General features: G+C 34.8%; 1 long non-coding RNA gene across 1 annotated transcript; it reads left to right on the plus strand.

Moving 5' to 3' along the window:
* The first annotated feature begins 15,000 nt into the window (after window positions 1-15,000).
* On the plus strand, window positions 15,001-32,413 carry LOC140327768 (uncharacterized). Its single transcript, XR_011920112.1, has 3 exons — window positions 15,001-15,125; window positions 30,642-30,724; window positions 31,408-32,413. It is a non-coding gene; the product is annotated as an uncharacterized lncRNA (long non-coding RNA).
* Window positions 32,414-72,089: the final 39,676 nt, after the last annotated feature.

Here is a 72,089-nt window from a genome sequence, read left to right on the forward strand (position 1 = left end):
ATTTTTGCACTTATTTTGTATATATATATATATATATATATATATATATATGCATATTATAGGAAATTGGATGATAGCTTATTTTAGAAATTAGAAAAGGTTATATTTTGGCCAGCAAGCATATACAGTATATTGTAGATTTTCTATGTTATGTCCAAGCTACTTTATAATTAAACTAAAGGGATCATTTTGTTTCAGCTTTGTTCATTGCATATTTTACATATTAGTGGTTGAAGGTACAGTAACAGGTTCGTTGTATGACGCAGAGGAAATAATTCCTTATATTATTTAGGGTCATAATGGAGGAATTGTTCCCTGGGGACTAGTTTACATAATATTAAGGTTGTGTGCAGCACAGCTTTACATTTATTGAAATTGTCATTTCCCTTCTGAGTTCAGTGGAAATGTGCCCAAAGCTATTATTCCATCTATCGACTCATTGGGATTTAAATGGACATGGCTGCTGCTCCCATGTGGTTAGAAAAGACCAATCTGTGAATCAAAGTTCAAGCACAGAGAAAGCTTCAAGGCAGAGATTGGATGTCTGTCCACTATTCCAGTTGCCAACTGGGATAAAAAGAAAGAAAAATTATAAATGCTACTTGAGTAAATCAATTCACACCAGCTAGAAACTAATTGTACATTGCTAATACTTATGCAAATTCCTTCTACAGGAAATTCATTATAAAAAAATGAGGGAAAGCAGGAACTTATGTGTTATCTTATATGTAACATTAGAAGGTAAAAATAATTCTGTAAAGGATATGATGTATTGGAAACAGTATTAGGATTTATTTACTAAATAGGTTTATGCCATTAACATTAGCAAAGTAAATTACCATTCTGCAATGGCGAATTATCCCTTGGAAAGTAACAATTTTGCAGCATGATCAGCCTAAACTTCTTTAAATGAACCCTGTTGTACCTGTTACCACCAGCTTTACCATTACATTATGATTACTGGCTACAAGCATACACAAATATTTCAACAATCAGTTACTTATCAGCAGACCTATCAACAGAATTTTTACTTTATATAAAATGGGAGACAATCCTTTTATGTAAGGTAAAAATGTTAATATTTTGTTGACCCAAGCTAGGGCATGCGCAGAAGGGGCTTTATTCTTGTAATAGAAAAAAAATGATGATCCAATGCATTTAAATTAGCCTGTCACCCAATCTCAAGCCTGCGCAGTGTCAGATGGGGAGACGTAGCCAGAAGAAGAGAGAAGATGGGGTATGATGGTGGCGCTCAGTGTTTCCTCCGCATCGGGACAAAGGCAGATTACAGGATGGCGTAGGACGCAAGCACAGACAGTGCTGGAGATATCAGGGCCTCTGCAGAAGGAAAGGTGTGTGAATTTTTTTTATTTTGGTTTAGTTCTACTTTAAGGCATAAAGATCATTGTCTTTTACTATCCTGTCCTAGTATATGGCTAATCATATATCCTGATCTTATGTTCTTACAATGTAGAGTCTTAGCCTAAATTAAAAGCCTGTACATGTGAATGTAAATTATAATACATGTATGTATGCTGATAAAAAAATGCAGACCAAATATTTGGAAACCAGGTTGTTCCCAAATCAAGGAAATCCGACATAGATATGAACAGGGCTTTCCTGCTCGCTTGTGTGCAGGACGGAGGCTTGGTGGAGGGATGGGGGGCAGACGAAATCTTTTCCTAAACACAGCTGAGGTTGTGGGACATTTTAAGAACTAAGCTGATCTGTAACATCTTATAACTCTTAAGTGACCAAGACAAACTCTGCAGCTGTTTCTTTTTGCTCTTTTTAGCTCACAGTGAGGATTTATTACAGTAACTGACACCACACTGCCTAATAATATGTTGAGACAAACATCTGTCCTAATTGCATTTATTAAAAAAATGTACCTGTTCCGACTTACATACAAATTCAATTTAGGAACAATCCTACAGTCCCTATCTCGTATGTAACCTGGGGACTACCTGTAGTAATAAAACCAGATTACCATTTTCCATCAGCTTCAGGATTCAATTCTGTTCTGATTTGTCTCCATAGCTATAATGACCCAAATAATGGTATTCCAATGTGGGCTTTTTCATAATGTAAAATATAATATTTAATGTAGACTTCATCAGTTATATTGTTGCTCACAGATAATGAGATCAGCAGAAAGGTGTTGATGGGAAAACACTTTCTTGGAATATTCCATATTTTCCTATATATATAAAGGGAAACATCAATAGATTTTGGTCAACGTTATTTTTTGTTAACTGATGCTCTGCAATTTTTGTTAAAACATAAGCAAATTATCATGTACTGTGAATGGGAGAGCATAGAGTTTACATAGTGCTTGCCGCCTGCTGTTTGCAAGTGGCAAATAGGAAAAGACCATTAACAGTATTTTATAATTAAGCTTATGAATAATAGGATAACAAATACAGATGATGTTTGTCTAAAATTATTAAAAACAAATATAGAACATATGCTTAGTTTTCCTTTACTGCTAGGGTGTCATTACAGGGTCTTGTAGATTGTAAGCCATTGAAAAAAATAAATGTCAACATTGTGCTACATCCTGATTCTCAGTTAAGCAATCATATCGAAATTTACAGCATGAATCTCTAATCATTGCGTATCTAATTATTACATTTTATACATGTCAGTGATATCTGTTTTTAAGTTGAAAGTTTGGATATACAGCATTTAGAAGCTTGGTTAAACATGGATTTAGTGGATTCACTAAGAATTATTTGTGTTTTTACTAAATCTATCAGCTTCTCCACACTCTTTGTTGAGCCCCCTACAAAAACTATGCTACATGTGTAAATTCCTTCAAATCTGCTGTCTTGTTCCCTGCTTTGGGTTTTGTGGTTAATGTATTTGTTATGCTAGCTAAAGTTGAATTGTCAGGTATAAAAGTTAAGATAAATGTTAACTTTCTAGAATTATAAATTTAAGAAAAGTATTTTTGGACAAAGGAGACTCCGCTATATAAGGGATGCAAAAAAAGGAACTTTGTGATTTTCCTTTCACTGATGCTAAAGGAATCCAGACCATCAATGCATCAGTGAGAGCCATATTTCACTTGGTGACAATGACATACAACCAAAGACAGACAGGGAGGAAAAGTCACTGTACTTTATTAGCCCATGCATTGTAAAGCATCTTAGCAAGTGCTTAAGCCAGATAAAGCTGCCAACTTGCAGCTACTAGGGCTCAGGCTATAACTCTTATTGTTATCCTTTGGGCCACTGTGGCATGAAATCTACCATATTGCTGTCACCGTCACTTTACACAGCAAGTCTCTAAAGCTCTGTTTGTTGTTTCAATATCTTCTATGTCTCCCTTAGGAAATTCTTCATTTTAATATAAATTGAGAGCTTCATCTTTCAAGGGAAAAAAAATCATGGATGATACTGTCTCCTTATATTACCAGATAATGCATATCAATATTTTTCATTAAAAGAAAAAAATCAGAACTAGTTAGTAAGAATAGAAAGAACATTTTTAAAATAAAAACATTTTAAAGATGTAAATTAATGTCTAACTTGTTTGCTTTGACAGCTGCACTAATATCCAGTTAACTGTCTGCATTCAGTCATCATTTAAACACGACCCTCGGTTATTCTGTGGCTTGCAAAGGCATTCTCTTTTCGATGGCCACCGGCATAGCACAAATCAAAAGGATTTAAAAATATAAAACCATCTTACTTTATTTTTATTATTTTCATTGAATATATTCAACTTATTGTTTTTACCAAACACAATTAAAAAAAAATGATTGATGTTTTGGGTCTTAAATATACCAAAGAAGATACTTGAAACAGTCTCCGATGTGACAATAGCACCAACACCATTTGCTGAATTATGTTTATTTTGAGCATTTTCAATTGGTTAGATCAGTGTCCTTCTCACTTTTTTGGGAGTGAAGCTGGAAGCCTAAAACAATGTTATCTTTTTTCTTTACACTACTACGGTATTTTCCTCATCTATCAAGATTATAAAAATCGGATGTTCGTGAAGTCCAGTGTGTGAGGAAGTCATACCACCATCCATGGGTACATTGGGGTATTTAAGTATAGCTACTCTGGGACAGGAAGTGTGCAGAATTTGCAGAAATCCCAGGCAAATATAAAGGTATGAAAACTAAAAAATTTCAAACTATTGTAGTAAGTACACTCAAGGATTGGTAAACTATATATATTGTTTTTTCTTGTTTTGGGGTTAGATAGCTTTAGTTTTACAGTTGTTAAGGCATTGGAGTTGAATTCACTTTGCATATTTACAAACGTTTTCACCTAAATCAGTCTTTTCATCTTTTTTGAGCAAATTAGCTTACTAACATTTACTCAAAAAGATTCTGCTGAAATATGTTTAAGGTATTCTGCCAGCACTCATGAAATCTTTAGCTTTGCACAGTTTGATCCTGTGCTAAAGTTTTGATCCATAGCATAGATCCAAAATTTTCATTTTTAATAGGGTGACAGGTTTTCTTTAAATGGTGTCTATTTCATGAATAAATGTAGAAGGGGCAATGTACAGATTTTTGTTTAAAATGCAGGGACCAGAGAAGTTAGTTCAAAATACTTTTTATTATACTTAAAATTGACAGCTATTTACAGTATAAGGATAAAAAGATGAATAAAAAATAAACAAATTACTTGAAATCTACTGTTTGTCTAATGGCTTACTCTTTCATTTTGACTTTCTTGAAAGTGGCTATATATGTATATAGATATATACATATATCCCTATTTAATGTACAGCACTGCGTATTATGTTGGCGCTATATAAATCCTGTTTATTAATAATAATAATAATAATAATAACAATTAAAACAAATATATATATATATATATATATATATATATTTATATTTATTATTATTTTTTTACTTGTTCTATTTTCTTGAACATTTCTTTGCTATCATTTATGTAGCCACATGCTCCATGATAATAAACAATCCTCTTGCTGCTTTATGTTATAATGATGTGCTGGGAGCCTTGGGTGAAACCAGTTAACCAATAAATATAATTGACCAGTTGACATCTGACAGCTTTTTGTGTTCAGATAACAATTCTGCCTGTATGGCTCTAAAAACTTCAGTGGGAGAAAAATTACTGCCTGACAGGTAGCATAAAGGCATAGCCTAGGGCACTATCTGCCAATAACTAATTCCTACGGAAAACTGATTTGTGGTTTCTGATCACATGCATCAAGTGCGTCCATTATTGACTAAAAGTGGTTCATCTGGATGTAGATCTATCTTGGCTAACAAGAAAACACTAGAGATCTTCATTTAGTCATTGAGACTGGTCCCAAGACATCTGCGCAGCTGTCTCCCCTCTTACCAATCAACACATCAAAAGCTTTGTAATATATTTCTGCTTCTACAAATACTAACGGCTGCTAAAGAAAACTTTCTGGAACAGAAAGAGTATGTTCAACATCAAACCTAGATCATAATCATAGAATATTTTTTTCAATGTTCAAGTTTATTTAAAAAATTAGGAAATATATTACAATAATGAAAAATATTAATAAAGTTTGCAGGGTTATTTTAGGAAAAGATGTAGCTATGTAATTTATAATTTCAATGTTATTACATAGAAAATTACATTTTATTTGAAATAAAAAATACATTTTTGTAATCTACTAGTTTGATTTTACATTGAAAATAAGTTTAGAAGTACCTCGAGCTTGTATAGGAAAAATTTCACAGACTTTCAGGTTATTAGTTCTGATAGCCCTAAGGAGGTTTTTACGTTGAGGTGTACTTGAGTGCTACCATGAATTGCGTATGTTATAACATTGGTGGTTTACACGTTACTACTACATTACTACACAATACTTTGTGATGTATTGATGAGAAAATAAATGCTTTATGACTGAATATTGCTTATTCTTTTGAATAAGCAGCTCATCCATATTTAATGGACCATCTTAATGCAATGCACTTTAACATGTAGCTTGCACATTATGGCAGCGTATAAGAATGTCAAGTACAAATAGGTCCCTAAAGGGGAACTAAATGTAAAAATTGTAAAAATTACAACCAGGCAGGTCCTTTAATAAAGAAAAGAAAGGGGATGTCCCTTTGGCAATAAAATAAACATACCTACCTCATCACAATTTTTTAAATACACTTACCTGCCCTCCTCCATCATGGGCATCATTATGCTCCTCACTTCTGGGATACCTGACCTGTCATCTTGATTGGCAAGGCTGGGATGACAGAACTCCCACACGTGTGCCTGGGGGTTCATTTAGTCCTGGGGTCTGTTTTTTTAAAAAAAGAAGGATAAGAGAAAGGTAAGTGTTTTTTGTTGCAAAAAAGACATCACCTATCCCCTTCTGCAAAAAAAGACCTGCCTGCTCGTATATTTGGAAAGTGGAATATCAGCATGAAAGCAAGGTAACAAGCACTCTAAGTTGAAAGTAAGTAATAGTAGCCCCCTCATTATTTTGAGAACTGGTACCTTTTATTTTTTAAGCACACAAAATATATTTTGGTCACTTCTGGTGATTAGCAAATTGGATCCCAGTTATATAAGCATATCAGATATCCAATGTTTACGCAACCCTACCAACGTTGCCAGACCAGCATTAATGACAGCTATTATCTTATGTGAAGCTATAACAATATATATATATTGTACTGCACAGACTCCTCAGAACCACAGTTTTAAAATAGAGACTATGCTGCGGTCTGATTGCGCTGCACACATCCATTAAACCATCAATGATATTTGTATAAAAATCATATATTCATCATATATTCTGAAAGCATAAAATAAATATAACACTGATGTCCCACAAAATACAATCCTATTAGTTCTATATATTATACATGTTGTAAAAATCTATTCATGAACAGTCATGTTATTAAATTTGCCATATATCTATTTCATACTAACAAAGTTGTTAGCTGTCAGCCTGATAGATAAATCCTAGATCATGACATAGACTGTAAAAATGTCCTCACAGAAAATATCTAACTGCAATTATATCTATTTCTACATGATTGTGACTGTCACTCTATAGTTATATATTCTTCAATGACTACTCTCTTATATTCAACAACAGAGATAAACAATGTCATTTTGCTGTGACCTTTTGTGTATATTTGTTATTGTTTATTAGTGCTTTACTATTTTCTTCAGTTTCTACTGCATCTAAAAAAAATCTACAACCATGGGACTATAAAGACTCTAATAAGGGACTATGTTTGGCACAGGAACATGTTCAGTATGATTGTAAGAAGCTTCACTATCTCTCGGGAGCTTTTTATAACTGATAATTTAGCTTTCACTATTGAATCTAGTATATTTAGCCAGAATGCTGAAATGTGACAAAATGTTCAATCAGTTTTACTAATACCTTAGTGAGGGACATTAACCACCTCAAATCACATACCTATATGCCCCAATGGACCGGGGTCATTTTTATTAGGCTTGTTTATTCTGGCAATAGATTTGTCATTATTTAAAATATTGAAGTAATCTGATACTTTCTCTGTTCAGGAGCAGCTCAGTACAGGAAGCCTGGATCCCCGACACACCCTGACTACTACAGTGGCTGCCAGCTATGAATGAGCCTGCATGGTAGTTATGGCATCTCAGCCCAGCCAATCAAAATTACCGAAGATCAAAACCAGGAACAGAAGAAAAAAGAGGAGAGCAGTTTAGTGCATGAAACATCACCTGTCCTTTCTGCGGTTTATTTTTTTAGTTTCCTATTTATTTGCAACCAAGAAAAGAAATTTAAATATAGCTACACAGATATTATCATTGCATTTTTTTTTAAGAAAGGGTTTAATTCTACTTTATGTAAGTGATATTAGGAAAATGATATTAGGGCAGTAGTAGTGTGGTACTTTAGTTTGAAGTGAGAAAACATGCATCTATGACTAGCCTCATATTTTAAATTCCCATGGACATTTTATATATATATTGCTCAATTATTTTTGTTCTCTACACCTTTGTAGAGAACATTTTTGTGTATTTCAGTTTTTCTGTTTGAAGGAAGTCTATTAGATGAGTTGAAACTTTCCATAGGCATCTCACTGACACAATGGTTACCTGCTGAACATTTGCACATGATGGTTTATAATTAATATTATTCATACATATACATGATTATTTGTTCGGAGATTGGATGTTTTGATGCGAGCATAAATGTAATGTAGTGCATGTCAATGAATAACTGGGCAGAAATTTACTTTACTTTGTGGCTAAATTATAATATATATACTTGTATAGTACCAACAAATGGAGGTACCGTTAAAATGCAGACATAAATTAGCCTTGGGTGCTGGTGACTGGCCAATCAAGCTTCATTACTAGACCATGGGATCAGCCATACTAGAACCTCAAAAATGCAGATGCAACCAGTGCAGCCCTTCTATGACTGTGGCTTGCATCACAGCCATACAAAATCAAAATAAAATGTGTTGGCCTGGTATGTCAAATTACAGCTCAGATTACAGATATGTGACCACATTTTTTTAATTTAGATGCTCCTTAGTTTAAACTCTTATTCAGAAAAAATGTTTTCTTTATTAACAATTCATTTTCAAGTAAGTGTCTTAAAGGAACACAGTGTGTATAGTGACTACATTGCAGGCAAGTTTCAGGAAGAGTCAGTCACTTGGTTATAAAGATGTTACTTTCAATAAATCTAGGTCAGAACTTTTAACAAACTCTGAAGTTAAAAGCAGTTACTCATGAATGACACGTGTGACATGACCTGGGTAAACAATTTGCTTTAGCACATGATCGAACACTGCTAAGGCTGAATGAACTCAATTTCTTAGCAGATCTACACACTATTCTGAAATATGTAGCTCTATAATTTATCACAACAATACTTTGAGCATACAGATCAGTAGAGAAAATGAAAGCAATTTACAGTATCAAGATGAAAGAAGCTGAACTGCTCTAGAAGACCGTCTATGTAAATCATTTCCACAACTTCAAGGAATGTCGGCGATATTCTGGAATTAATTTTTCCAGCATTCCAGTTTGGGTCAAGCAGAGGTAAATCCACACTGCCTCCCCCTACCATATCTGGAGTTGTTTATCAATATGTTAAAAAGGAAATTGATTTTACCTCTCCCTTTTTACCCGGACAATAGGAACCTTATGGAAAAGTCAGAGTGATAACAATAATAGCAATCAGTTCAAACATTAGTTGATATTTATAGTTTCTTTAAACATGTTTCAAGCATTTGTAGATGTCATTTGTATGAATAATTATAGGACATATGTAAAACATTTCCATATCAAATAAAATAGCTAACGAGGCACATACATGGCAAGTGAATGTTGTTTCTTCTCAAACTAATTCTGTCATCTAGGTAATATAACACACATCAAAAAAATCATAATTCCATTGCTGAAGTTACAGCTACATATCCTATTTATTTGCAACCATCAGCAGTAACAGCGGTCATAACAGTAGTAGTATGTAGAAGTGGTTGTAGTAAAAACATTATTAGTGAAACAGTAGGCTGCCTACTAGTTGTACATGTCTGGATGAAATCCATGCTGGGTCTTTATAGAGGCATCTCTATGAGTTAAAACCACAAAGCCTAACATTGCTGTTAAACCATATGTCCAAACCACTTGTGCAAAGATAAAAACTAGATAAAACCACAGGGTTTATCTTTTATAGTGATAAGGAAGTCCTGATGTCCAAGGAGCTACCACACCAACTGGTTCTAGTCTGGACCCCTTCTGTTAGTTCATGTGCTTTAGATGCCTAAAATATAACAAATATCACTACCGAATTCCGTTTTTGGAAGCAGAAAATGATCAATATTACATTACATATCGTTTTCAAAAATCTTACATCCTGTCTTTTCTATTGGGTTGACTTCTTTAGAAACTGATGTGTAAAGGAAGCAGAGTGGAAGGTTGGAGAAAGGCACCTACACCCACAGCATATACAAGCATATTTAATTATTTTGAGCTTAGATAAATTAATGCTATCCTTTTTATGAAGAAAGAAGTAACATCACGGTGCTGTCATATGCTTACAGGACACACATTCAGAAATTATGTCACAATCGAAATTGGTGTTTTCTGGTCCCTGAAATGTGGAGGGAGTTGTATTATGTTGGTACTTCAACAATTTAGGTTGACTTGTACTTACATTGGTTGGCAACCTTTATCCAGATTTTCTTTCTTTGGAATGTTACAATGTTGCTTTTTTCTTCTTCACTAGGTAATAGCACATCCTGGGAGTAATAGACAATTTTACCAACAACAAATGTTAACACAGCATATTATTATCAATCTTTTTTTACACTGATGTTTTGCATTTTATATATTAAACGTAGCATTATTTTCATGAAACTTAAATTTGCCTTCTTTTTTAAAGTTTTTTTGAAGTTTGGTGTACCTATGGTATGACGAAAGCCCGAAAATCATCATTATGACGACCTGTACCACATAGTGCTGATGTTCCCATACCAGTGTTCAGTACACTCCCTGATATTCCTGAATCCGACATGGAGAATATGTAGGGTTTGGAGTGTAATCTAGCAGTTAGCAGTGTAAGTGAATATGAAGGAACTGTTTCATAAAACCATCTCCCAAGAAGAGCTCAATGATTTAGTGCGTGAACTAAGTCTGTAATTTTGATTAATTTTCATGTCTCATTAGTTTTTTTATGAAGGTATTATTGAGGTCATTATTTCAAAAACTAGAGCCAATCTAGCAAAATGAATATAATATTTGGAACCTGTAAATCAAACATAACCTAAAATTACTGTAATCTGTTTCGCAAGAAAATGTTTGTTGACCAGTGTATTTTTTCTATACAGGTAACTGATTTTAGAAGCATGCAACCCACTGTGTGAACATTTATAGGCATTAATTATTCCAAGTTCCTACATTGGCTTTAATTTATTACAGCTCTACAAGACTAGAGAAGATAGAACATCAAGGGAGAACCTAGATGATCCAGCAAACATGCAATGCATCTGGTCCAGGATTGAAAACATTTGCCAAATAATAATGATAAAGAAGTCAATTCCAGGTTCTCGGGTGATAGCCTATCTTCTCCAGTCTTGGAGAGCTTTAAAAAACCAGGCCATTGTTTTTAACAGGACATCACAAACACATTTATTTTATAATTCAGGTTACTAAAACTAAATTGAAGATACATATTATGCTAGCCACAGAATATTGCTAAGATATCTATTAATAGTAATTTACTATTATTTACATATTAGTTCGGCTTTGCAAAGTTGCAAACATTTCTGTAATTGGCACTCCAATCATTGACACCCTATTATTACTGAATTGGCTTATTTACAACACTTTATTATAGTAAGTTTATGTTTTTATTTTATCAATGAATTCCCTAGTTGTCCTTAATACCGCAACAGTTGTTGTACCTTTTATTACATCATTATGTGTATAAAAACGATATTGGTACTGATATATTTATCTTAAATATGACTCTAATGAGTTATTATTGTAGTTTTAGGGTCTCTATGTCCCCTGAGATAGCCCATCTGGGTGAAGACCCCGTCCCTAGATCCATGACCTATATGCAAGTTTGTGATTTTCTTTATCAACGAATATAGTGTGGATAAAGCACTCTACTTTACATTACGTAACATTGTTTTAATATTATCTTAAAGTTTTTGTATTCAAATGAAAATTATTTTGATTTCAAATATAACTATCACCTTTGTGCCCTCAAAAATTGGTCCTTTAAGCAATGTGTTGTAAAGTAGAAGATGTCGCTCCAATAAAAACTCACAGATATAAGCCAGCTGTTTATAATGATAACTGTGTTGATGTGAGCATTGTGGGTGGCTGGGTCAAAAGATGCAAACATGGCAAGTGGGGGATATCTGAATCAAATTACATAAAAATGTGTTGCCAACCAGTGGTATTTGAAGGTTTATTATGAACAGATTAGGAACAATTGGTAGATCATTCGGAGATAACTTTGTGACAGAAAATACTTTTTTTTAAAAGCATGTGGGTCACATTATTTTAATTTCTAGACAGCAGAAACAGATATCATGATTGAGATAAAAGTGAAGAGACTTCATACTTGTCAATACAAAAGCAATTAGGCAGTAAATCACCACCCTACCATATCCAACATATGGTCCAAACGTGTTACCTTTGTGGGCATTGGTGTGGTTATTGAGAGGCTTAAACCTTTAAAAACCCTACAAAAGTATATGAGGAATTGTTATAGTAAATTCTGGCCAGTTTTAGGACATGTAGGCAAGCTATGGTGAGAAACAGAATAGAGAAGCATGTCTTTCCCTGAATAAAGCCATCCTTGAAAAAAAAAGTATTTTCTCCTCTAAAGCTGAAGACCAAAACCCAGATTATTGCTGTCTAATTCTATGTCAAGTCCAGGGCTGATGTGGACACTTTGAGAAGTGAGGACTGAAGGGAGTATTGGCCACTGTTTGGAGCCTGTACAGTGCTGAAGCTTCTGTTTTGCTCTGTAGCTAGTAAAATGTTTGACACAGTTGGAGCTTTAAAAAATCTTTACACTAAAAGTACTCATACATCTGAACCTCATGTTGTCATAGTTAATTGTGATCAACCCCATTTATAATCTAGTGAAATGGTCTGGGTAGTCCCAGAAGACTGGGACATCTTTTCCTTGTAGGAAATCTATCTATCTGTCTCTACCGTTCAAAAAAGGTATGGTATCCAGTAAAGCAAGTCTTAGAAAGGGTACGAAATGGTTTTTCATAGTGCATGTCAATAGGGGAAGAGAAGGATTATGTTGAACTCATCCTTTGACTCCTGTGGACCATCATTTTGTACATGCCCTTTGTACTGCCCCCTTCTTCAAGTTTATGTTCCACAATAACAAATTCCTATCTACCTTCACTGTTTGCTTTTATTCATTTTTTTCCTTGTAGGGTAACAAATTGTATTCTAGCACAGTTATTTTAAGAATATGAAAACCCAACATTGAAATAAAGGCTTCAAATCCCAGCCAGGATACTATCCACATAGAGTTTGCATGTTTTCCCTGTGTTTGTGTGGGTTTCATGCAGGTACTCCGGTTTCCTCCCACATTCTCAAAAAAACATCCAGTTAGATTAATTTGCTACCTCCAAAAATTGACCTTGAACTATATTACCTCCTGGGCAGTTCATTTCTGTCTGGATTTATATGTCTAAAAGCAGTACATTGTTTTTCAGGAACATTTTTTTACAGAATAATATAATAGTATGAGTATGAAAAAGTTTGAAACACAAAATCATGTAAAAATAATAAATTAAATTAAAAAAAAAAAATACAATTTAAAAAAATAAATAAATATTATACTCATACTATTATATTATACTGTAAAATAAATGTTCATGAAAGACAATGTGCTGCTTTTACAGATCTAAATAAACTGTAATGCATTCAATACAGGTATTTTGTATTGAATGCAATACAAATGGATTTGAATTTGCCATTTCACCCCGGTGGCAACGTTCTCACGTTCTGACATCACTGGTTACTTCCCCGGTGACCCATCAAATGCAGAGAAAGCCGGCCGGAGGAAGAAAGAAGACAGACATCGCTGAGAAGGACGACACGGGACGCCGGCGGATCAGGTAAGTAGCGATTTACTATTACTTTCCATAGGTTTATCTACCCTGAGTGTGACTCAGAGTTACCGCTTTTAGCATCTTTTTTCTACCCTGAGTCACACTCGGGGTTACCACCCAGAAGGTTAAAGACATATGACTATAGTAGGGACATTAGATTGTGAGCCCTTTTGAGGGACAGCTAGTGACATGACTATGGACTTTGTAAAAATGCTGCGTAATATGTCAGTGTTATATAAATACTGTGTGGTAATAATAATGGACTGACAACATTTCCCTGTCTCCCACAATCTTCCGTCTGTAAATTACCCTGTCACATGCAATGAAAAATAAATCCAATGAAAGAAAAAGTCTTTAGGGAAATATTAGGTAATGGGGAAGTAGCTGATTAGAGTTAAGAGAGTTACTGAGAGATAATAGTAAGTTTCAAAGAAAAAAAAATTAAGGGAAAGAAACCCTATCTACGTAATTGCTTGGTTACTAACTGACATCATGTGCAAATTTCTAGCTCATCTCTTTGATCTGCATGTGAATGTACAGGTATATTACTTTTACTTTGTATTTCTCTACTTTGTAGTGTTTGCCAGCAGTCTGGGGGTTTATGACCGTAGCAGCTAAAAAAGCTTCTGTACTTACTCTCCACCCCCATTTCAAAAAGAAGGCATTGTCAGAAAGTGCAAAAATACTCAATACCCACTCAATACTCACATGGAATTTAGTAAGGGGTTGGATCTAATTTAACAGACCTGCAATACACTAATCTCTCTCTATTTACTTGATCAAAGCAGCACTACCTGTACTTTCCCTACTGCACCTAGAAACATCAGTTATATGGCTGTTGGGAGCCCAGCCTTTTATAGTGAGTGATGGCTCATACCAAAGTCCTATAATTGCACATTCTAAGATTCTTGACCTAAGTAAAAAGGCCAGTACATTATTACGGGCTCTATTTATAAAACAAAGAATCCCTCGTAGGAATCTTCCAGGTCCATGGGTTTCAATGCCAATAAATGTGTTCTACAGGTACTCCAAAAGAACTAACTGATTTGCATTGAAAGAGGAACAACAGAAATTTACAATCATTCTCAGGCTAAAATCAAGCAAACAACACGTAAAGTAAATGTAAAAATAAAATATGGCTGCCCCTTGTGCATAGTATACACATAAAAAGCTTTCATTAAATTCAAATATATATAAAAAATATATATATAACTATGTAAGTTAAAACTTTTAAGGAGCTCAACTTGCTTTAACTATTGACCTTTTTAACTTTTTATGACCACTTCTTTACTCATAGTAGACATGACTCACAGGTGACTATAGACTGTTTTTATTAATGGATAACTCATTGGTGTTCCAGGAATTATCATGGAATGTTTGGGAGTTTTCTTTGTGACTTGAGTTTGATTGTTGTTGGTTGTATAACCTGTTAGCAGACTGACTTCTGATTTCCTATTGCTTTTTTAGCTGAATTGTGACCATCTGGACACTTTGATGCTTATATAATGAAGATATATCTTTAAAGCTCCCATGCTTTAATGCAAAGGTAAAAGAAACATGGACACATTATGATGTGTGTGTGTGTGTGTATATATATATATATATATATATATATATATATATATATATATATATATATATATGTGTGTGTTAATTTATATTATTTAGATTAATTGTAGATGTTACTTTGAAAATGTCAAAGAAAGAAGAGAGAAAGACAGGAAGGAAGAAAAGGCTGACTTTTAGTTTGCTGTTTTCATTTACAAAGAATAGATGTTTATTTGCTGCCATGGAATTATATATTTCTTAATCTTTTTTTCCTTGACAACGACTTCTTAATGCATTTTCTTGTCTACTGGTGTAATATTAAAAAAGATTTGCAATTAAAGAGATTTATAATTTTTAATAGATTTTCTGCATTTTATCAAACATGACTCACAGGGAACATTTTAATTTATTATTAAAAAAATAATTATATTGCTAATAAATGTAAGGTCCTAGATCTCTTCCACTGTGGATATGTTCTGATTAGGCAAATATAATTAACTTACCTGCACCAAATTCATATGGGTCATCATCTAAGCAGCTGCAATATTTTTGTAGTCATTTAATTGATTTAATAAATTTGATTTGCTTCTGAGAAGAGAATAGAAAATTAATGGAAAATAGGTTTATCAATGTATGCATCCTGTACTTGAGGCCTGAGTTTATTAAGGGAAAGTATTAATTAAGTTTGCAGAATTTCCCATAGGTTCAGTGAAATGTTTGCATATCTTTCAATGTTTTGTAATGAACCGCTAGGTAAATGTTTATATATATATATATATATATATATATATATAGTCACACCTACAGTATATGTTTTATGGTCTTGCACCAAACCTCTTTTTAGCTTAGCTTTGCAACAATACTCCACAGTTGGATTATTACTACACTCATCTTATACAGAATTTCATACTTTTCTAAAGCATTAAATTCCATTTTATGATCCATTTAGGGAGCAAAGCTTACATTCAGCATATTTCAGACCTAAATACAAGCATACTTGCACTGAACTAAAGCAATGTTATCAGCCCTGCCCTGCCCTGTTCTTTCAGTAGACTGCAGAACAACCCACCATACTAAAAAGCTAAATTCAGGAGTGACCATCCTGGAGTCACATTGCTTCTCAAATGTTAATACAATGGACTAGGCATTGTTACCCTTGGACAGAAAATGTGCCACTGACAGAATTATCAGCCTTAAAAAAAAAAAAACTAATGCAGGCACATCATCTAAGGACTGCTAACCTGCAAAATTTTGCATTTTTTATAGATATACTTTAAAAAGCCTTGTCAACCAATCATATTCTATATTGTACTGGTTTACCTTTTATAGAATGATTCCTGATTGATTACTAAGTGAGGCCCGCAGCAAGGAACTAAGTGCAGGGGTTACATGACAGGGTGCTTGGGCTGCCCAAGATAGGGGGGAAAGTGTTAAGGATTGAGTTACAAAGGAAAGGAGGGGTTAGCTGTAGGGTTGGGTCAGAAGTTAAAGGGGGAGGAGATCAGAAGAGATATAAGGAGTAAGGAACTGAAGTTAGGGACAGTTTTTTGAGGGAAGAAATTTCCCACCCACCAGCTTGTTAAATGGAGTTGGGGTATTAAGTTGGAGCGGTTGAGCTCTGGTGGAAGGCAAGAGTCCTGTGTTAAGGTATGGAGGGGGCATCCAAGTTGGTGGGGTGCCCCTTTAAGTGGTGGATGGTGTAGGCCCCCGAGGCTGTGCTGGGTGGCCAGGGGCCAGTGTGACATTGATGGTATTGGATGAGATTGGTATAATTAATGGTGATGCAGACTTTACCTTCCAAGACCCGCAGCCTAATTGTTTGGGTTAAACTGTTGGTTATGTTTTTATAGGGGAACATGGTTGTATGGTTGTTGGGGGGTTAATCTTTGTGGATGTTATTATTATGTTAAAAGGAGTGTTAATGTGTTTGTTATTTGGATGTTATTTATATGGTAACTTGTTTTAAGTTGTATATTTATATTTATACAGAGTTTAGTATTTATGGAAATTGTTTAAATTAGTTATTTTTTGTTAAATAAACGGTTGCTTGCCAGTCATTTTAGGTGCATCAAGTTGTCAGTGTGTCATTGAGAAGGTATTAAGGGAGTGGGTGGGGGTTGGGAGTCATATGTGTATGTGTGCGGGGGGGGGGGGGGGGTCGGGTAAAAGGTACAAGCTACCCTAGTCATAATTACTTTCTCGTGCAATTGAATGCAGTGCTTTTCTTTAGAAATAGTACTTCAGGGCTGCTGGCAAAGCAAAACTTGAAGCCCACCAACAGAAGAAAGTAATTTTTAAGGTCAGCAGGAGGGACCAGTTATAGCATTCGTGGATATAGGACATCAACTCATTTAGAGGTGTCAGTTTCCCAGTAGTTAAAGCTTAACTCAAGGTATATATAAAATACACAGATTACATTCTGTATTTATTATTACATTGTTAAATGTATTTTTGTATGCAGACATAGTAAGTACTCCATTTTGGCTTGGTTTCAGGCACTTTCCATTTTGGCTTGGTTTCAGGCACTTGTGACTCTCTGTGCTGCAATGCTAAAATTGGTAAAGGAAATAGCAGCACATAGAGACACTGAGCCTGATTTAATAAAGCTTTCCAAGAATGGAGAGGATATACTTTCATCATTGAACCTGGGTGATCCTGGAATGGATCTGGTCCAGGAAACAATAAATAGCAAATGACTTTTAAGAAATTCTTTCCAAGTTTGCTGAATCACCCAGGTTCACTGATGAAAGTGTATCCTCTCCAGCCTTGGAGAGGTTTATCAAATCAGTCACTCATTGGATTAAAAAGTGAACAAGAGCACCAAGACACCAAGAGATGAGCAAATCATTGTGTTTCTACTTTACCGTCCAATCAGGCTAGGGGTGGCAAAAGGCCTATATGAATAAAATTGGGTCTTTTATTCTTGCCAAACAAAGCTATGCAAGATATCTGGGCTGTAAAATATAAATGCTTTGGCAGGTAAAACAACTCTCATATTAATTCAATATGTGTTGTGTTTAGCTGTTTGCCTGGTGTTTATATGATATAAGTCAATACGAATCTGTAACAGCCAATCAAAGGTTAGCTTCTACTGCTTTGACTACACTACACTTGTATTTGGTTTTTCAGGTCACCAAAGTAGTACATCATCTTTGCTTTTTGTCTTGCTTTATGTAATCAGCCTGCAAAGGGACAATATTTTTGCTACCTATGGAGGATTTTACTTTTGTTTCTTAAAAAAGCTAGCCTTGGGTCACCTGTGTATGAGCTTATCCATCATAAATGTAAATTACTTTCTGTAAGTATATTATATTAATTGTCGCTGTTTTATGTTTTTGTTCTATGTATGTAATGCTGTACAGTACAGATTTTCCACCTTCCTTTGTTTATATTTTTGCAACCTGGACCTACTATTTTGCCCTATTTGGCCTTAGTATCTTTATTTTAGTGTTCTGTGGCCTCCATCATCTGTTTCCATTGTTAGCAATAAATCACTAGAATTGCAAACATCTCATATCAGTGTGTAAGTTTGGCCGCTATGATAAATCATCAAACAAATTTGTAAAACTGCAAAGACAGTAACAACTATTATTGCTAAGTGCAGGCCTTTTTTGCTTATTTATTTTAAAAAGAGTATATTAGTAATCTCATAGAAAAAGATGAATAAATATATACTTAACACAGCACTGGGAGGCTATAGCATAATATACATTGCTAAAAATGTTCTGTCTATGAAATGTGCACTTTCCTGAAAATAAATCTCATGTCTGACCTATTGTACAGATTAAGCTATGACGAATTTCCAACATTTTCATGGTTGTCTAAGGATATATGCCTCTTTTTTAGTTGTCCAAGGGTATTAAAGTATTATTGCAGCTGCCGATGCATGAGACCTCTGTGATATAGCCAATAAAGATGCATCCAATTCACTAATATATCAGACAAAAAACTGGTCAATTCAGAAATGAGTTCAAAAGGTGACTTTTCATTTTTAAAGTGGTTGAAGTTCAACCACTTGTCTTTATATGTAACCATATATACAGAATTACAGGGTTTAAAATAATTGTATTATAATGAAGGGGTTGTTAACTACTACTGCTTAGGAAGGCATATTACCATGTACAGAGCCCAACTGCAAGGTTTATCTGTGATTTCTCCATTCACTATTATGCCTCATCTTCTGCATAAACTCAGCTTTTGTTCACTCCACCCACCAACCTGCTGACAGAATAAAAGAGGAAAAAATGAAACTTCGAAACTGAATATAGTTGAGGATTCACTTGCTTCTAGAACAATAGTTTGAAGTTGGCCACCTTTCGTCATGGGGTTGGCAAAATTCCTCATTCCTGTGTAAGCTCTAACTGGAGGTGTCTTCAACACTGAAGACTTGAGAGACTCGATGAACAGTAATTGATTAACTCCAAAAATGTACACACAAATAACACGTGAAGATGGTATCAGTGACCACATCACTCACCCTATGTAATGCTGGAGCTCAGATATATTCCTGATTGAATTAGAACAATACATTATAAAGGTTACTTCTGGTGGACACCAAGGAAATGGCAATAGAAACACAACAGTTTCAAGTTATTGCTGGGAGATTAGTCATTCTAGTATTCAGTGAATAAGAAGAACATTAACATCCATTTTAAAAGAACTTTAATATGTAATAAAACCCAGTTTTGTTACTTAAATAAAACACAACAACTTTTTAAGGTACCTTTTTGCAAAGAAACAGTTGACCTTATTCCTGGCCATGCATTTGACATATGACCATGTCCATTCCTCCCCACTAAAATTTCTCTGTCCTTTAATAAATGAAAGTGAATAAATTAAGTGATGTCAGACCGAGGATAAGTAGCTTAGAGTTTGCAAAGAAAAGTTGGTTTTGTGAGAATGGATGAGGGAATTAAAAGGAAGACTAATTAGTATAAACGAGATGTATATAAGGAATGTTCCATAGTAGTCAGTGAAGGCCTGACCCTAAGCCAAAATCATACCATTTTTACAGAGATGACTCTAAAATAGTTTTCTTATAATACTCTAAAGATGACTGAAAATATTTGTGAATTTTTATTGAATGATGAGTATAAAAAACATATTTTGCATTAGAAAAAAAACGTAATATTTAAAAAAACTCCTATGGAGAAGTTATACAATTCACTTAACTTACATTCATATTCCACCTCTATAATCCTATAACTACCTCTCCTGCTCTAACCACGGCAAAAACCCTTTACTTCACCTTCTTGTGCCAAATATGCATAGAATCTACATAGCCAGACTGGCATGGGACCATTATGGGAATGCAGCTCCTGCAAAGAGGGCTCTAACCTATATGTGGTCTATTAAGGCTTTAGGAGACTGTGCAAAACAAAATGTGCATGCAGCTGTGGCAGATGTTCAGAGCACAACTGCCCTGGTCAAACGCAACATTAAATGCTTGAGAACCACAGAAATGTGTGGAAAAATGTTCCTAACCACTGCCATTCACTTGAATAGGAGAGGTTGGGTCCACAGTTAAACCTGCTCCTGTGGCTCACCGCAGGTCTGCAAATAGCCCTACTAAGCTAATTAGGTAAGGATAACAATCATTAGGTAAAGATGGGGAACATTCAGACAGAGGAGTATTTCAAAACACATGCTTCAGGTTTTTCTTTTTCCTGATATCCTTTACACAGCAACTCTGAGAGTGGAACTGGAGGGGGGTCGTAGTGTAAGTCAGATAAATTACTTGCCAGTATATACAGGTGTACAAATATTACACTGATACTGCTGCCACATTCATTGCCCAATCACCAGGCTAGGCTTAGTTTGTAAGCATGCAACAATTCCTAAAGAGACATTTCCCATGCAGGAATAGGTGACAATGTCTTGGACATTCACATTTCTCCTCACCCCACTTATACTCACCTTAAAAGCATTCCCTTGCATAGAATGAGAAGATGTTGGCTGGTTTTGGACATTAAAGCCATGTAACAGGGCTCATTCTTAGTGATTGGCTGCTAGACCACAATATTGAGTGGGTTGCATACTTCCCTATACCTGGAAGCACAGGGTATGCCGAATGGGATAGAGGAACAGCAATGGATTGCTCTGAAGATAAGTTTAACTGTGGGATTGGTGGGGAAACATTACAAAGACATTGTCAGTTTGCCCTAAATGGGCAGGATGACAGCAATACAGCATGCAAGTGAAATTCCAAGCCTTTACAAACACCTTTTTTTTTAGAGAATTACCATATACCATATACCTGACACGAGAGTTTGTCTTTATACTTCATTTCTTTAATCTCCTCCACTGCAGCTGAGAGAGGTAGGGACAGCACTGTGATCCAATCAGAGTAATTTCTTACTGCTCTTAGTCTTACAATGCAAAGAAGGCAGAAAAGTGTCCCCATCAGTATTCTGCTACTTCATCGCTCAGCAAGCTGGTGCAGGTCCTCAATATCCAATCTTCAGAGAGGGTGAAGACCAAACTGGCTAACCGTAATTATTTGGCAAGTCAAATAATTCAAATATTTACCTGTACCGTTCAAAGCAACAGGTGCACTTTACTGCTTAGCCCCCAACACACTTCTCCTTTTCTTAGTGTATCCACTTTCCTCAGGTTGGAAAAAAAACAGTACTTCTGGATACAGATAGCATATAACTCATTCACTTTGCTCCCATGTGAAAGCACTGATGCTTCGTAATAAAAGCTCAGCACCCAGTACTATCACATTGATTTAGGTGGAGTCCTTAAAGTATCCCCCATCCTCATAGCCAAACTCACCTTCTAAAAAGTAGAAACAAGGCAAGGTTATGCTGCTGAAAGTGTGACAGTTAAATTAAATGACATTGAGAACACAAAGTATAGGTAATAACAAATACATTTCCTAAAATACATCTAATAATAAATGAACTGAAACATATTGTCTGAAAAATATTGAATTACAGTACAGATAAAATGATAACACAAGGCTTTAAATGATAGGAACCTTTAAACACAATGGCTTTGATTTATTGAACATCTAATCAGTTGAAAATAAAGCCAGTTGTCATGTTTATAGTATTATACTGGATAGGAGAGTCCTGTGAACTGTGTGAGAATATTATGACACTGTGCAGCCATGCAGAAGTGCTTACACATACAGTGACATGGTACTAAGCATTGTTTAAGGCTAGTCCCAGCTGAGCAGCATCTTATCCAACCAGAAACATTCCTACGATCCAGCTCTTTTTAAGTGATCATCCTTGTATCATAACAGATTAAGGCTGCAGCTACTTTGGATTATATTTAATCTAACCTTTATCCATTCACATCTTCACCTGAAACTTACAAGGACCAAGAGTCAATTGCAAGGGAATAATTCACAATGACACTGATCTTCCCTTCCTCGCTCTAATTATCTGGATTAAGAATAACACTTTGAGTAATTATTTTCACATTGGATAAACATTAAGCTTTCCTGGATTTATCTGAGCTCTTTCTCTAACATGAAATAGATCCAACTAGGCTTATAAGAACATAACTGACAGCATTGACTGCTTAATCATGGAGACTAAAACAATAGGAAAATATTTGTTTCACGGCTCTGTGAATTATTCACAATGATAAAGTTTTTAACCTGTAAAACAAATCAATGGTAATTGCTTAATGATATATCTATTTTTTTCTATCAGTGACATCCTTACATGTTACTGATGTAAACTTTTACATCTTTCCATGATAAAATGTTAGGAACAGTGCAAACATTTAAGCATTAGAGTTTAGAGACCAAAAAGTAATATTACATTTAAAAAAGGCTTTGTATTACTGGCTCACACATATGGATATAAAGAAAGGACATGGAAATACTGCGATTTGAAGTTGTATTTCAGTATTTTGTTAACTTTCATAGCTGCTTCATACTAAAGGAAATCTGCAGTGCTGTACATCAAATAGGAGTTGCAAATGACAGACAGATACAGACAGTGACAAAGGAGGAGAACAGGACACTGCCCAGAAAACCTTACAATCTAAGAGGTGGAGAAGCAGTACATAATAGAAGGGGGGATTTGGAATGGTGGGTAAGTAGTGAGGGTATACAAGTTTGAAAAGTTGGGTTTTGGATGCTTTTTAAAATGAACAAGAAGTATAGGACGAGGAAGACCATTTCAGGAAGTTGGGGCAGCTCTAGAAAAGTCTTGGAGCCGTGCATGTGATGAGTTTGTAAGTGAGGAAGTTATTAGTAGGTCATTGGAGGAGTGAAGAGAGCAGCTAGGGGTGTATTTTTCTACCAGGTCAGAAAGGTAAGTGGGACAGGAATTGTGGGGGGATTTGATTTTAGCTTGAATTTGATTCTAAGGTGAAATAGAAGCCAATGCAGAGAACTACAAAGAGAGGCAGCAGATGATAAAAGTTTGTACAAGAAGTTTGGTGGTCTCTGGGGACAGGTAGGATCGGATCTTGAAAATGTTGCATGGGTGAAAGTGACAGGACCTGGAAATGTCCTGAATGTGTGGGGGGAAGGAGAGGGCAGAATCCAAGGGGACGCCAAGACCACATGCCTGAGGGGAGGGCCGAAAACACAGTGTTATTTACAGTTAAGTAAATGTCAGGGGGAGATTTGGAGTGTGAGGGTACACATGTTCCAGCGTACCCTAGCAATAATAAAAAATATTCTTATCTTATTGCTTGCTAGGAATGTACAAAAAGTTTTTATATAGCAGACTCATGATGGTCTAACGTAACACTTGGGGGGAACATGAGCTTAGTGATGTATGGTGACAGCCATTGCAACCTTTTTCTTCTGAAAGTGCTGATCTAATAACTGACCTGGCACAAATAAGCTGATTAGGTATACTTGTTCTGGGCTGGAAACTGAATCAGATAATTCATGACCCCCGTCAAAGATATTGATATGATGATCAGCAAAAGCAGCTCTCAACAACCCTGGGTACCGCTAATAAAATCATTTCAGTGTACATTCTTTATGTATTCACATATTTCAATACAGTTGTCATCTTCTGTAACGTTTCACAGAGTCCAAATTCATGTCATTTACTGTCTCTTCAGAGGAGCTCACAATCTAATCCCCTGCCAAATGCATGTTCTATTACCACAGTCTAACCTACCAGTTTTTAGACTCAAAAATAGAATATTACTCCCACTCATTGATGCGTGGATGTGTTACAAAGAAACAAGTCCTAATATTGTTAGAACCAGTAAATTTGTGATGGCCCAACTGTTGTGTGTAGCTTCAACATAATGTTCAATGATGTATCTACTAGGGGGAAAATTCTGAAAGTGTTAGAATAATTGCTAGCTTCTGATGAGCACTTTTTGTTATGCCCAAAGTGGATTAAAATAGCAATAAGGATCTAAGGGTTAATTACACTTTTATGCATTTTCAAATATCTATTGTGGGGTTGCCAACTTTCTTTATGTGATGATTTGTGTATGATATAAAAATATGTTTTGAAAAAATTAAAACTGTTTTTCCAGAAAGTGAGAGCTGAAAAGTCCAATCTATACAATACCATGCAACCTCAGCAATTCTAAGTTCAATTGTATGATATTTTTTTCATAAAGTAACACATTTTGTTTTGCTTGACTAGAGATACTACCAGCATGAGAAATCAATTCTTTGTATTTGTTTTATTTTTTAATGTTACTTTTGTATGTTGTTATTTTTCTATCCAAACAAATTATCAGTCAAGTAGATATCATTTCAGGTGAAATTTATATTGACAATGATAACAAGTTAGAAAAATCTTCCAAGCTTGAATGTGAAACTGTCAAAGATCATACACAATTACAGACCAAAATCATACTGCAGAACCCAATTACACTTTGGCTTTGCAGATCTACAGATAACCTATTAAAGAGCAAAACCTCTCACGGTGTCGACCTTTGACCCTGAGCTCTCTTTCCAATCTGCACTGATACCATATGTTTTTTTTTTCCTCCCTTTTTTGTAATACATTATTGGCAAGGCCTGCTATGTTGTCTAAATTGTTGGGATTATGAATTACGGAGTTTAAATGATGTCATTCCAGCTCTTTTTGCTTGTTATATTTCACACGGGTATAAGTCAAAGTCACCCATGCATAACTGTGTATTTCTGCATCAAGACTGTTAATGTAAAATATGTCTATATACTGAACTTCTGGGGATAATATTTAATAGCTTCAAATAACCGGGGATTATATGAGTTACCTAAGTACAATTGCATTATACACCATAAGGCCACCTACAGGGAAAGTTATACTAAATTAATAGGAATAAACCCTATAATAAAGAACAGGGCAATTCATGTAGCCAAATAAATAAAAGGGCATAACATTTTTAGGCAATACATATCAAGCTGTAAGAAGTCAGCACTGGTAATTTAGCAAGCAACAAGTAAGCCTGCAATTTATCTGTACAATTCTTTATCTGTACTATCACCTGTTTCATCAACTTCTCTCATTTTAACAGTGTCTTGACTGTGGCAAAACATAGCTACACAGACTTGCATCCCCCCAGACTACAAATCCCTTAACCCACTTTATTACCCCACTAACTTGAATACTTACCCCCCCCCCACCACCAAATAAAGACCACTATACCTTGGGTAAATGGCCCGTAGGCCTTTTATTAACAAAATTCTAACTAAATAACTTTATTATCATAAATAACAATATAGATAACAATATAACAATATACTGTAAATAACACATAGAAATAACCAATATACACATAACATAAATACAATCAAATATCAACAAATAGTATACACATATTAACTATAAAATTGAATACCAATTAAACAATAACAATACCATAACAATACTGATTCCAAATTTTATCTTACTGGTTGCTGGTCTTTGAAGGCCACCACACTATATATTTTTTGGGGTCTGCCCCTAAATATATACGAATATATACTTTTCTTTCCTGTGCAAACCCCCAGAACAATTTACACCAAACCATTAACCAAAACCAGGGACTACATACATAGATAGGTCCCTAGAACCATAATTATTAAACAACCAGCACACTCCCGTCGAGGACCTCAACCGTCCACACTATAACCAGCAAAACCCCCATGCTGCCACCTAATAACTCTACTACCAACAAACAACAGGGAGGGAGGGTGAGAAAAACTTTCCCTGTACGCTGTCTCTCTCAGAAAAGACCCCTACTTCCTCTTCCTGACCTTTTACCTCCGTCTGCCCCTCCTTTATCTCCTCCTCCTTAACTTCCCACCTCCCCCCTGTTCTCTTACTTCTGACCAAAAACTTAACCCTATGCTGTCTGCTTCCTGTCTGCCCAGTCATGTCGGCCTTCCCCTATGCTCCTTTCCTTGCATGCTACAGGCCTAACTTTCTCCACGCTGGAGTTCTAACCTAAATTAGGATACAATGGCGAAGTCAAATACATGTTTAAATTATGTAAGTTTTGAAAGCTTTTGATTTACTTTAATGCCTTTAATACCAGAACAAGAAATGGAGAAAATGGTGGTTGGTAAAGGAAGTTCTGTGAGGTTGTTTAAAAGACAATACACTTTTTCTTGAACTGAAGCGCAGGGAGGTCTATTTATACATTTGTCATACATTAATCTAATACCTTTTTTTAATTGGTTTGTTTATTTTCTTTTTCAGATTCACTTTTTCATTTTTTTTTCATCTTTTTTGTCTGTAGGATGGCAAAAATGTGTAATGTATGGTCAACTGTATGGTATTTTATTTAGCTGCGGGCTGTAGCCGAAAAGTTAGCTTATAGAGATCGGCTGAAAATTATACATAATAATAATAATAATAGAGGCAAGTGAAACCAATGAAATTATGTTTTTACAAAAAATCAGTCCAAAAAATGATGTTCTAAAACCTATTTTTGTGAAAACATTGTGTAGTTCCTGGTAAAGGGCAATATTCCTTTGAGTGCCTCACTGCTGCCTTGGTTGGTGGCCTTTCAAGCTACATGAATCTAATAACCACAGAAACTATGAACAAACAGTTGTTTGCAGGAACAGGGATATAATTGGCTGCAGCTTGGGGGAAAAAGATCTGCCCCCAAAGACTAAGAGGAAGACATGCTGTTAGCATTAGGACTGGACTAGGGAAAAAAAGAGTTGTACGGTTGTTTTCCCTGTGTCAAAAATTCTGTTGTTTAGGACTCTTCATCTCTACAAGTGAGGACAGTAAGTGTCCACAGTAACCCTGTGGAGCTTGCTTCAGAACAATGCCAAGGGGGAGGGAGTATGTTGTTTTTACACCTACTTTTATTCAGCTAAAAGGGGCAGAGACTGAAACTAGAAGAATCCCTATCTGCCTATGGGGAGGTGATCGGCCCATAGCCAGATTCAGATTCAGATTGAGTTACTGGAGTTTAGAACTGTCCTCTCCATTAATATTTTTGAATTTTCTGTTGAACAAGAAGGTGGTTTGTGAACAATAAGAGGTTTTGTGAAAATTAGCAGGATGGCTTTAAAATGATGCACCATCAACATATGCTGTTGTTTGAAATGTTTTTTTGTGGGGGGCTTTCGTCTAGATCTAATTTAGTGTACAGACAAGAACTTTTTAGTTCTTTCATTTTCTTGTTACCTGGCTGCAAAGAGGTTCCCCACATGGATGTACAAAGGCTACATGTTTACCGTATAATGGTATTAAGTATTAGATAATGGTATTAAAATGTAGGAGGGGGTTCAATGTATACTGTTCCAGGTATATCTTGTATAAAACTAGTATAAAGACAAAAAACTTCACTTTTACAGCATGACCTTATCACTTGTTCATTTTTTTCAGGAAGCTGTAAAAATGACCTTGTTCTATTTATTAGGAATTCCAAATTGAAAATTAATCTTCTTTTCATACTCTTATGAAACTCCTGTTCTTTACTTTGGAAATAACTTTTCAATCAGACTTTTTCATGTTCACCTATCATCTTTATAAATGTCAAAACCATATGTGCTTTTCCCTTTGATGTCCGGTTTAGCAGTGGAATGATGGCTGGACATGCCACAATATTGTTCTGTTAACTTCAGATTCACCTCTATTACCTTACATCAAATCACGGGAAGAATGATAAATGTTTTTGCATAAATAAAGGACTAATTTATTATATAACAGAATGGTATGAAATTACAATTGCAGAACATGTCAACAGCTATAAAACTTGATGTAATATAAAGCATAAATATCTATCTTACATTTACTTTATTCTGGTTCATATGAATTCAATATATATGTTTATAAGTATATGTATATATATATATATATATATATATATATATATGTATATAAAAAATATACGATGTATTTGGTTGTTGGGGCATGGTTTAGCCCAATGTCTTGAAATGAGGAATAATCCTTTTATTTTTGAGATTTATGATGAAATGAGACATGTAAATATCTTCAGTTTCTTGAAGGCTTTAAAATGTTAATCAGACTAGTATTGGTAATTCAGTATATTAGACAAGATCAGACTAAATTTTAATATTTAAATCAGATGTTGAATTTGTCCTTAAACTTGTAATTTCCGAGTCAACTTTCGTTATGGTAGATGGGGCAGTAGATGTAATATGGGATGGTAGTGAATGAGTACTTGGACACGTACTACCCTCAAACATCTAAAATTCAAATTCAATCCCCAAGCAGATATATATTAGCTAATAAAAACCATGTAATACACAAGCTATGCATTGGCTGGTTTGCTGTATACACATAATATTGGATGAGCATCTTGCTGGTGCCAAATTTATCCAATTCTTAGCAAAGGTATACAGATCTGAAGCCAGTATTTGTGATTTTGAATCATGAAGATTGTGGGTACAAATGACTTGCTGAACACATAGAATTCGAATGCATCAGCCTGTGTCATTTTCAGGCGATTGACAGTTTGGAAATTCCCAGGTGACTAATTCCATCCCAGTACCTAACTAGTCCTGTAATCCTTTTCTAATAAGCAAAAATTCTCAAGCCGCCTTACATATTAATGTCATGGCTGCCATATGTATTTAACAATATTTTTGGCATCTAAAATATTTTAAAATTGTAGTAGCTTTTTAAGTCTTCCCAATTATGAGCACATTTCCTCAACTTGTTTAAGTTGTGATTAAGGATTAATAATACTCATATTAAATTTTGCTTTATCCTGCATTTTTATACAATTTATACAACCATATGTAATAAATTAGATTGAATGTATCCATACAAACAATGTTTTCACACTGTGGTTAAAATATGGGTAATTATAAATCAATCAAGTTTGAAGAATTAATCAATACAAGTAGCACCATCACAATAGGGCAAACTCAATGTTCTTTAATTGCATTTATATTTTGGGTTTGGGTTGATGCCAATGAGATTTTTTTTATTAATGATTTTTTTATCGAGACATATCATATATAAATACAGTACAGAAAAAAGAATGTTAACAGCAGGCAAACAAAATTCTCAACAATGAAACATGTAAGAGTGAGCAGAGTAAGCAGAGAGATACCCTCATCAATCTGCTGATGTTCTGTCACTGCCCAGTCAAGAGGCTGAGGGTAAATGGAGCATACCAATCTATGCCTTAACTGGAAGTGGTGTCACCCTCGTGGTTGTGCAGTATGACAAAGATGTATAAATGTCGGAACTCTGACAGTAATACCAATCATTTGGCTGGTTTCCTTGTATGAGTGTCATCCATGTACTTAAAGCGTAACTAACCTCAGACATTTCACTTTACATAAAAGGGTAGACAACTTTTTTATTTCAAGTAAAAATTTTGTTTGTGTTTTTCTAAGTGCAACGCACTTTTTCTTTTAAAAAAAGGGTGCCGCACCGCCCCTAATTGTAAGAGAATACAAACAAGACAAATACAAAAATTATAATACAAGAGAAAAATGTAAAAGTGAACTTGTGGTCAGATTATAGACTTCCAAGTATTTGTATATGCCTAAAGTACAGATAAAAGGCTTTTGCATGACATTTTAAACAACCAAATCCAGTTATTATGCAATGCATAAGCCTCTTGTAATAAACAAAAAACTTCCTTTACCTTTCTTGACTGATCCAAACCCTCTTTTATTTGTTCCTCAAATGGCTTGGCAGCACAGAACTGTTTGGTATTTCCAGCAGAGGTTAGAAATAATAACATAATGCAAGCGCTAAAAAAAATAATGGAGTCCAACTTCAAAACTGTCAATTGTGACATTTTTAAAGCCAGCAGAACAACTTGAATTGGCCTTAACTACCCTTAAAATTGCATGTACTATAAAATGTCATTGACTTATATGTGTGCTTCTCAACCAGCCATATGGTCAGTGCCTAACCACAGCATGTTGGGACTGCAATGTCTTGTACATTGTAATTTATGTACACTTCCCTTTCAGCACCCTTTGGTGCTCCACCTGTGTACTTACAGTGGCATTGCCACTTACAGCCATACATTTTGGACACAAATGAAATTTGTTACTGTACTATACGAATACTTTAAAGTTGGCCATCATATAATATATTAGCTCATGAGTTCATTATTTACTGTGTTTGATGTTGTATTTTCTTTTTTCTTGCAGCTCTTTCTTTTGTTCCCCATTTTTAGAGCTTGTGTCTTCAAGTCTTTGAAAAAAAATGTTGAAGCTTTGGAGGTCAACTGCAGGTAAATGGTCAGATATGTTTGTATGCAAATGTATCATTATCTACCTATATACTTAGGTTGACTCAGTACACAGCTGGGTGTATGAGAATCTGTAACATTTTGTAATGCAGGTTCCCTTTAAAAATGTATATGATATAGTAATAAGATGATATAGTATTAAATATGCTTATTATATAGTATTAAATATGCCTATTATTTCTTCTTACACTGTTTTCCATTTAAAGTGTAAGAATGTAATGTACTAACAATTGTTTTTTTGTCATTTTATTAAAAATATGTATTATCATATAACTGTATCAGACATGGATACGGCCTGATATTCCTACAACTGTTCCTCATAATGTACAAAATTGTGTATAAATGTGTACATCATGTTTGGGATAGTAAAGATCCCTACACCTACAATAGTCAATGCTTATATGTTCCATGCCTATAGACCACATTGCTCTGTCCAGACAGCATTCCACAGCAAATAATATTTAAAAGTTAATGCTGTATATTTTATTGTAAATGAAATATACCTTTGTTATCCCCATGGATTTCATTCTATGCAGTTAATTGTAGATGTGACAAGGGAAGATTTAGTTTTCATGTGAACCATATTTTAATCAAACACTGACATTTAGCAATAAATTATTATTTATGAAATCTTAATGCTTTTATTTTTTTCTTGTTTATGCTAGGAAGCTCCAAAAGGTTGTACTGGCACATTTTTTATGACTGTGTTGTGTATCCATATCATATTACTGGAAACACCACTTTTCATCAATAGGATTAGTCAAGAGACCTTTTATGGGACTCGTGGTAGGGAGATATTTCCAACAGATAAACAGAAGATAATTTGTTTTGTAGTCTATGATAATGTATGCCTTATATATGATTGGTTCTTATACCTGATACATATGGAATGCTGCCTTGGCTTTAGCCTATTTACATCTACTACAACACAATATTTATGAGCATAATAAAAAAATAAATGTAGTTCTTCGAATGCTGTTCCATATATTTTGATTGACAGCTATGTAATCAATGCAATCCACTAACAACAAATGTAGTTACACTTTTTTGTATTTTATTGCATTTAAAGGCATAATATGTGCACCCATCCATGTAAGCATTCTAATTCAGGTTCCACTAAACTGTTTACATACATTTAAAATCAAAGCCTTGTTAGGTGCCTGACAAAACATAATCAATATTATAGATTAATGAAGACTCTAGCCAAGTTAAAAAAAAGTATTCTGTGCATCCTTGTATGTTGTATACTCATTGAGTTACCCTGCGGCACAGCAAGAGGCTATAAAACCATCAGATCTCCCAGATGGCTGGTTTGTTCTCCTGATTAATTGAGAGGAAAATATTCTGTTCCACACCAGTAAATCCATGAAAAAAGAGATAATATTATGGGAATTGGAGGATCTATTAAAAATGTGAGGGCCAGTATGAAAGAATTATCTTTAAAGCACTATTTATGTATTTTATTGTTTAATATTATGTTGATTTAAAATTGTGCCTTTTGTCTCATAGAAAGTTAATGGTTGATTTTGTGGATTTTGTGAACTTGTGGAGCCATACATTGTGACTTTTTTGGTTCTGCAGGGCATTTACATGACAAGAGCATGAGTCTTTTCAGCTTGCTATTCAAAGCTAAACTTCCAGCAACTGGCTAAATACAAATCTGAAATACCATGTCTATAACCATATATATATATATATATATATATATTGGTTTGTGATAAACATTTCAAAGTCTAATTGAAGCAAAACTACCATACCCATGTAAGAGGGAAAATACGCACTATACATAGAAAAGTGTTGAAATTACTATTACCATTATAGTGTTCAGTTAATATGCTATTGTTCATTATTAAAACCGCATACATTAAGCAGATTTTTTTGGCTGTTACAGGAAAAAGTACAAAAAATAAATTAATCATGTGCCTACTCTACAACCTTTTTAGAAAGGTAAATGTGGCAGAATATAAACCAATTTTAGATGCAAGTTCACAAGAGAGTTGTAATGAATTAGACATAAATCTCTAAGCTGATCTAATTTAGTCTACAGGATATGAACATTACACATTTATTATGTCATTATTGGAGTACATAATAATTTCAGATAACTATATTGCTTGTGGGACTAAATAGAATACACAGCAAAAACTTAAAGTGGACCTCAATTTTAAAGGCAGAATGGCAAGCAGAGGCCAAATGACTATTCACTAATATTGCCCGCGGTCTCACTGCAGATGATTCTTCTCCCATAACTGTTTACTTATCTTGTTCTGTGTGACGACGCAGACATTTTGGTAAAAAGGGGGTTTTCATCCATATGTCGTAAGGCTGGTGATCTGATGATTAATTGGGGAATGTTAAAGGAGGTGCAGAAAGCACAGAACCATAAAATGAATGAAATAGAAGGTCGTCTACAGGTCTACAGGTACACATTGTTATCTAGCAAAGAGAACTGTATACAACACAACAGTGACATCACCAAATTTCACCCCAAATATCATGATACTAGCAGTCAGAGTTATAGACCATGAGATGACCTTACACTGCAGATATACAACTATCACATGTTGACACAATAGTGCCTAAATATAGGAAGAAAAAATGCAATGTCTGGAGGCACTCCAAGTGAAAGCTGGATATTTCTGTAGCACTTCAACACAATTTCTGGATTTTCTATAAAATAGGATTCTTTTAGGTAAATCTAAGTTTACATTCACTAAGATTGTCCTAGGGCATGGCATAGTACTTTTATGTTATCAGTACCTTTTTTGGTTTTCTATATCACATTTTATTTTTGTGTAATTCAGGCCAGATATAACAGAATCAAAGTGGCTGGTTGTTAAAATAATATATCATCATATCAACTTGGAAATGTTATCAATTAAAAAAAATCACTGTCTACATTTTTCATCAATGTCTCATTTAAATGAGTTTTCTCAGTTTCTTATTTGGGTAAAAATAATACATTAAACACTGAGATAAACATTTAGATTACTGAAAACAATCCAGAGGGATAAAAGTGTCTAAGCAACAAGATCCTTATCTGCTTACAAGAAATACAGCAAACACACCTCAGCCCTCGATGCAGCGGGTGCAAAGTGTTTATTTTTTCTGTAGCGCTACTAAAGATGTTAAGAAGAGGATAGCACTGAGGTCCAGCTGTTGTTTTTCTTGAAGAAGTCCCAGCTCCCAATGCGGTGAAACTAGGCCTAAAAGATGAGCTGGCTCAGACAAATGTTCAGTCCACACATTAAGTGGCAGCTGGTTATTACATGACTCCCAGTTGGATGAACACTTGCTATTGACAATAAGGTAATATAAGGACCATGCAGAGCAATCAGGATGGGAATGTGAATGAAAAATCTTTAATCTGAAATCACAGCTGTCAGAGTTATATTAGAGAACATGAAAGTTGCATTTGCTGTCAGAATAAATGAGTCCCCAAAGTCAACTTTCTTGTAAAGTCCGTCTTGTGGATATATATATTGTACACGGGCTCTCTAACATCCACAAATCACACAGTGCTGTTCACTTCATTAAAGAGACTGAAAGATGCCTGCCAGCTTGGACATTTATGACAAAATATACATTAATATGCTGCAAAAGCTTCAAAACCATGGAAAAATAAAATATGTGATATAGTTTATTGGTATTTTGTAACAGTGTTTATTTGTATTTATATTAACATAGGGATGAGCTGGTTTTGGTGAAATTGTTTTTGCTGATAAATTACTGGTTTTGCTTGTTGCAAAATTTAGCAAAGCAACTCTTATTTTGCGAATGAAGCCGTTTAAGCAAAATTTGTTTTTTATTTATAGTGTGTATTTAGGGCAGTTTAGGTTATTCAAGTGTTGTTTGCCATTTTTGCATTATTTCATTGCCTTTTATTTTTCTATTAAAAAATAATAAATATAATCTTGAGGAGTCATTGTTAGCATACAAACAGGTCCATGATAGATGAAAGCAGCTTGCGCAACACTTAGGAGCTATGTAAATAGCTAGTAAATAGCACACCAGACCTGAAACAAAGATTGGAGCTGAAAGTTGGACCTAAGCAACTCAGAGTGAAAAAATGTTTGTTTAGCACAAAGCATTTTTATAACCTAGAAATGTTCTAATGTTACAAACTAAAATAGGTTACCTTGTAAAAGTCTCATTTATTTGTAGATACCTATTATCACCTAGGGCACTATTTATCAATGAATTGAACAAAGAATCACACTATTTACACTGAAATATATGTAAATCTTGACTGAAAATTGCCTGAATATTGACAACCTAATGTACTTGATAATTATTATGTGAATGAGAATCTTTAGAGCTTATTGACATCTTTGGTGTTTTAAAGTATGTTAATATGTTTTATTAAGGCAACCTAACAAAAATTAATGGGCTGACCAGATACATTTACTTGCTTAAAAAAGCCATCATTGTGCATTGGGTGCAATAGATAATAAATGACAAAGCAACGAGGCAGAGCAAGTTGTCTAAACAGAAACAAAAAAAATATTTCACACCACCCCTGCAAATTGATCTATAGAGGTAGCTGAACATGGTCCCACCTTGCTATGCTTCTATACCCTAAATCAACACATAAATCAAACTCTTTTTCTTCCAGGGTGCAGTTTTAGTTTTCCAAATTGTTTGCATGGTAAAATTGTCGCCCTTTTTTGCCAAATAATTTGCTCAAGCTACATTTAGTCAACACTGCTAAACTATATAAGACTAGCTAAATATAAATAAATATTATATTTTATCTATCCACATTTAACACTGACTTAGTTAACTATTTCATTTCCAAACTACATATGCTTTTCTTAACATGCCTGTTAGCTTGTATTTTACCATGAGAATTGACAATATAAAAAGCTCAGATAGAGGCAGGGAAACCCTTAGAATACTAATTTATATGTGATTGCTCAAGGTCTCACTTGGGAACTGTGTGCTGATATTTGCACAGATGATGCACAGTGGATATTAGGAAGCTGAGATCCACACAGGATATCATCATTTAAGTAAGAAATACTGTACCAAACACACATCACTTTATAAGCCACTGTTTAAAAGGTTAACAAACAAAAACTTATACATTTATTAAGTCTTCTGATGTTTCTAGCCAACTGGTTGATTCTTTTCTATTCTATATTGCAACATATGCTAATCCTAAAGGTGACTCTTTCATCTGACCCAAACTCCCAACTCCCACTTCCCATATAGGTATCCTATCTGCCATTTCGCCAAAGTAATGTCCTCTGCGTAAAATACACAATTTCTTTCTTTATAGAGGACAGTACTGCTGGTGGCAACTGTTATGCATAGTTAGGTAATATTCTTGTCACAGAGATTTTGTTGCTTACCATCAGTTCTTCTGTCATGCAGTATTTCATAGTCTATTTTGGTAACTTAGCAAAAAAAAGCTTATCTATACCTGCCATTTCTGGTATTTTTCATATTATCCATTCAGGTACAGTGGAAGCCCTATATTTATTTATTGCCATCTTGTGATGGAAGAGCAGGGAGCATAATTTTTCTATAGTAAGTAAGTATTGAAAAACACAATTCAAATCTAAAATACTGGACCAAAATATAGCATCTGACCACTCGAGACTGGGGAAAATAGACTAGGATGAGTGAACCTGAATGATTATTCAAACTTGGAATGGATTTATTAAAACTTTTTGCTAATATTTGGCAAATAAACTAGATCAATTCCATGGTTGTTGAATCACTCAGGTTTTCCAGTCTTGGAGAGCTTTAATAAATACTTTTGAATTTTGAGTTTGAGCAGTATAATGGAAAACAGATGTGTCCTGTGCTTTTTTTATTATTAACTTGTATTTGTATAGCACCCACAAATTATGCAGCATTTCACAAAGTCCATATTCATGTTACTAATTGAGCTCCCTATCATAGGTTCCTTCACAGAGGGCTACTTCATCATCATAAAGTAATGAAATTCTATGGGGATTAAAATGTCAGATACCATTGTAATTTACATGCATGATTTTGGGATGTAGGAGGAAATCAGGGTGCCTGAGGGAAACCCATGTAAACACAGGTAGAACATACCAATTCTTTGCACTTGTGTCCTGGTGCAATTTGAATTTAGGATTCTAATGCTGCAAAGGGGAAAGTGCCATCCACTAAGCCAACCATGCTGCCCATGCAGTACTTATCTTCCCTGATCTAATTCCCACATTCACTTCTACAAAAAAATAATCCCCAGCAATCTTTACAAGTATTACATGTATGCATAAAATATACTTTGTAACTGAATAATCATAAAAATATCCTATCAGGTAAAATACTGGCAAGGCAAAGGAGAGTGCTTTCCACCATTTCACAATGTATCAGACATTCCACAGATATGAGATGCAAATTCTGTTTGAAAATAAATTTAACATCTCCATAAAAGATCAAAGGTAAGAAAAAAAGCAGATGAGAGATTAACGCAATCCTAAATTTGAGACGTTGCTCTAGGTGACTTTAATAAAGTGCTTTTGCATACGATGGCATGTTTTAGATGACATTTCAATTGTACTAGCGATTTGCATTCTAGCTGACATTAAATAACGTTCCTCATTGTTATGAATTATGGAGGCATTTTCATTTTAACAGCAGCAAGACATGAACTACCAAATACTTGTTAATGAAGGCACTAAGTTTTCCTGTCAATCTGAAAACTGATACAAGGATGTTGCTGGACTAAACCTGAAGGAACTTTATTGCCAGCTTCCCACTTCTGACATAGTACAAATCTCCTGCTAAGGCATTCTTCTTATTAAATAAAGATCTGTAACTGAACACATGTATCTGTAATATCACTACAATCCAAAGAAAATTAAAAGACAGATTATGTCCAGGATATTACATACAGCACCATAGAAACCTGGGAAAATCTGGCATGATCCTGTTGCTAGGATACCCGGCTAATGCTACAGCAGTGAACCCCTCTCACTAATCTAGTACAATCCATGCATGCTTCCACATATTTTGGCAGGGGAAAGCAAGAGTCAACCGACAGTGATTTGGAATATTTCTACCCAGTGTTTATGAATTCATACATTTATTTGATCTATTCCTTTAAGCTTCCACAAGCTTACTGAAATAGGAAATGTATCACTCTGTTAACAGTCTCCAGGCTGCTTTATGCCATTCAAAATAAAAAAGATTACTTTTTATCCTACTACATAGTCAATAAAACTGTCCAGAAAAGGTAATTATTTAAGTGATTTTGGTTGCAAAATTATAGGGCTCCAAAAATGATCCCCCTTAATCTTTGTAATTATAAAGTAATATGCACATAAATGAGTGAATACACTACTTTATCTTGTGACCCTAAGCAGAATGGACTGAATACAGAAGAAGGAAACATCCAATATTACATATTAACATCAAGCTCCCAGAGCTATGGTCCACCGCAAGGGGTCTGATCATTCAAATGATCACTTAATCCACTGGTGTCAGAAATATGAGATATAATGTTATATGGGAATCTAGCGGCATAGCTTCTGGAATGCTATATCATAAAGTATTTCAAATACCTATCAAGTTAGGGAGATTAAAACAGTGGTAGCTAAAGTGTTCAAAGAAGACTGTAAACTTGTCCAAGTTGCTGAACTAAAATTGGATAATTGCCTTTTTTATTAATAATCAAACATTAGTAATGTTTGTGCCAACAATATATTTAGCTTCGATCACTGTAGTTTAGGAACTTAAATTACATGTACTTCACAAACATCTGGGCAAAAGTATGAGATTGTGGATATGAATAATAAAGCTATCAGTTATGTAACAGTATGTCATTATTGTTAAAATTATAGTTTTAAAAAATGTATTTATTTGACACCAGCATATTAGACAGCATTGTACAAAAAAATTGGGTTGCAAATGACTGATACAAACAATGACACAGGAGGAGGAAAGGAGCTTACAATCTAAGATGTTGGGGAAGTAGGATTCAATAGGCAGGGGTAAGTAGTATGGAGGTTTTAAGAGGCAGAATAAGACAGGTAGGCAAATTTGAATTAGTTTAGGAATTTTAAGTCTGCAAAAAGTATGAGCAAGGCAAATATTTTTTCATTTACATGCACATGCTGTCTGTTTATATGTTTTAGGCAAGTTGCACATCATTTATGATAATAATGCATTGTTTCTTTTACACCATGCTTCCAGTTTATTGTTGAACATTAAGGCCATCAAGTTCATATCTGGGTGTAGAGACAAGACATGAGCAAATGTGTAGTGTCCAGTTTGTTAAGGACTTATCAAAAAACAGCTTGAAGTCTGTAAAACCAAACTATGCACCTGATTTATTAAAGCTCTCCAAGACTGAAGAGTATACGCTTTTATCAGTTAACCTAGGTGATCTAAAAAACCTGGAATGGATCTGGTCCAGGACTGAAAACATTTGCTAACAAATAGCAAACAATTTTAAGAAATCTTTTTCAGGTTTGCTGGATCACCCAGGTTCACTGATAAAAATGTATCCTCTCCAACCTTGGAGAGCTTTATTAAATCACTAGTTTTAAAAAATTATAACGCAACATGGTTGCTGACATGGAGAATATGTACCAATCTAAAAACAAATAAATCTTAAAATACCATATGACCGTGAAAGGGAACTTCTTATCATGTGGCTTCATAGAGGATATAAAAAAACATACCAGTCCTTTAAATACATGCATGTTGTGCTATGGAACTGTCAGTCATACTCTGGCATAACATATGGATCTACACTTTGTTTTTTAGCTTTTACATTTATCTTAGGTTAAATACAGTAATAGCACTCCAATCATATACATTTTATTAATGCTTTCTTAGGCTGTTTTGGCTGCAACACCTGATTTTGTCATAAAGTGGTAATAGGTTTGGATTGAATGGAACTGAATTGAAATATCTGCCATCCCAGCTGTAAAAGCTATTGTTTCTTTTTTCTTAGCTAAGGACATGTCATTTTATTGGTAGCAGTTGATGTACCTACATTGCAGTTATTATTTGTGTTATGATGGATCACTCATCAACATGATTTGGTTTACATGACATGGATTACTTTGTTTTAAAGAAATTGGTGAGGGTAAAGTTGGATTTTGGAAATAAAATGCAATCAATAGGACAGGTACACAGCACTGTCATTATTTCTAGTAACACCTAATGCGATTGGGTAAGGGTGCTATTCACAAGGGAGCAACTATCAGAGGCCCCTGTATTAAGAGGTGGATTTCAAGATTCCATAAAAGTCTCTATTAAAAAAACAACAAACACTAAGATGACAGAGGCAATTCCACTCTACTATCGGTTTCCCCTGTTCAGGGAAGGCATGGAGTCAGTCTGGTATTGACACGCAGGGGGAACACATGACTGTGGCAAGACAGATCTTAGCAGCCTATCCAAAACACAATACCCCTACCCCCCCTCCCTTTTAACCCATAGATACACCCATCCCCACTTCATTAGCTAATATTCACACTACACACATTTCTTTTGAGTAATGGCCCAAAGGCCTTTTATTACAATTTAAAACTTTTCAACTGTATAACAATAATAAACTTCCATACAAACTGTATTATAACCATAAATTAAATAAATAACCAAACAGAAAACTATAATATAACATTTTACCTTAATAAACATTATACAACAATTACCATTTAAACCCTTACTGGTTGCTGGTTCTCGTAGGCACACTAATTCAAACCGGTGGTCTGCTTTACCAAATGAATATGTGAGTATTGCTCCCAGCTGCCAAACCTCCCAGCTCGCGAACGGCATACCTTACTTAACCACAAACCACCACCACAAATTAAACCACAATTCACCAAAAACATGGAGACTCCACACCAAAGAAGGGTCCCCAATCCACCGTAACATTACACCAAAAAGACCATCACCCCAGGGACCTCAACCAATCACCCTTACTAACAACCAACCCCCTCCAACTGTACATAGTTAAACAATTTTAAAACCAATAAAAGGTGGGTGGGAGGTAAACTTTTGTCTCACCCTCACTAAGGTAATGGCCTCCCACTTCCTGTTCCTGACTTTTTTAACCACTTGACCCCTCCTTCCCCTGCACCCTTTCCCCGCCTCTCGCGTTTCCTAGCCTGCTCCCTGTCTTCCCAGTCATGCCGGCCTTCCTCTACCTCCTTTTCTTGCTTGCTCCAGGCCTGACTTGTTTGTAAATTCCTAATGTCAACTTGTTTGCTCAGCCAGGTACCAAGCCTAGAAGAGTGTCTAGTTAGAATATTAAGGGCAAACACATAATGTTTAATGGTAATAATGAAATGGTGCCTCTCATGTTATCAGAGCTCAATAACAGTGTTAACCCCTTCAGGACAAAACCCTCGGAAAACAGGAAATAATATTAAATTAGGGAACTGCCGCTGCTTGGCCAGATCAATCTACTTACTAAAAGATTCTTCATAAGCTTCGCAAGCTCAGAGGCAATGCCAGTGCCCCACACCTGTGCCCCACACCTAACCTATTTAATGTACAGCGCTGCGTAATATGTTGGCGCTATATAAATCCTGTTTAATAATAATAATAATAATAACCAAAACTGGGTCTGGGACAAAGAACCCCCACAAGGAACACAGGGCTCATGAGTCACTTCAAAACACATCCTACAATGCCTAGTCCTGTGGGGTCTGGATCCAGTCTAAAAACCAGGATGACCATCCTCATTGGACATTAGCAAAAAACAGAAGCATGATAGAAGAAGGAGTTACCCTGGGATGCCCAACAGTTTCTTGTTCGCCAGGGTCCGATCCTCAAGTAGGAAAGAAGCTGAAAATTTAAGACTTCCTCTGTTTCCCAGTAGATGAGAAGAAAGCATGCTTTGAGGCCTTTTCAATTTATCTAAACATTTATCACATTTGAATTCAATATTGGGTAATTTAATGTTGATGATTGACCCCCTTTGCAGTCCCATAAAGAACATTATCTAATAAGCTTTATTAAGAAAACAATTCTCATTTAGATAGTATCCCCACCCTGTGTTTTTTGGTTATACCTTTTCAAAAATAATTATAAATATGATGTTTGTCTCAAACAAAATATAGTTCTTAAAAGAAAAAACCATTTTCAATTTTCAATGAAAACTAAAGTGAAAAGCAATAGCTGTCTCTCTATAATAAAGTGGCCGAGTTCTCATTGTGGACCTGACTGTAATGGTAAAAGATGGTGCGGATCAATATCCATCTCCTTCATTCCTGAAGTAATAACTTTCAATAGGAAAATCTATTTATTTTTACTTACCTTTATTTTATTTCATTTTGGTTTAAAGAAGTTCATTCCAGAGGGAGGGTTTAGACTGCAAACAGCCTTCAGCAAAAAAAAAATGACAATTAAACTAAGAACCGAAAAATAGTGAGTATATATAGCTGCATAGTGTTTAGCTTTCAGGTCTTATAATAATTAGGTAATTATTTTGTCATCTGTGTAACAGCATTCACAGGTCATTTATAATATTTGTGCATGTATAAATTTTCTGGGCAGGGCTGTTTCTGGACATTTTTATGCCCCAACCAAAACCTTCTAGTGCCCTTCTTTCCAGTGCCTATCACTTACTATAAATGACCCATGTAAAAAAAATCCAACTTTGTCAACTTATTACAATGAGTTGATGATTTGAATTCACTGTATCAGCATTGTATCAGCTGTACCAAACTGATCAGTATCCACTATAGTAGGTGTCTCCTCTTATTTGCATGCGAATCAAGTTGCTGATTTACATCTCCTTGATCTCCATTTGTAGCCAGCTTAGATTTCTGAAATCCAACAGAAAAAGGTAAATGTTTTGAACAAGCAGCATTCTCTCATGCTGCCTCTGGCTTTGTATGCTCTAACTGTGTGACTGCATATAAATGGAGTCAGAGAAATTAACATTATCCAGCAGCCAAACAGAGATTGCCCCAGCCTGGACAAGCACCAGGTCTATTTTCAGAGCCTCCACAGAAGAGTAGAACAAGAATGCAGCCCTGCAGAAGACAGGCTTGAGGCCTTGACACACGGTGGGACTCTAACGATTTGTACTTTCCCTGTGCATGTTCCTAGTAAAGTACAATTCAAGCTCCTGGAAGCTCATTTTCTTGCCAATGGCCAACCGAATTCCACAGGTAGATAATAACTGTCTAACACAATGTCTTGGTGGGAAAAAAGAGACTAACTAAAGAACTAGGGATGAGCGAAAATGCCTCTGGCATTCTCGCAAAAGTTTCCTTGAAGTTCTGATGGTTCTGTGAAATTTCACGAAACCATCGGCAATCACTATAGGAAGATTATCGTGGCTGCATTCATAAATACAGCTGTGGGAATCTTCCGGTCAGTGAGCGATCCCGACAACTACAGGTCAGAATGAGGGCAAGCCTTCATTCCAACTTGTAGTGCCCGGTGATCTCTCACTAAGAGGAGAATTATCGCGGCTGCATTTATGAATGCAGCCACCATAATCCTCCTCTCAAAGAGAGATCAGCTGCATTCATTGAGAACAATGGTGCGATACCCGTCACTAGAGGTTAATTAACCTCTAGTGCCGCGGATCGCACACTATTCTAAAAAGCAGGGTTTTTTTATTTAAAATTTGATCTTGATATGCGATTTTACATCGGCCGTTTTCGCATAAAATTTGCTAAGCGAGAACGACCGAATTCGCCGCAAGATCGAGTTTTAATTTCTGGCTCGCTCGTCCTATATAGAACTTTAGCTGACAAAGCTTATGTAAATAAACTCCAGACAAACATTTAAAAGCACGGACAGTGGCATGGATACAGACCTTTGGACCCCAATGGACAATGTGGGGTAATATGGCTACATTTGGCTTAGACTGGTGTCCAACACATGCAAAAATGATTTTCAGATTTGAAAGCACAGGTAGTTACAGTATTTATGGTATAACAAAAGCTACAAAGAGTAAGTTAGCACAAAGTACAAATTTATAGGTAGTCCCCGAGTTAAGGACATCCAACATACGAACGACTCCTAGATATGAACGGGGCATCCCTGCTCACTTGTGTGCAGGACAGAGGCTTGATGGGGGAGGGGCAGTTTGCATGACCTGCACAAGAAATCCTTTGCTAAACACAGCTGAGGTTTTTGGGTGATCTTAAGCAATGAGCTTTTCTGCAACTTCTTGTAATTCTTTAATGATGAAGACAAACTCTGCAGTTGTTTCTCTTTGCATATCAAAGCACAGCTTGCTCCATAAGTTAGTGAATGTCTAGGCTCCATAAAGTTTTTTTTTTTTTTTGCCTTAATTTTATTATGCTCATATTCAGTTTTTTCTTAACCTAGTTCCCACAACAATTCTTTGTGAAGTTATTGGGAAGTTGAATTCTTTTTGACATAAGACAGAGTGTAAAGAGTGTATCAGATGTCAATGACAGCAATTTAGCCTGAGAAGAAAAACACCAAGATTGCAAGATTTTGGCTATTCTCAGCAGACAGAGACCATTTTTAACTCTAGACTGGAGGTGGTCTTATGTGTAACAGGTTTCCCTCACTGCAGCCCTTAATATCATCAATGGGCTGCACAAAATGTTTAGTATTTATAATGCTTGAGAGGACTGTCATATCCTGCAGTCATGCTAGACAGAATGATGGTCAAAGACTGGGAATGTTAGACACGTGTTTAGAGACTGAAGACATGTTACCTGAGGCTAGTGGAGGTCACTGCTGATACTAGTTATTCAACATTCCCACTACAGTCCAGGGTCCGGGGATTGTACAGCAGGTACCATGTAGATCCAGGGCTATAGAATATGATAATACCCCTCCCCAAGTCCGTCAGTAAAATGCAACAACAGCAAGAGATCATTTGCGCAAAGTAATGTCTAATGCGTGAGTAATGTCTAATATCTCTGTTTGTAAAATACTAAATATTATGTCACAAAAATGAACAGATATAAAAAGCATAACTTTTAAAAAAGCAAACTGCAATGGTTTTTAGTTCATTTTGTTTTTTATACTAATATCACAAAATCACATTCCATATTTGCTTTATTTCTCTATGAGTTGTGCACTACTTATTACTTCATTTGTTCTTTCTTTCTTAGTTTATGTATGAGTTCTAAAAATATGTTGCCAGCTTAATTATTTTTTTTTCCATGAACCTTTTTGTTTTGTTGTTGCAACATTTAATGTTTGTGTAGAGTCATTTCATCATCAAAAACTCTTTCTAATAAAGATCTAGGATATCTATGACAGCATGTAATCATATTGGAAAGTCTGTGCATGCCGTTTTGTTTGAATCATTTTTACAAGCCGAGACGTGCCTCTGTATAACTAGGTAGGATACAAACATTTTTTATATTGATAATCACAAAAGCCAAACAACTGAACTTGAGAATGATAATATGACACATTATGTTTTTTTTGAAATGCAAAAAAAAAAACAATGCAGTAATCGTTTTAATTTTATTTTAACACTTTCTTAAACTGTTGTTGCACAGAAATAAAAATGAACAAGTGTACTGATGCTTCCATTTGTCTGGCCATGAAATCCCAACTCCTTCTAGGTAGTTTCAGGCCACTCTAGATATATAAACCCATCAACATTTTTAATGTGTGTCTACCCCAATCAGTTGCAACAAGTCAGGTACAGTTCCTAGATGGCCAAACCACCTAACCTGGCACCACTCACACCTACAGAACAGGGGCTTCACAATACCCTCATGCCACTACACTCAGAAGGAAACAAACAATACTAAAGAAAAATCTCATTTCAATTGTTTGCACTCAAAGCTTAGTTATTTAGGCTACTACTTATTCTTTATAGATAGGCCAGACTTTTTTTTCTGTCCTCTTTAAGCAGCGTCACTTATGTACCCTGGTATTGTTACTGGGATACCCTCTAAATTGCCACTTGTCAACAAAAGTCAGTTAAGTTTTATGTTCCAGACTCACCTCAAATGCAGAACCTGAGAATACTTATCTTGTATCCATTGAACAACTGCTGTCCAAGCAAGCTAGCAACCTTGTATAAGGAGAGTAGAGAAGTGGTTTTCTTTTTGATTGTCCAATTTCTTTCTTCAAGCTAAGGGTTTGAATTAATTTGTATTCTGGTAAATATATGTCTTATAACAGAGACATTTTACTTCTATATTTTCTAGTTTTGATATTTTCCTAACTTGTAGTTTCATGTCATCTGCCAATGGCTCCAACTAGTCTCCATTCCACTTTTAAGTTAATGACTCCTATTCCTAACAATGTATTGACAATACATACATATACCAATACCCTGGAATGTGTAACATTGATATGGCTGCATACCTCCTCTGACATCTGTGATGACAGTTCTAAGATATGACATTGGAGAGTAGGGTAGATTGTATTGTGATTGATAGATTAATAATACCCATCACCAAAAAAATGGTATTATGTGAAGTGAAACATCTGCTGGAATGGTTACTGTATCTTATGATGCACAGACAATTTAGAATGAGGTAATTCAATTAAAGCCAACTCTTCTTGAATTCTAGATAATCCACTGTGATAGGTTTTACGGTGACATTCCAAAATATTTCTACATAAGCAATTCTACCTATAGAAAATGTTGGCTCCATGCCTGAAATGTACACAACTACACAATTGTACTTAAGAAACTGTAAAGAATTTTTTGTTTTGTTGTCATTCCTAATACTGTTGTTGGTAGTTTTAGTAGCTAATGGTGACACCACTGTTTTGGTTCTACACGAAAGTACCAATCAAACCAAAGATTGTATTACACTTAAAAATTGCCAGGCATGTGTTAGGTATGTAGTAACTATTATTTAATTCTGCAGATGTGTTGCTTTTAGAAAATTTGGTTTAAAAAATTGTGAATATTCTAAAAATCCTGTACAGTCTGTTTAGTAAACTAGACAACAGTGTCAAAGAAAAACTACAATGTTCTGACCTAAGGTTGCAAACACACATTAGATTTTTGTCATTGGAAAGGATCTTCCCAGTCTTTTCCAATGACAAAAGACTGAAAGATGCATGAACGAGCGCTGTACATACAGTGCCATTCTGCTCTATGGAGAGGGGAAGGGGGAGAACACCCCTGCGCTCCCCTTCACTTGCATTACGGTCATTCATCTTTCACTGTTCGTGGATCTACCTGGACAGAACCATTAAGGGGCCGGGTCCTCTCCTCCTGTATCACTGGCTGTATTTGTCTGTCATTTCCAACCCCCATTTAATGTACAGCACTGCGTAATATGTTGGCGCTATATAAATCCTATTTATTATTATTAATAATAATAATATTAATATTATTAGTAATTATAACAATAATGAACAGTGTCGATGGCTGTTGTACACATGTGAGATTCTCATCCAATACCAGCCCTGAGGTGAGAATCGGACGAGAATCATCTGACGAGTATACAAAGCCTAACCTTTATGTTGCATGGGGATTTTTTATATTTGACTACATTTCTGATTGAAGGAGATTAAAAAATCCTAACTCAGCAGGCATAAAGTGCAGGCACTTCTTGCAGATTCCCATCCCTCCTAATTTCTTTCTTAGCTTAATACTTTTCAGTGGTGTCAGAGTTTGCTGCTAAGGAATGTGTACAAAGCTGGAAAATGTAGACCATCATTGGCACTATGTGTCTCCTTTTTAAGCCCACAGTATGGTATTTGTGTCTTTATTCCTAGTGATACATTTAGGAAAGGTTGGGGGGGCATGTGACAGCTGGCAGAGTGAACAGTACTGGTACAGGTCACTGTTCCCCGTATTCATTCATATATATATAGATATATTTAGTTTCAAAACAATTACACAAGTAAACCATCATTAGGTGCCACGATGAAAGGACTTCTTTTCACATTTTTTATTTTTCATTCATAGTCTGTTTGACAAAAAAAAAAGGATGCATTTGTCCGCAATGTAGATGCATCTCATAAGAATATGCACCGTCTAATGAAATATAGCACAATGTAAAGCGGGTTTATGACCTTTGTCATGCTTTCCAAATGTACATCTTTATTTCTGACTACTACAACTACCATATATTTTAATAGCAGATTCTTCATTCACATTGTATAACTTTGTATTGTTGACATGACCCCTAAAATTTACTCCCCAAGATATTTGTTACCATTGCAATGCAGTAAGGAAAGATAATTGGATTATTAGGTTTGGTAAGTTTATTTGCCATTTAGCATTTTGCAATGTAAGTGAAACCAAACCTTTCCCTTATCCAAATTTCTGGAAATAGACAACTTGCAGAGTAGAGTTTGATTATATGGACAAGCGTTTCTACCATCTTATTTGGACAGTATGAATAGAAGCTTAATATCATGCTTCTGTATTACTATGTACTCCTTTGTTTATCTTCTCTAGCCATCTTTAGCAGTGTATTGATTTCTTTATCATTTTAGATTGCCTTTCAGCAGTAAAAAATACAACAATATTCAGAAATGGACAAACTCTAAGTTCAAGGGTTTTCATTTACAGTGGGTGCTGTTTGAACCCTATGTGCTTATTTAAGGAACCCTAACAATCATATGAAAACACTTTATTATATGTAAGGCTCCACACATGTATTTTTAATCAGGATTACATTTCACACAGATTTATCATCATGCACAAGTGTAACAGACTAGTCCTTCTTGAACACGTATCATTTCTCTGCATTCCCCTTTCAACCTTTTTTAATTTGTATAAATCTACTGCATTCTGACCTGCAAGGCAGTATTTCTTCAGGAAAGCAAAAATGTTTTGTGACATGGAAGAACAATTTGTTTTTTATGCTCAGACAAAGAATTCTTTAATGTGGAACAATATCCAGGTCACCCGCACAGCACAATGTGAAGAATGCAAACAGATGCACTGGCTGTTCCTCAAAGAACTGCTGGACTCAGGCAACTGCTGCTGAAAAACATTATTTTACAGGTCTGCCTTTCGTTTAATTTCTTTTGTGTTTTTGTGTGCATTCTTTTCATATTAGAAGATGTTTTCATAGGAAAATACTCTTACAGATACATTAAGACCTTTTAGTTGCCTTGCAGCTAGTGTACATGGGTAGGTTACAAATGGAAGCAAATTAAATCAAATAGGACTCATCTGAATGTAATTTTCAACATTTACTAGTATCTTATAATAGTCCCATTGCTGCTCTTTGTATCAATTGTAAAGTTAAAAAATCTCAACTATTTTGAGGATTTCCATGAGAAAAAACTGTGTGTATATTATTTTTTAGGGGCCCTCTGTTTGCCCTCCTGTGAAGCAGTCAAAATAAAAATGAATCACCCCTCTCCTTTTTTTATAAAAGTTGGAAAAAGCTAGACTCCCTGTAATTTTTTTTCTGTCCAGTTTGTGGTAAGTATTCCCACAGTTTCTGTTTGATTAAATAATTGTCACTGTGACAGTAATTGAGAGAAAAATCCTTCTTTTTGGCTGTTCCTTATTAGGCTGTTCACTTACCAAGGTGAATCTTCAACTTGCAAAGGGTAATTCACTAGGCCTTAATAAATGTGATGATAGTTTTTCTTTGCAAAGAATATCCAATCATGTGCATGTAATTCTTTAAACAAGATTGTATTTGTACATGATTGGATGGTTGAAGGCAACAGAGCTTCATCTCATTTACTTAAGCTAAGTGAAATATCTCTTGCGATGCGATAAATTACTTTGCTATGTGAACAGTAGATACTCCTCTAGTAAATCAATCCCTTTATTTCTAATGGAGAGAGAAAACACATTTTCTTAAAGCCACCCAATGACTTTCTGAGAGGGAGGGTGTCCAAATATCAATTTATTTATCTGCAGTATTTTCCCTTGTAGCTCCTCAAGATTTAAAAAAATCTGTTCTTCACACAGCTCCTGTTTTATCCAATCAGCTCTTGTTTCAAGTGAGTCACATAAACCACTTATATTCAATTCCAGAGAAACAGAAGTACTGTCTAAAACAAAAGGAGAGGGGAGTGAGAACCTGTGCCCTCGCGGTGTTGTGCATGAAGTAGAGGTGCCCTGTCTCAAGGTCATCATGCTCACTATCTACATCTCTCTGTTATGAATGGGATGATGAATAAGCCAGCCAGTCCACAAAGGTTGAAACTTGGATGGGAGGAATCTGCCTCTTACAACCTTGTGAAAACAAGCATAGTAAGAACTCATTCAGTCTGGTACATGCTAGCGGAGCTGTTTTTCTCCCTCCTGCTATTTACGGTTTGAAGAATTTTAGATCCAAACACCAGTGGATTAGTTTGAGTCATAGATCCATTAGTGGCTAGTCTCTTCGCTGGCCCAATTTTCTTCCCATTATTATTTTGACCCAAGGCCCAGGAGTTACATAATCCCAGTCTGGCCAATCCAGGTGACCAAAGGTCTAAACATGAAAGAAAAAAAGGGAAGAAAATGGCGACACCCATGATGGAGACACATGAGTAGACACAGGGTTTAGTTCTGCCCCTTTAATGGTTTAAGCTCTGTCCCTGACTAGCAGTAGTGGAAAATGGTGCTCTGGCAAACACTGTATTGCACTTTTTTTATTTTTTCAGCTCAAATCTGTCCCTAACAGCTCCAAATTCTACTTTTGACTAGCGGTAGCAGAGAATAGTGCTTTGGCAAGCACTGTCTGTCTCCTTTTTTCCTCTTTTTTAAACTTCCATTTGCCTCTATAAGCTTCATCAAGCACTCTCCAAGTCTGTCTAACACAGTAACAGAAAATGGTGTCTAATCCAGCCATGATCCATCTTTTATAGGGAGCTGGACAGATATAAAACCTCTGTAAAAACAGAGACAGACTTGCCAGTGAGGCTGTCATTAAATGATGTTCCCACACATATCTCAGCTTGGAAACTGAACTTCCTAAATTTAAAGTTCTGAGATTGGAATAGCCTAAACCTAAGTTGAAAATGATTCCAACTGGAGCCATCTGACCACCATTGGTTGTAACAGGAAGCAGTTCTTTCCTTTTTTCCCACAATTTCTATGTTTTTGTTCATGTTTGGGTTTGTACGATTCAGAATGTACCTTATAGTTTCTGGGGATATTGTTAAAATTAAGGGTACTTGGTTGTGTCCAAGATAATCCCTGGGTTTTACCCATCTTTTTGTTGCACAGATGATAGTATCATAACACTTTTCATCACTTGCACAATTTAATTATAAATTAACTAAACCATGCAAAGAAAATTTGTCTTCAAGGCATCTTTAAATATATACAGTTATTGTAGAATCTTGTATCATGGAAGAAGTTTAAAGTAGGCATCAATTGAATCCATGAAAATGCAGAGTAATAAAAGTTTGCCTCAGTTGGAAACTGCTGTCTATAAATTTACATTTGTCCTGAAAATGCCATGACTGCGGCACCAGTTGTACAAAGGAATGGTCATATTGAGCAACTATATCTGTTATAGTCAAGCAACTGCTCATAAATGCACCAAATAAAAAGCAATGTGAAATTTAAGATGAATGAAAATGCCACAGCTGATATTTTTTATATTCAGGGGGTTGTGATAGCACAACATTTCAGAAGGAAAGTAGTACATTAGAAGCGATCTATCACCAGATGATTATGTTCGCATTGCCTACAAAGAATTTTAAGAATACTTTGGGGGCTTTTATTGAAGGAAATACTTACAATGAAATGTCCGATTCCAAAGCAAAAAGGGTTACTATAGTTTCCCCTATATAAACACTGAACACCTGTGTAACCTTAAAAAAAATAAAAGGGTTGTAAAGAAAATCTAGTATCACTTATTTTGGGTTTGTCATGCAAAATAAATGAGTGAATCATCATTACAACACAAAAACATATATAAATATAATAATTAGTTATACTGCCAGAGCCATATTTAATATTTAATTTTCTTAAGATTTTAATGGATTGTCACCTATTTTTCAATTCCATCAGCAAAGAAGTAATGTCTCCCTTCCATTTACTGACTGTGACTTGTTGAATTAGGTAAATATTTTCACTGCACCTTTCAGTGGTCCTGGAGCTGGTGAGTTCTTACCCGTGACACGATACAATGTAAACCCTACTGACTATTTTTGTCAGATAAAATACAAAATACAAACAAAAATCTAGAAGAGAACCACTGCATATCAATAACTGTAAAAACATTAAGGTGGATGGAGTTCAGTTTTAAATTACTTGAAAATTTCCCTGACTTTAAAAAAAAACAAATGACTAGCAACCACAGATCATGTTCAGAATTAGGTAGGTAGGAACTAAAGAGTAAAGATTTTGTAAGTCTCTGGCTAATTTCAATATGTACCGAGTAGTATGTTCAGGCATTGTTGGGTTGAAATAGATTCCTCGAGAATAAAATATTTTTGTTTCATCTACTAGTGATTTTAAAGTAATAAAACTGCAATTCAACAAATAACATTTTTTCTGACACTGTAACATTTTAAAAATGAGAGGTATCAAATTGGTTGGTTTATCACTATTATCATGTCCCTTTTTTAAATTTCAGATGAATCATTAACATTTTGTATAATTAAAAATATTTAAACCAAGACCAAAAACATATTTTTCAAATGCTATTATGTGTGTAGCACTACAGTAGCATTAGCACATTTCAACTTATGCATTTATTTAAACAGGGTGCTTGTCATGTTGTCTATGTCAAATAGGTATCTATTAAGTACAGTATATTCATTACATAGGTTAAATTATTGTATATGTGCAATGTACTGTGTTTTAGTTAATCAAATATTTTTTATCAAAGTTTAATACCTTTACCAAGTTTAGGCATTGTTCTATTGGCGTTCATAACCTCACATTTATTACATGTACACTGATCTATATCAACACTGCTAGTGAAACAGCTGCAAACAGTATGAAGTCTGCAAAGCCGGAAAAAACGAACAGAAGCCATTTTAACCTCTCTGAAGTTACACTAAAGCACAGACACGACAGTCACCTTTGCAACAATTGGTCTGGGGTGAAATATATACCACTGTCTCCAAAAGTGAAATCCGAATGGTTTTCAAAGGACTGAAATTCTATCAGTGTGGTGCTGCTCACAAGGGCAAAGTAGCCTACTTTGACACACTATTTCAGTAACACATTGTTAGGAATAAGCACACAATCATTTGCCCATCAGCTCCCAAAAAAATATTTTATTTGTACTATTTTATAATATATATATATATATATATATATATATATATATATATTTATTTAAATACAATTTTTTTACACACACTTTTTTGTTTTGTACAAATCAAGTATATTATACTATACTAAATATTAGCATCCAAAATATTGTTTTTTACATTTTGTAGGAGCATAAAAGGAATCAATTTTTGATAAATGAGTAAGCATATCACTGCAATACTAATATTTTTATATTTTTCAAATAACTGATTCTAACTCCTAGTAACATAGGATAAATCATATTATGGGTAACATGGTCAGTATGTATTATTAAGCAGAACAAAAAAACATAGTAAATTAGCAGCACCCCTAATATTTCTGCATTTCATCTATCTTGGAATATAGTAATACCATAATAATATATTCTATTTTTTACACAAATGACTCTGAGTGGATGCTAATTAGCCCACCTGTATGATTTTTGATTGAGTGAAGCACCCAGTGAAGCCCTTGATTATAAAAGGGCTAGGTGTTGTGATCCAGACTTACATTGCACTACATTGTTTTCACTGTCAAAGACACATAAACGCAGTTTCGTAAGGCAGGTCCATTATGTAGACACATCATTCTACATCTCAAGAACAGTAAAACCAGGCTAATACAAGAGAGACACTATCCCAAACCCATATATTAGCCACTAAGCAACCATTACATCTAAAGTAGACGTAAAAATGAACCACAGTGCATGTAGTTTCTAAAGCTCTGCATAAAATAAAAAACTGAGTTTTTTTAACAATAAATATTGTTGTTACCTGTATTATCCTTTGTTGTATCACATTGTACTACTTATCATGTAATGCTACTGATCTCATGCAGTGTCTTTGTAGCCATCTCCAGTCTGAATACATACACTGCATTTAAGGTGGAAGGTGGATAACCTTTTTATGTAAGGTAAAAAATGTGTTTTTTAACATATGAGGAGGAGGCCCCTCCCCTTCTGTCTTTACTGCCACGGCAGTAAAGGCTGAATGAAAAGCCTGCAGCCTCCTGGGATACATCATGTATCTCAGGAGGCTGGGGGCTGCTTCTTCTCCTTGGGGCATGCCCAGAAGGGGCTTTCTTCTACTGTAAGGCATACAAGGAGGAATTGACAGCTTTTTATCTGTAAAAAGTAGGTGGTATTTTTTTTAGTGATGGTTCTGCTTTTAAGACACTTCAGTGACATCAGTGGGTTTATTTTAATGGGTAATAAAATACTGTATGGTTCGTATACAGATACTATTACAAATGTAAATGAAAAGCATTTCTCACAGTTATCATGTGCTCCTTTGTGGGCTTCTATTGTAAAGTAGCTATTGAAATGCAACCTGTTTCAATAGTAAACACACCAACGCTTTCCAAAAAAATAGTTTATCATCTAGGTAAGGTGTGCATTAAAGTCCATACTAAAGCCACATGTGCAAGGATGTGCATCTTGCAAATCAAATGAATAAGCCAAACACTAAGTTTATCCTTTAATTTTAATCCTTTAATTTAATCCTCTCCCGCCTTGGAGAGCTTTAAGAAATTAGGTCCAATGGGTCTGGGGAAGTGAAGCTGCATTTCTTCTATTGCCCCATCAGGTGAAGTGAACCTGGGTAGACCTAACATGATTTGCCATGTAAAAAAATATGTTTTCACCTGACATGTTTACCTTTACCTTTCATATGAATGAAAATAGGCAGACATGTTTGAACTCCAGTAAACCCCAGGAACCAAAGTAGCCATAGCTACTTTCATAGATACATAGATGTGCAATTCCTATAAATTATATTTTTATAGATAGAGCCCATAAGTTACCATTAAGTTGATTTAATAGTTATTTACCTACTGTATGGTTCTTATACTGATACCACTAAAATTTCCCTTAATTGTATTTGTATCTTTTATGGTACAAATTCCTCACCCCTGCAACTAATGTAAGTTTCAAGAAAATAAAAACAAACAATTTTCATAAATAGTGCCAGATTCAAACATATATGGTAAATTATACTGGATATGGGATTAAAGCCTATTATAATAAATCCTTACAGCAATATAGTTTTCATACTCTCTTTGTGGAGCCCTAAATCTACAGTAGCCTCAGAGCATAAAGATGATACTCCACCTGGATATCTTTCTACTCTAATAAGCTATTACACCAGACAGGGATGTCATGTTCCACAGAGGACAGAAAATCAGTAAGGTTTAACAGGGATAGTAAAATAATAGATACTGTGTAACTAGATAAGTACATAAATAAAAGCATCCTGGAAACCGTTACTGAACCAACCATGATGTTGGTTAAAAAAGTCTTTTTTTAGTGCCCTGAAAACTTTTATTTACTTGGTCATATGACTGCTGAGGTTGGTATTCATCACAGTAACTGGTTTCTATCTGAAGTTGAAAGCACAATTGCAGAATCTAGGTAAAATTTTGACAACTTCCCAAGACAATTGTAAGTGTGCAATTGTAAAGTGAGAGTAGAGGAGTATAAACAGGAATGGGCAGTATAGGTAGCATGGTGGCCCAGAGGATAGCACTCTGGTTTGAGCAGCAGTAGGTCCAAGGTTCAAATCTTGGACAGGGTGCTATTTACATGGAGTTAGATTAATTGGCTTCCCCAAAAAAATGACTCTATTAAAGACATATGACTATGGTAGGGGCATTAGATTATGAGTCCCTTTAAGGAACAGCTAGTGACATGACTATGAACTTTGTATAGAGCCTTGTAATATGTTGGTGCTATATAAATACTAGTCAGTGGTCTACCAAATGCAAACAACACCCCAAATGGTTTTTCATGGTTGTGTCCTCTTTATCATCCCCTTTCATTATTTTTCTTGTCTGAACTCTCTAGCAGAATGGCAAGTGCATACTACATTTTTGCAAGAACTGTTTGCAGAAACCTATTCAGTTGTCTAGGTTTTAGGAACATTTCTACTTTAAACGAACTTAAGGAAGTGTAAAAGACTCCTTTAGTAAATCACCATATGTTTATAATGGCTGCTTTTTTTTACTGTTTATATTGTACTTTGGGATGGAAAAAAAAATGTGAGCTTGTAATTGTTTTAGAAACCTTTTAATATAATGTAGTTTGTCCTCAAAGGACAAGACCCTTCCATTAGAACCAATATAATTATCATAAAGGAAAGAGAAAGTTTTTTTTACGTGTCATTTAACAAGATACCTGTGGTTGTGTCCTTTTAGATAGAATGTTGTGTTTAACTTATCTGTACAGTTCTCTACCAGTTTGTGTATGAACACTCTAAATAATCATGTCTATTCTCATAAATTCGAATGTACATATTTTATAGAAAACCAAATAATATATTTAATCAATAACATTAGCTTTAAAATACTTAACAATATATCCACATTTCCAGTGGTTATGCACAGCAATATGGCTAGAGATGTTATACTATAAGACATTTAACCGAACGACCTGAAATACAGGAAGTAGAAGTGGAATGAAATCGAATTGATGCAATCTAAATCTGACTACAACAGTGGCAAGGTGCACTTCACTTACAACAACATAAAATGGTCATAAAACTAAAAGTGTAGGCCTAAAACCCAATTGCTGCTTTGGCCTTTGAAAGATATTACAGTGTTATAACATAAAAAGAGACCGCTAGTAACGGGCTTTCATTCCATCCACTTAAATACTGCACTAAGTCTGGTAATACCACTGTGAAATCATAAGCCAGTTCTTTAGAGCGGTTGTATCTGTTACAAATTTAATCTTCACTGCTATGTCACAACTCATTTTATCCTAGAAGCTTTAAGATGTGGCGCAAAAGAATTTCTGTTCTTCAAGTCAAACCTGAAACCGACTGTTTAAAAATACCTGTCTAAACAATTGTCACAATAGTTACATTCATGATCTGTCAATGACTCCAGCTTTTCTCCAGCCTTTTCCAATGTTACCACTAGAAACATTGTAGAGAAGCACTAGTAATTTTATTTATAGCCCAGGGTGATGATGCGTACATAAGTTCACATGGCTGATGTGCTGCTTGAAAAATTTGCTTTGCCTAGCCTACACAACATTTTCAAATCAGAGTTATCAAAGGTCATAAATCAGATTTGTACAGCAAATCATTAGGTTTTTGATGAGATCAAACATATACAGTCAGGTCAAGTAAAACTGAAAACCTACTGAGCTGTTAACAATTAGCTGATCAGTAAACAAAGAGTTTTTTGTATACTGTAGAGTTTTATAAAGTTTTGGTTTCAGTTTCATAAAGGAGCGATTTTAGAGGAAATGCAAATTTACCTTAAATGTAGTTAATTATTACTGCTTTGATGATCTTAGAAAATATATGACAGTTATGCTGCTCAATTATTTTGAACTGCATAGTCGATTCACTTACAGAGATGATAAAGTAACACAACATTTAAATCAAATCAAAGTCAAAAAGCAAAACATAGGTTATAAAAATGTAATTTTTTGTACATATATGTCTATGCATGTCTTATTATTTGTACCAGTTCTAAAAATGTCTGTTTGAAGAGCCAGTCAACTGAAGTGAACCTCATACTTGTATTACACTTATACTGACATACTTAAACAAGAATTTATAGAGAATATTTAAAGGGGTTACGTCTCATGCCAGATCAGCAAATTTCTGTGGACTTTGAAAATAGAATACAAGGAAGAAATACAAAAAAAAAAAAAACTTTGCAATAGTTGTATGTTTTATTTAAATACACTTTAGTAGGTTCCTAACACTTCCTTAATATATTACTTTATCACAGATTTTAATGGCTGGTCCCTCTGTTAATGGTTAATATTATAAAATTGCAGGCAGGATTTTGTGTGTTTATTTCAATAACTATTTGCTCAGCTTAATCAATCCTACATAAAAAATAGAAATAAAAAACTGTAAAATACATTTTAACGAAAACAAGGCCTTTATTTACCTTCCTAATGTAAATGTATAAATATACATTTACATACATACAACAACGTAGATGACATCATTAGGTTGGGTTTTCATTATTTGGATATGAAGATAGGTTTCTTAGTAGTTTTGTTCTACATAGGTTCTAAACCTGTGTAGAACATAGGTTTGGAGGGCCATGTCCTTAGTACAATGTTCCTAAATTCATGACAATTGTTGGAAAATATAAGAGAATAAGCCTACATATATAACTAAAAATATAAGAAATTAAGGCAAAAACTTTGATGAATATGCAATTCAAATTTACTATCATTCACCACGAATACCTAAATGCTTGCAAAATGTATATGACAGCAGATGTATTTAGTATTTTTATGTTTATTAAATTATTTTATTTACAAAATAATCAATAGATTATGTATCTCTTTATGACAAACATTGACCTATTCATATTTTACAGTATACCAACTTTACTATAATGCAAATTAGATGCAATTACAAAAAAAGATATAGAGGCTGAGATTTAAAAAGAATCCATTGTACTTAAATAAGTAGCAAATCACTCCTAACAAACAAATAACCATTTAACAATAGATTACAAACTAATAAAAAGGATTATAGCTATGTGTAGAACTTGATTTGTCAGTGTTTCTACAAGGTAAGTACAAATGCTTTAACACATACAGATCCCTACAAAATATGTATTAATGCTGAAATTAAATCAACAATAAACTAAACAAAGTCACTAAAAATTATGACCAATAGTTTAAATAATAATCAGCTTTTAGTGCAGGTACATTTTATTTTTATGTTTATTTTTTATATTTTTTTTTCTCTCCTGTTTAAATATATAAAAGCTTTTCATAGTTAAACCTTTTGTACAAACTAAACAGCATTTTTCTGGTATTTCATTAACATTAATTTGATATTATATAAATTCCTAAATGATCAGTGAAAATGAATGCCATACTACATTTGCAGTAAAAATGAAAATATATCGTGAAACAAAGTCCAAAGCTCCTTGCCCATGCACATATTAAATGATTTCATCAGAATCCACATGTACTGGGGAATTATGGTTTCATTTTTCAAAACATTCTACGTTTTATCTAATTGTCTCAGCTAGCAAGTGCTTATTTTCAATTCTTTCATGATAGGGGAGCTTTCAAATTTTGCCTTAGGCAATGTATCCAAAGTTTCACTTGTGGAGGAAAAAACAAAGTGATTTTTTTCCCACGCTGCTGAATGCGATCACTAATTAATTCTGCTACGGGCAGTATAGATGAATGCAATCACTTGCCAAATGTACATTAAAAAAAAAGCATGACAATATGTTAGGTGAATTGCAGCACCAAAGTAGCGTTCTATTAAATCAAATTTATTTCCACAAAAGTCACATATATCGTATTTTAAAATTGTTCAATGTCCTTTTTTTTGCTGAAAGACATGACAAGCAACAAGAATGGAAAAATTACACATTAGCATTTACCTATAATGCTATGAATTTTAAAATATGCATTTAGATTTCTTAAAAATCAACACTTCTATAGTTAACACAGTGATAGCACCACAAACACTTACATGTGGTATCAATAGGGAGGTTCATTTATTACAGTGATAATAAAAGCAGTTTATAGATATGCTTTTATGCTAATTATGTAATTATATTATTCTGTAATGAAGATAAAGTTAAAATAAAAACACAATTATATCAAAAGAAAATAAATAAACTTTCCTTTTTTGATTCTATACCCCACCGCATTGCTCATGTCTACAGCTCCTGATCTGTCTAAAGAGAAAGGTTTTAAACTGTATATTTTTACTTTAGCCATGCTGATATAGAAGTCAGTCTCCTAAACTCATAACACATAATAAAATAAATGCACTTAAGTAATAAATGAAAGATGTCCAGCAGAAGGCAGTGTTACAGTAACTTTATACTGTAACATTGTGCATTTACAGGCATATAAAGTCATTTATGGCAAGTCTGGTATACTATAAGAGCAAGAAACTGTTTATTATCTGTATGTTAGCTTTTATGCTCCTGAAAAATAAATATAGTAAAGTAATAAGAGATTTTGTTAGCTTCTCAAAGTCCATTTACACGCACCAGTCTAAGTATGTGCAATCTTTTTCCCTTTCTGAAAGATGAGCTATTTAAAGTGAACTTGCTGATCATCACTTACCATGTTAAACAAAGCACTTGGTAATGAGCTGTGTCCTCAAGAATAGAGAAGAACATAGATAATATCTTCAAAACAGTGCTGCTCTCTCCATTATTCATTTAAACAAGCCTCTAACCTCACACTCATTAACCTATTCATTTTAGGATGATCATTTGATTTCTACTATGTAGAATGCTTGTTTTATAGAACTGAAGGGAAAAAAAACTAACAAAGATGCCCTCCCGCCCACCCTAATTTTAGTCTGTGTCAACAGAGGAAGATAATTTTTACTTAACGTGTGTTGTGTACAAAGTCTGCTGATCACCTATCTTCCAATTTTCAAAATCCATGTTAAAGAAGAGAACGCTGAGAAGTAATGTAACAGCATTTGTTTGGATTTTTGTATTTCAAAGAACCGACTAGTTTATCTGAATTCCAGATTTAGAGCTTTGTTATGTGTGATAGTTATGATAATATGATCAGTATAGGCACTGAGACAGGGAGACACAAATCCCTTTGAAAATCCCTTCCTCTATTTTGTACAGCTGCTGCTGATGCAGTTTAATATCTGCTAGGATGATTGGAAGCGGAAAAAAAACAGGCCAAACTCCCGGTTTAATAAAAAAAATTTAACAGGTCTACATATAGTTATGAATGACATTATTTGCAATACCTTCTTTAATAAAAGAAAGTTTCTTAAATCAAGGGCTTTCCCAAGAGGAAGACCAATATAGAAGATATTTTTTACATTTTCTTTTGAATGTATTTTAGACGTTATAGAGTTGGAAGTGTAAAAACCTACGATTTTTATGTGGGTATACTTGTTTGTATGCCTAGTAATAAAAAATAAAATCTGTCAACCTTTTTTTTTAAGGTCTGCACTTAAAAGATAATATATACCTAAACAGGATAATAGCCATGTAAACATGCAATGATTCATTAAAAAATACACATTTTTTCAGTTACAAATGAAGATATTAATATCTGTGCAAGAGATGTTGGTAGTAAAATTTACTTACCTAGGATAACTAGTATGTCTAGGTAACTAGTGTTTTTAGTTACCTTGTAACACCAAGGCCTTTTTGTACTATATTCTATGACAAGTGTGTTGCACTATTAAAATCCATTATAATAAATTTGCATCAACTGATCACGGAGTCAGCCTATACAGTTAACAAACTGTACCAAGACAAAAGAACAAGCCTGGTCTCAACCCTACAAAATTGTTTTATCTCTAGTTTTAACATGCCTATTCACCATATCTATGGCCAATATTTCTCCTGGCCAGCCTTCTATTTTCTCTTACAAGGTGCCCTTCATCCATCCCTTTTCTACAAACATAAAAATAATGTTATTTTAACTACATAGGATATAATAAAGTTGTATTATATAATGAATATTATGAAATGAAAGCAAATGAGAGAAATTGGGTTTAACCAATAGGATGAGGTTGGAACTGGAGAAAGGGTCCAAACTAATTTTACTTATTGTAAAGGCAATAAAAGAACAATATAGGATGGATACATCTTCCTAGAATATTTAGGATTCCCAGACTATGCACTGATAAATTGGTACGGGTCACTTAAATTCCAGCATTCAAGGCTTAGGGTATTTTTTAAGAAAATGTATTACATTTGTACAGCAATCTAGCATGCTCCTATAGCATACTAGCTATACAAGTAATTTTTAGTATGTGAGTGAATAATGGTGCATCACAAAGATTGGGCCCTGTATGGCTACCTTTAAAGAAATCGGATCCAAGTTTTAATCTAGCCAGTGTAATAAAGTGTATGTCTGTTCTTATTTTTTATAATAATTGAATAGTCTAAGGGATCCTTTAGTTTTGATGGTTGCGGCAGTATGTCTTTCATTTTACACACAGCATTGACTGTAATAGGGCCGATGGACTAGATTTCATCTATCATTATATCATGTGAACAATATACAATTCCATCTCTCACCTCTGATCAGCATAAAATCTGAATTACCAAGGCAAAAGCGTGGTCCTACCTTAAGGTCTGGGATAACCAACATATGGACATATAGTATAACATACAGTATAAGTTTAGCTGACTTTTTATTTTTTTCTGCAGCAGTATGCACCAAACCTCATGGATGTCTATGGAAGCTAAGCCTTTTTGGGTAAATGTTCTGACATTTTTAGGGGTTATAGACAATATAATTTCCAAAAGGCACTGGAAAGTGGGTACAGCCATGGGGGACATATACTAATTTAAAAATTGTGATAAAAATACCATAATATATAAGAAGTTTTAATGGAGTAACTTTATTAAATATGTTTTTTTACTAGAAATTTAAAGTAAACCTGTAGCCAAATATTGCAGGCCGGTAGGTTTTTATTGTAAAAAAGGCTTTGTATGTCTCTTCAGTCAAAAAAGTTTTGATTCTGCCTGTCAATTCCCCTTCTCCTAAATATATCAAGACATGCATGCACAGCTCAGTTTTAATTCTTGACATGCCTTGGTGCCAGTATAAAGTAACTCCTGTGCACATTTGAAAGACACCAACACCGATGAAGACTTGCCAACTCCACATCATTGGAGAGAAGGTAGGTTTTGCTGAATTTAGTTCCGCTTTAAAGAGAAATCGTCACAATTAGATTATACTGAAATCTAAATATTTAGCCTTGAAATATCATAATTGTGAATATATTTAATCAGGACAAATTTACATTAGGCTTTTTGGTTCTCAGTGGGGGACAGCAGTAAGAGGTCACCTGAGGCATGACAATTACTGTCCTGCCAAGTGGCCAACGCCACACTATGGCCTAAGAGTGTATAATAATAACACAGCCTTGTTGAGGGCTTTACATGACTATAATATTTGTTGATTATTACAGTATTACAAACTTTAAAAACTGTGAGACAGTGTATGGGATCAGAAGAACAGCAATTGGCAGACTTTAAAACCCATAACCCTTGATAATTAAGTTAAACTGTCCAACTTAAAGTAGCTAAAGCAAGGTAAATTGACAAATATATGTTAATATAATAAACCACACAAAATTATAATAATAAAGACTGAACTGAAATACACTTGGCTATATGGCTTGTTGTGGAAATACTGAATGACAATGCTGAAACTACCAGGTAAGCCAGGTAATTTGCATTGTCTAGGGGAGAAATCAGAAATGAGTATTCATCCTGCACTTTATTTTAACTGTCTGTGTCTTCCAGTAATACTGTATGTAAGGACAAAACACAGGCAACTAAATCATTTTGTTTTCAAGTGGAAAATACACAGTTAACTCTAACTGGCTGCGATCTTTACAGTCAGCAGCATCATTGGGATATATTACATGTCAGTAGTTTTAACAGTAGCTGGGAGGTTTCCAGATATTGTAGAACATCGGGGGATCACTGTTATGATGACAGCTAATAGGGCAATATATGAAATAACAGTTTCAACAAGGATTACCCGATATTTGTAATTATGTCAGTTTGAGTAATACAAGTATTATCAATGCTATGTTTTAAGAATATCCTATTCTGTACATGGCTACTGCTGGTCAAAAAATTGTAAAGATATTTTACATTTTAAGTTTACCATATTCTATAATTATAATACGTCAATATCTTCAAATATAGCATTAACAAAACAAAGGCAACACTCAAAAACAGTGCTGACACAATTATCTATTACTGTTTTTTTTTGCACATCAACCATGACTTTTGTCAGTGGTCTGCTTCTCCAAGTACTTTTCAACATGATTTTAATGGACAGAACTTCCCCTAATCCAAGTAGGACTGCAACATAAGCAAAGTTTCTAAAACTTTGGTATCTGTCAGGCATTTTTTCGAAGCTGTAAGATGGCGTTAATTTAGTAAAAACGTATGGGTGTTACCCTGAAATACCTTTTGAGCCAGAACAAGGACAGGAACTATCAGCAGTTAAGTTGTCCATCAACCAGCAAGTGAGAGGCCATTCTTTCTTCAGAACATGAAAAATAGTAAAATTGGCCATATGTACCTGTATGAACAGAGCAGACTTAGAAGAAAGAGGCAGGAGGGTTTGTCTTCTAATGGAGTCAAATGTTCCAATGACAGCTGTCAGAGGTGGAATTTCCCCTGATCTGAAAGAAATTTTACCCTAAGTCTCTGAGATAAACTCCATTAGATGAAAGCAAATGTCCCTAATGAGACCTGGACAACAAGTAATTATTTAAGGGTATAATCTTTCCAAGTGCAAGTACAATTAAAATACAATGTGGTCCCCAAGCACAGCACCTGCATCAAGCCCTGATGGACCAAGTTGGTGCTTTGGCACCCAACTCTCCTGTTTTCCAAGCACAATCTTGGGGATGACTATGGTGTTGTAGAAATATTATATTGTAGCCAGGTTAGCTAAATGATAGGTGATTAACCTTGGTGTTTTTGGGGGGAAAGCCTGTGATAACAGAAATACTTACAAACGCAATGTTGATGATCCCTATCATTTACTACATAGATCATAATAATAGAATGAAACAGCATACAACAAGTTGTAACTATCAGTAGTTATCTCAGTAATGTATGACAGGATCTTGCATCTTTGAGTCTATAAAATATATATATATATATACATATATAAATATATATATAAATCTGTGGCTAATAGTTATTTAAATTTAATGTCACTGAAATGAGTAGATTAAAAAAAATTCTCCTGTTACATTTGTGGTTAAAAAGTGACCTGTAAATAAATGGTTGACCTACCAATATTCCCATAGGGGTAAACTGAAAATGGAAAGGCTAAGGTCACTTATTAGGCTAAAAGGTTAATTTCAGCTCAAAATGAAAGTTGTTCCTAGTCTGATTTTTTTAGCTGCTCTAGGGCTGCAGGGAGAAGACTTTGCTTTTCACTATTCATAATGCTTTTCTATGTGTATGTTTGCACAGGGAGCATTTTATGACACTCAGCTAAAGGACTTATAAGACCTACAGCTAAACATGAAATTGTCCAGTGAATAAAAAAACTTCCATCCATGCTTCTGCTTCAGCTCATTGTGTGGATGGAAGGACTGTAATGTATGTTTGCTCTCTGGATTAGGTATTTGAGAAGCCTGTTTCCTACCGGCTTTATAATACTATTTGTAAGACACAGATATGTGTGTAGTGACAGCTCTGTATTATATAAAACAGCATCATTTTCCTATACTTAACAGTAACACAATCAACAGGAGTAAAAAATCTGATAAAATGTTGTTTATGTTCAAAGTCTCTAATTTTTTGTGCATTATGCTTTTAATTTTATTCACCCAAGTGAGCAAATAACTAATTATTATGGCGGTCATGTAACACATGCTTATTATAGTTTGAAAAAAAGAAACAACCTTTTCAGCAAAGCAAACCTCTACACATGTGGGTATTCTTGTCTCTGTCGCTATGTGCCACCACTCTTCTTTCCCCCAATATAGCTGTAAAGGTATGAACCAGGAAAAAAAAAAGTTAGGCTTTCACACATTAGTCATTCACAATATAGCCAAAACCACCCCTGTTCTCCTTTATGTAAAATAACATTCTTGAAGGATTTGAAATAGTAGTACAGTGGGCCTTTAATAAAGTTTAATAAAGCAAAACATTTGTTAACTAATAGCAAATTATTTTACTCATAGTCTTCTGTCTGTTCATTTGACTACACTTTGTGCCCTGCTTTGAGTAGGTGGTTATTGTCATGCAGTATGGATCAGTATTGCACCGTAAAATACTTTAACTATACTAGGAACTATAAACTGAAAACATATCCAAAACACCACCATCAAAAGAGTAAGATCCTTGCCTAATAAAATCATAGGAAAATCGTACTGCAAACCAAATAATTACAGCAAAAACATCCCAAAACATACTAATGCATAAAATACTAGTAATACATTCAAAACTGTAAAAAAAAGGAATGGGTAAACTCTTTAGACCTGCAGAAATTATGTCAGAACTGTGTTACATCAAAGTATATCATCTTCTATCTGTTAGAAAACTGTAATGTACAGAAAAAAGGTTATTTTTTCTAAAACGTATCACCAAGTCACCCTAAACACTTCCAACCATAAGTACTTTCCTGCTCTGTTGCTGGAACTGCATGGATGCTGTTATTTTTTATTGCATTCAGTCTCTGCTCCTTTCTCTGGATCTCTGCTCGGATTGCACCAGAGGCAAATAGCTGGACTACAGGCCACCACAACCCAGATTTTCCATCTATTGCCTACACGCACAATTCTTCTTGAACATTGTGAGTGTATATTATTGTTTATATTTATAAAAAAATGATACTTTTTAATACACTTAGTTTTTAAACCCTGCTTCTTCGTTTTTTTTTGTTTTTGTTTTTTTACAAATAGCTGCAGATTATTCCTATGGTTAAAAGGAGATGCATGGTCCACCTTTTCGTTACTGGTATCATTATTAATAATTATTATTACTTTATTACTTAACACCTCACTGACCTGACTGATCAACAACCTGCTGTCTGAGGATCTTAAAGCGCTTCACCTGATGGCACACTGCGCAGGTGTGGGATTGGATGACCTGTCTTCCCGAAAATGTAAAAAAATGTTACAATCCAGGAAAAGCACTTATAACACATGTTAAAAATGTGGTAATTTAATTTTGCTCTTCTTTGAATCAGGTACCAGATTACCTAAATGAAAGTTAACATTTTCCTATATATTCTACTATACCGTCGATGCATGGGTATTATTGTGAAATATATTGAATTGTGCACTTAGTGGCAATACTTTCTTTCTGTACAATTCCTCCTCCTGACTATCCCTTTTCAGAATGTTTTTGCCTGATGTAATGTGAGCTTGCTTTACCTAAACAATAATGATACTGTATGAGATAATCTCCCTTACCTCCTCCCTACAAAAACTACACACAGAATGACAACAACAAAGTGTCCTACATAGAGCCCCTTACAGTGTACACACGTGCAATAATTGTCGGAAACGAACGATCCACGAAAGAACGTTTGATAACTGTTAAAAAAAAGCGCACAACGACTGGTCAACAATGCCGATGAACGAGAAATCTCTCTGGAAAATGAACGACCATTCCAGCAGATCTGATTGGGCGACCATAGTTCGTAATCAATCGTGTGTACGGTCATTCAGTGATTGTGGATTGTTGATACACTCTCTCCTGTACATGTCACTTCCTGCATTGTTCAAACGATCGTTCCTAGTTTGTACTTTATTGGTGGATTATATTTGAACGATCGTATCCTTACAGCATGTACAGAAATGTGCAGAATATGACTGTTCAAAATAATCGTGAATAATTGTGATAATAAGTAAAAGTTGGCTGATAAGGCTACCTGTATATGATAATAGACACCTGGGAGCAATCAGTTGGCTGACTGAATGATAGAAACAGGTAAAAATAAAAGTGTGCTGTACATATTATTATGGAACTGGCCATAAGACAGAATCAAAGGGCATTTCCGTGAAAATTCCACTTTGTCATGGAAATATACTTTCTGCCAGCCTTGAAATGTGCCACTTATCCCTTGTTGAGGTATGTCATTCAGAACATCTGGAGATAGGATTTGGACTTTTATTTGGTAGCATATCCTATATCCATATGTATTTATAATGTATTTTTATCTTCTCTCCTTCACCATGTTTTTTTATTTTCATATACTACCTATTAACATGTGTAATTATGTTAAATAAATTCTTTAAAATACAGAATATCGTTGACTTGTTGTACTAAAATGTGAAAACAGACAATTTTTTCCTATTCTATCTGTAGAAAAAAGCTTTATTTAGTTCAGATCAAATAGCTAAAGGAAGAGCATAAGTCATGATAAAATGCATTCAATCCTGCAGACAGAAAATGTAATTGAAAGTTTTCATTTCTTTATCTTTTTGTCTCAGCTAACACCATAGCTGTGTTGCTTTCAGGCTGTTAGCCTACAGTCTTATCTGAATATCCCATGGATTTCAGGATACAACACTACATGCCATGCATCATTCTACTGCCATATTTTATGGAGACAGTTGCAGATGGGTAAACAATTCTTCTAAAGTTGGGTGCTCTATCTTTATGTCTTTGTCCTGGCTTTGAAACAATTTAGTTCAACTGCTAATAAAAGACATAGAAGTTACAGAGGGACTTCTCAGAAAAATCTATTTTCTATCTATACACCCCCTTCTAAAAAATCCTATTGCAGGACCTTTAAAAGGTTTCTTCTCTGGAATATAATGCTTTGCATACCATGGACTTGGACTTACCATGTTTTTATTTCAGTACTACTTTGGTAGATGTTATTATGTGCAGTTATCACTGTAAAGATTTTAATAAAGTTAAGAGTCCAGATGAATAAAGTAAAACATTAAAAAAATTTAAATATCCACTGGTACTGCAAAAAATGTTCTTACTTGTTCTTCCACCACAATAGCTTTCATTTTGGAAATGTGTTGGCTTCGTACAATAGGCCATGTATTTTATCCTAATTATATATATATAATTTTTATTTTGATTCGGACAGGGCTTTTATTTGGTAGGAGATTTACATTTTATCTCCTCAACTTTAATTATAAAGGAAGGCATATAAAAAAAAAAAATATGTTAACGTTTCCTAATTTAGCATATTTTGTTGGTTAATGGTTAAAAACTGGTACTGTAAAATCATAATGAAAGATTATCCAAAAAGTAAAGATAGTCATCTCAATGTAACTATACATAATATATATCTTTCTGGATAATTAGCAAAGGTATTTAAAGCAGTGGTCCCCAACCTTTTGCACGTCGCGGAGCACTATATGCACGGACTCTGGACCGCGCATGCGGAGTGACGTCATGATGCCAGATCCCGCCCACTCTCCAATCGCAGGTGTGAGCCTGTGAAGGGAGAGTGGGCAGCTTGTGTCCAGAGACACAACCCACCCACCTCCCTGAGCCTGCGATGTTTCCAGGAGACATGGTCCACGGCTCTGGCCAGTGTGCCCCCCCCCCCAAGTAGGGTCCTTCTCCTGACCGGGGTTTAGGACCTTGGATTTAAAGGAACGCTGTCACATACCTGCAATCATTTCACCTTGTTAACTATGAAATAATGTACCATATAAAAGTAAGGTCATGTTCAGACCAGTTGTATTTTAATACGGAATTTGCCAAACCTGGGTGACTTTGTAAGGTGCCCAAAAGCAGTAACAGGCTGTCGCTGTTAGGCCTTTTTATGTATTTGCAAAGCACTTTTAGGGATCAGAAGCACTGATTATTATATCTTAGGCAGATCCTAAATGGTCCGTCCAGGGATGGTTTGATTGTCATGAGTAGGCCATTTATGGGTACCCAAGGACTGCTTTTAAGGGTTTAAACTTTGCAAAACACAGCTGTTTATATGATAATCCCTGCTTCTTCTCAAAAAACTACAATCTTTTTTCTAACGTTTAGGTATGAATATTATTTTTAATTTCAGGGAAATGATCTCCTAGCAAAATAGATGTATGGCACACCAGGGATGGATGGAAAATTGCACTTGTTGCACATAAATTGCTCATACCTTTATATAGTAAAGTCCTAGTAATGTTATAATATAAAGGTAAAAAAAGAAAAACATGACAAGATGCATACTTGTCTTCTGCTGATAATGGTTGACCCCATTGCCTATTATTTTCTGTTATAAATGTTGCACTACATACCCTATTAGCAATATATAAAATTAAAATATAGATCTTGGACACTTACAAAAATGTTTGATATAAATGAAAAACTATATACAAATATAATATTTAAAATCAGAAAAGTAAGATGATAACTGTTGAAGTCTACATACATGGTTCGTCAGAGTTTTCTGTAAACTCTATAATGTTATAACATGAGTACCTAAGGATCAATAATTATGGAACACTAAGGTTTCTGTCTATTGTTATTATAAGGGTGTGGATGAAATATTCCCATGACGTTAACATGCATATAGGAATTAAATAGACAATTTGGTGTTAATATCAGCAATTAGTTATAATTGTCCGTAACTAGAGTTGCAAACAATACATTTCATAACTTCAAAGATCCAAGAATCACATGAACAGTGTGACATAATATGTATGTAAAGGTGAATGTAATGGAACAGTAAGGAGATCTATGTCATTTACTAATGAACCTGTGCCTTAAATACTAAAATTACTTGTGCTAAGTGAGATTATTCTCCTGCACATCTTTGTTGTCTGTTTATTAGCACTCTGGGAGCTTGGCGTTTGCCAGACAAAAAAATTGTTCCCTAATTTAAGTCAAACAAACTTACTCACTGTCTGGTAGGTTCAGCAGTATCTGGCATATATAATAAGTATTAAACAACAAAGTAATCTGTTACTCTACAAGCAGCTAATTCTACCATATATTCCTTCTACTTTAAAAAAAAATTTACATGTTATAGGAACACATGTGCATAAAACCTAATGTGGGTTTGGATCCCCGTATTTGCTAAACAATCAAGCCCATGGAAGACCATTTTATTATTTTGGGAGACCTTATTGAAGTCCTGGATACCTGTAGATGACAAGCAATGCATTTATGTATTTTAGGGTTTTTACTGTCCTAATTATATTCTTAGAATTTTGTTTAGGGAATATTTCCTGTTGCCATATATGATGTCACCTTTGGTGTTTTTTCAAGATATTTGGCTGCTGCAGCTGCAGCTTGGTAACCTGCTCCCTTGAACTTAATGGCCCCGACCATGTTTAGTCTCTTCACAGCTCTGAGCAGACAACAAATGTCGGTAGCTTTCTTCTCTTCCCAGACAGCCCTTTGATTTCTTCTATTTCCAAAAGTGAAATGAACTTGTTGGTATGCATATGAAAATGTTTAATTACCCTTTGTGAAAACAACACAAGCCTAGCTTTTAACTCGTTCAGCATTTAGGAGTCCAGCTTTCTTAGTCCCCGGTGATTTGTTACGGACTTTGCTGACAACAAACGGTTTATATTGTCACTACCAATTAGACAAGCGCTTTGATGGAAACAATCATACTTTGATTTTCAACAAATTTTAGATGTCATAATATCGGCAAACATTCTTTTCAAGTTCTTTGCTTATTAATAGTGGTCTTAGAACAGAACTGCTAAGCCCCGCAACTCAATATGATAAGCAGCTGCACAAACTGGCCATGACAGAACAGTTATTTCATTTCTGAAAAAAACAGTAAAGACAGACCTCTTATTTTACATTTTGGATATATACTCAAATATCATTTATGGACATGTGACACATTGCACATACATTGACTTATGACACATAGATACCAGCCAGATATTTACTGCATTTTGTGTGTTGTAGGCATAACAATGTAAAACAAATATATGTAAAACTACTATATAGTAAAACCAATACCCTTATCCCAACAACTCTGCAACATTCCTCATGGTCTGGCTACTATAACAAATATTTAATATTTTAATGCCAGCCAATTTGAATATAGGCAATAATTTATAATATAAAGTATTATATATTATAATAGTTTTCCTACTGAACTTTTCAATTTCTGCTGTGTATCTAGGAACCTTAATGGACTACCTTAGTCAAAATTGAACCTGGTGTATTTTTGTTTTTATTTTATTTGCTACATACTTTAACAAACAATGTCCCATAAGGAAACAAACAACTGGACCTTAAAAATCACACCTCCTATAAGCTCTGATGCTTAAGCAAAGGCTTAAAGCCCAACTCCCATCAGCACATAAATCTACAATGGCTATACTTTAACTTATCTCCTGCCCCCTATTTCCACCACACGTTTCATTAAAACTGGTATGCTTACCTGTCCATATGCCTGGCACAAGTAAACTACATGCCTTACATACTTTTTGATCCAGTCCCTTACTTTTTCTGCACATTTTTCATTTATTCCTATAGAGAAGTGATTTATAATGCAACAATAAGGGTAGGTTCAGACCTACCTCAAGCTGAGGGATCCCACAAGACACCTGTCAGCTGGCACCTTGCCACTATCACTCTGTTCTAAAGAACCAACTTCAGCACAATTAACATTGACATCTGACGACAGTGAGTCGTACTGTACCATTCCCTACAGACCCTCTTTATTCTCTATCGGGCTGTCGTGAGCTGAAGCTACCTGAATCATCTCCCCTGAAGTAGTGGTTCATTGGTATGAGGAAGCTGTAACCATACACCAACTTCATGACAATTCTGAACATAGCCTGAAAGGTCCTCTGCATGGGTCTATATACGAATTAAGGGGCTATTTTTGCTGCAGGCACTGTGAAGCTCTCC

This window comes from Pyxicephalus adspersus, chromosome 3, assembly GCF_032062135.1.
Source record: "Pyxicephalus adspersus chromosome 3, UCB_Pads_2.0, whole genome shotgun sequence".
NCBI lineage: Eukaryota > Metazoa > Chordata > Amphibia > Anura > Pyxicephalidae > Pyxicephalus > Pyxicephalus adspersus.